Source organism: Leuresthes tenuis, unplaced genomic scaffold (genome assembly GCF_036924035.1).
Source record: "Leuresthes tenuis unplaced genomic scaffold, fLeuTen1.0.hap1 SCAF_10, whole genome shotgun sequence".
Classification (NCBI taxonomy): Eukaryota; Metazoa; Chordata; class Actinopteri; order Atheriniformes; family Atherinopsidae; genus Leuresthes; species Leuresthes tenuis.
In genome coordinates, this window is record NW_027325364.1 from 19328086 (window position 1) to 19400174 (window position 72089).

At 39.2% G+C, this 72089-nt stretch overlaps 1 protein-coding gene across 1 annotated transcript; it reads right to left on the bottom strand.

The window, feature by feature from the left end:
• Positions 1-400: 400 nt before the first annotated feature.
• LOC140316704 (lysophosphatidylcholine acyltransferase 1) lies at positions 401-25640 on the bottom strand. The gene is made up of 14 exons (XM_072394636.1): positions 25185-25640; positions 16186-16325; positions 15561-15775; positions 13080-13192; positions 12777-12837; positions 12496-12554; positions 10480-10514; positions 10077-10131; positions 9744-9826; positions 9304-9429; positions 8565-8718; positions 8136-8234; positions 4612-4753; positions 401-4413 (listed from the first exon to the last, which is right to left on the bottom strand). Exons 1-14 carry the CDS (start codon positions 25305-25307, stop codon positions 4181-4183), a joined length of 1638 nt encoding a protein of 545 aa, XP_072250737.1. The 5' UTR covers positions 25308-25640; the 3' UTR covers positions 401-4180.
• Positions 25641-72089: the final 46449 nt, after the last annotated feature.

The window sequence follows — 72089 nt, forward strand, 5'->3', positions numbered from 1 at the left end:
TAACAAATGTCAGTCTTGCAGGCAAAGGGACGTGAGCATCAGACTAACAAGCCTAACATCTCCAGTATAGCTGCATCTCAAAAGAATAAAGCAGATGCGAGGCTCAACACTCTGCATGTTCACAACGTGACCTCAAGAGGGAGACATTTATCCAAAAACTTAAGCAGGTGAAGATGGTAACTTATAATTCAGAGGTTTTCAAAGTGTGAGGCATGCCTGCTGGGAAGGCTCAGACCGTGGAGGGGAGGAAATATGACATTCATCTAATTAACCTAAATGCTAAGGATGTGGTTATTAATGGTTATTATTAACGTTTTCTTGCCCCATTAGAGCTTCTACTACCACACAGTCATATAAAACAGTTTTTTTTATGCACCCATCTTGCAAACAAATACACACATTTCCCAATTGTGACACCAACGCAGCAGCGTGGTAACATTTCTTCTTTAATTCCATCCAAGAGTCACATTAACAAGTTACATCATAGCAGTCCTGAACAAAATTCCAAGTAGCTTGCAGCAATGACTCTTCATCATCAAAATGCATTAATAAAATAAAACCTGTTCGATATAGAAAAAGACAGGAAGTAAAGCTACAGAAAAAATACAGTTCTGTTTCTGGGTTCACACACACAGCGAGCCATCAGAAAGACAATATCGCCCTGTCAGAGTACACAAGTCTTTCGTCTTAGGCTCACTGCTGTACAAATGGTAACAGGCAGGCAGCAATAGCATAAATACAGGTTTATATCTTCTCAGATGGATATCAAGTTTAGAAAACAAAAAAACAAAACAAAAAAACCCTATGGAGGTATTTGAAATAAAGGTGAGTGAAACAAAATTGAAATGAACAGTATAATCATCCAATCTAAACGCTTTGAAATGTAAATACTGAAAATGCATGAAAGTATATTTTTTACTTGCTGATACAAGTGTAAGGAAACATTCTATTACAAAAAAGAAAAAAAAAATGCACGTAGGCGGGGTACTGTAGCAAAATAAGTTACATTTTTGGGTCAGCTCTCATAGAATTGATTCCATTTTCATTGCAATTCGTTATCGGATTTCCCTTCCAAGTACAAAAGAACAGTCGGCTTTCCCTCATAGATGCAGTGAGCTGTGTTATCACCCATGTGGTGTAAAAATCACATCAATAAGGAGTACATTTAATACTTATCTATTTCACGGTGCAAACATGTTCAAGTCATTCAAATCTTTTACATCGATGATGCCAAGTCTTACGAGTTCACAAATTCATGTTCAAGCTACGAACTTTCCACGATCCTGAGACAAGGCAGAGGTTCATCTAACCACAGGACAAGGTGGGGAAAGGGACAGATTACTTTTCTGATTCCCAGTTTCCTCTGTGCTCCCATTATTGTTGAAAAATATACGGATGCAAAAACCTACTCATAGTGACAAAAGTGACCGTTACAATACTGTAACCTACAAACTTAACACGCTTCACAGCAATGTGACATTTATTCAAAAGATTTAAAAAAAAAAAAAAAAAAAAAGAAGAAGAATCTAAAGTGCAAGCACAAATACATACATACATACATAGTTGTGAAGGAAAAAGTAGTAAGAGGACAATGCTAAAAGATTGTCATATAACATATAAAATGTTAATCTATACGGGCGTGCAGTCTGGAGCGTTTGTGTGATTCCGCCCGTCATGTGGTGGCATCTCACCTCAGGGCCTGACTCACCAACGCACACACTTCACTTAGTTCAACCTGCACGCATCAAACTTAAAAAAAAAAAAAAAAAAAAAAAAAGGAGATTGAAAGAGATAAGAAAGCAAACATTTGAAAACAATGATTTCTTAGGAAAATGTCCACCGGAGATCAGAGCCGTCAGGAGCTTCTGATAGCGACAAGATTGTCTGTACATTCTCTTTTTGAAGCATAAAAACTCTATAGAGGCTATCAAGGCTATTGGTTTTCATATGAAATCTGCATTTTGTTTTCGAAGCAGTCAACTCAGCGATAATAGTAATAATATAACAAGAAAACTTTACACTGTGTAGGAGGAATACAGCACAAAAACAACTGCGGGGTTATACAAAAGGGAAGAAAAATGTGGCTCATTTGTCACCAACGATACAATCTGCGGAGCAGAGAAGATCACAGATCTTTGTCATGGCAGTGAAAATAAAAATCATTCATATACGTATATCAAAAATTCACAAAATGTCCTGCATTTGGAATATTCAAAATACATATTGGAACTCTTCAAAGCATTCGTCTTGAGAAGGCTTAAAGGATGGGGAATATTGCTTCACTAAAAGCCGAAGTGAGGGAACACACACGGAATGCATGGTCCACGAATGAGATGGATGAATGTACAGAGAACCCAAAGGGTAGAGAATCAGATTCAAACGTGCATCACTTCATCTGCTCAGGAGAGGTATTCCCTTTAATAATCATAATCATTTAGTTTTTTTAAAAAATTACAATGTAAAGCACTGTAAAGTTTCCGAGAGGCAGCAACTCAGTCTTTGTGTTTCTGGAGTGAAGGGGGGGGGGGCAATCAAATGTCCACAAACATTTGAAAAATGCGCAGCTATGTTAATCTGAAGATGGAAGGAAAGAGAAAAGGTTGTCAACACGTCAAATAGTGTCAGCTGATTGCATTGTCTGATGTTTTCTCTATTTAAAAAAAAAAAAGACAGAATGTTACAGAGACTTAATAAACATTCTATATAATAGAATTGTATCCACAAAAGGAGCGATTTAAAATCCACCAAAGACTAATAATCACCTCCATCTCACTTTAATTCAAACTGAAAGCACGGGCCCATCCCACCTCTGCTTATAAATACATTCCATGGCAACAGGCTGCATCTGTGCGTACCGAGAAGCTAAAGAAAAACCGCGCCGGGTGACCAACTTAAAGAAATGAGGTATAAATACTACCAGAGGGGGATATTTCTCACTTGCAATCAAACGCAAATGTGCAAATGAGTTGAACACGAACACGGCAGGAGTGATGCAAAAGTTTGTAACAGTGTGATGCTGGAAGGGAAGTCGGAGACCTTGCCTTTACACGAGCCAACAAAGCCACCAACAAAGCCACCTAACTGAATGTGCTTTCAGTGGTCACATGGTGCGGTGCGTTCCCTTTAAGCCATTACACCACTGACTCCAAAGGACAGTAGAAACGGAACAGGTGACAAAGTCACCCAATGCATTTTTGGTCCACGTTGCGTGAATTTTGATAATCCAAAGAGTAAAAGAATGTCAACTGAAAACTGGAGGAGAATGACCAGACAGGAAGGAAAAAGAGTTCAAATGCACAGAACCTTGAGTGTCAAAAATGATGACATCATAGGAGTTAATTCTTTCATTTTTGTCACTGAACCCTGAGCTAAATTAAATGTCACTGTACACACACACACACACACATACACACACACACACACACAACTCATTGCAGTTATGACCATCGACGTGCAGAGACCTGAGTTCACCTCAAACGTGGCAACTGAAGCTACACACTTCAAGTGGTCAAACAATCGTCACTGGTCCCCTCAGGCCTTCCTTCATGACATAATTAATCCAACGCACTGCTCAAAGTAGCACGAGCCCACAGTCACTCCACACTTCCAGTCTTTTTTTTCTTCTTTTTTTAAAAGGCAGCTACCATTAAAGAGAAGAAATGGATAAAAGATACAAATAAATGAGAATCAAACACTGAATTCATGAAAATTTTGTTCACTTTGCTATACGGGGCTCGTCCGAGTTTTCTGTTTTCCCTTGTGAAAAAAACCATGCACATTCAGTACTATGCTGTAGGGAAAGAGAGAGAGAAAAAAAAAAGACATTTGCCCCAGTAATCCTAATAAGTGCTTGCCCTTCAAGTATTCAAGCATTGTATCCAAAGACAAAAAAAAAGAAAGAAAAAAAAGCCGTTTGGCATTTTGACAATTCTTCTTATGAAAAAAAAAAAAAAAAAAAGAGACTTCGTAATAAAATGAGCTGTTACAGGCTAAACGTAATCTCAGAGATTTAATGGACAACACTAATAAAAAGGGTAAACTTTTTCATTTTTGTAGTTGTCATTAATGAAATGTAGTCAAACAAGTCTTCAAACAAGTCACTAACAGGTAACCAACCTCACACAACCCCCTCTCACCAGGAGAGGCGTGTGTTTGCTCCCTCTACACTTTTCAACCTCTTTTAATTGTGTTTCTTGAGGCGTGCGTCTATTGTGCCGTCGTGGTCTCTGGGGCTGAAGTCAGGACAGATGCCGTTGGCTGCTTTGCTGGTGGCAGTGCCTCGCAGGTTCAGGGTGGACAGGCTGGGCTGTGTTTGGTGACCATGGCAGGGTCCACTCTGAAGGCCTGTGTTTTCCGTGTGTAGATAGTCCTCTGCAAAGTCTGGGTTCTCCTCCACTAAGCCTCTGAACTTGTCTGAAACGACCACAGGGGGGTGCCAGAGACAAAGGTAACATGAAATGCAAGATGCTGAGATGCAGATTACACTTTGAGCGGTAGAATAAAGAAGGCTTGGCTGTTGAGAGGCAGGAACAAGACCACTTTCACTTAGATAACCCTGCAAAGGTCTCCTAAAAGAGAAATACTTCAAACTGCGGTTTCACTGAGTCTTACCAAATGTAATCTTCCCTGTGTCATCAGCGTCAATGGCGGTAAACAGACGTGACACGTTGAGGTGAGTCACTCCTAAAGCTGTCTTCAGTATAACTGCCAACTCCCTCTCTGTGATGGCGCCATCCTCCTCTGCCTCAAACATCTGGAGAACAGAAAACGCAAGGAAAGGCTGAATCCACCTGCCTCTGCCTTGATAATCCTCTCACCTTTAAATCCAGAAAAGGTTTGGGATTCATACATCTGAACATAAGAAGTTTGTGTCAGCAAGAAAAATGAGACCATTTAAAATTTTTGGTCTCACAGGCAGATCCTGATATTTTAGTTGAAATCTGGCTTACAAAAAGTATTGCTGATTCTGATGTGTCTAGAAACAGTTAAAATAGACAGAATAGTAGAGGTGGGGGTGTCACTATTTATGTCAAAGACCGTTTAATCTGTCTGTACTGTTTTCATTTACTGTACCTTTTAAACTATTTCCCTAAAAATTGAATACAGATCTAAAACTTCGATTGTGGTGGTGGGGGTCTGTAGGCCTCCATCAGCTGATTCTTGTGAATTAACTAAACTGGAGGATCTACTCTCTCAATATGCTCACTCAGAAATGATTATTCTAGGTGATTTTAATATTGACTGGTTAACAAATGCTTCTGAACACCTGAAGGAATTATGCAGCAATTTAAATATCTTGCAACTGATTACTGATCCTACCAGGCCCAATCCAAACAATAACAGGTCCACATTATTCTAACCAATAGAAGTAATAAATTATCGTCAGTGGTGTTTTTGCCCTTGGTATAAGCGATTACTGCCCGGTCGCTTGCATCAGAGACATACATTTGAAGGAGAAAAAAAAACTTTAATGAGCAAACATATACATTTGATCTTTACCATAGTGATTTTCATTTAACCTCTGAAATCCCAGATGCTGAAATGGCATTAGACTATTTTTCAAAAAGCTTCCTTGCAATTGTGGGTAAACATGCACCTTTCAAAAAGCTTAGAATAAAAGACAGCTCGAATCGTTGGTTTTTCTCTGTTTAAAACTAGAAACTTAGCCTGGTCTCTTGCTAGGCACTCAGTGGAACCATCCCATTGGTCTGCATTTAGGCAACTGAGAAATAAATGAATGGCCTCCGTCAGGAAAACCAAATCAAATTATTATTTAGAATTAATTTACCACTCTCATTCGAATCCTGCAAAATTCTGGACGGCCGTAAACTGATAATTCTTTACCCACACATGTACAATATAATAACCCTGTGCTATCCACCCTGTTATAATTGGCTTTGTTCTTAGACATTATGTATTCATATTCTGTATTTTACTAAATAACCTATGTTCCTAGCTGGTACTTTTCCACTCTGCTCATACTGTGAATCGATGACCTTAAAATGGTCCAAGACCTTAGAATGACATAAACAACTGGGTCAGACAAAACATCTCTATAGGAGTAGATAGTTCTGGTACATTAGATCCACGCCTAAAACAGCACTCTCACACACACATTGTTTATCATATCCAAAGAACATAACAAGGACAGCGGCTGGCCTGATCATGCCACTAAAAACTGGCCAATTATACTCTGACAAGTGTGAGTACAACCTCTGTGAGATAAAGCTGAATATAAATATGAAATGTTTCCGGATATCAGGGCTCGGCCTGACGCATTTCCTGCGGGAGCTCTGGCACTCCGAGTCCTGCGCAGCAATATACTTTACTTGTGACCACTAATAAATGCTTTATTTAATAAACGATTTCTCCAGCTTGTTCTTGGGCTTCCAATGAAAGAATCGGGCTAACAACCCAAAAAGAAATTTGCGAAGCATTTATCAGCCATTTTGCTGCCTCTGGTCATTTATTTGAAGATGAACATACAAGATCCACATTTTTTCTTACACTCCAAACCATGTCTCTCAGTTCACATCACAACACATCTCCTCCAGTGATGCAGCCAATGCCTTACAAACAATTAATCCCAGGAAATCAACCGGCGCAGATAATCTTGATCCATTCTTTTTAAAACTCTAAGCACCTCTTATCACTGAGTAAGTCACATACATATTCAACCTTTCTTTATCAACTGGTGTAATTCCTAGTATCTGGAAGTCGTCTCATGTAATTCCTCTGTACAAGGGAGGATAAAACAGTGATATCAATAATTACCGACCAATATCTAAACTTTCTTGTTTGGGAAAAATCCTGGAATCACTAGTGAATAACCAACTCAACTAATTTCTCTTAAGACATTCTGTTCTGAGCCCTTACCAATCTGGCTTCAGACCTATGCACAGTACAATATCTGCACATTGGTGACACTGGTTGTAAATTATACTGTTACCTCTCTGGACAAAAGGAAACACTGTGCTGCTGTTTTTAATTGATTTATCAAAAGCTTTCGATAGGGTTCTCTGCTTATTCAGAAATTATTTAATATTGGGTTCGATTAATTTGCCTGTAGATGGGTTCAAAATTACCTTTGGGAAAGAACTTTTTATCAGTAAAAAAAGGTGTTCCACAAGGATCAGTTCTGGGACCTGCAAATGATATTGCCTCTACGATAGAAATTTGTAATGCTCATCTTTATGCAGATGACACTGTTTTGTATTGCTCTGTTGATACTGTACAACTGACAGTTGAGAACCTGCAGCTATCTTTTACTGCTCTTCAAAATGCTTTGTGGATTCTTATGCAGAAACAGGTCCAGTTTCCCATTGGACTGTAGGAAAAGCATAGTCAAGGCAATCTTTTTATCAGTCCTTGATTATGGTGGCATAATCTACAGGCATGCTGCTGCTACAACTCTCAAATCCCTCGACTCAGTTTATCACTCCACCATCAGGTTTATTACTGGAGATTCTCATAATAGTCACGACTGCTCCCTGTACAACACAGTTGGCTGGACCTCTCTCACACAGATAAACACTCAGCTTTTTATTCACAAAGCTCTCACTGGACACTTACCAGCATATATGTCATCCATGCTGGACTGGACCACAGGAACTTACCAAACCCGCTCAGCTGACTATCCTACACTTAAAGTCCCACGGGTCCGCTCTGAACTGGGAAAAATCTGCTTTTAGTTTTTGTGAACCAATCGCATGGAACCATCTTCAAAACATTCTCATGATTGACACTCTCTCTACTCCTGGACATTTTAAGAATTTGCTCTCAAGCCACCTTACTTCAGTGTGCACCTGTTTTTAATAAATACTGAGCATTGTCTGCTAATGTTTTAATTTTGCTTTCATCTTTGTTTTGTCTGTATTTTATTTTTCTGTTTTTGTACCTCAACATCATTGTAAATGAGGGAAACCTCAATGATGTTCGAGGCTTAAATTAAGGTTTGAAATTAAATGGAACAATGTGAATAAACTAAGATGCGCTGCACTGATGGAAAGTATCACTACTATTACAGGAACCATAACGACCGTGTGGCATTTAAATACAACGAATATTACGGCGATCCAACACGGCAACTCTTGCCTGGTGGTTAGATAAGTGCAAGGCTTGAAACAAAAACGTACCTTGAAGGCCAATTTCATCGTTTCCAGAGTTTTGGCAGGTCTGCATACCACAGATAAGGCTATCACATATTCTCTAATATCCATGCTGTTATCTTCATGCTGGAAGAAAAAAGAAAAAAAAAAGATGAAGGATGGAGCTCATGAGCAAGACAAATACATTTCACAGAAGCACCCTAATGTTGACTGTTAAGGTCAAAAATCAGATTGCTGCAATACAATTCTTATTTGCTAGTTGTAGTACTACACTGTAAATATATCCCACACTAAAAAGTAACTGCTGATAACAAAGAACCCCAGGAAAAGGCTTCCTGCATCCCGTCCCTATTCATATATTGCAGTATGACAGTCTAAGAAAGCAATTCTTGATTTGCTGCCAGACTGTTGAGCTGCAGCGGTTGCGAGTTGAAAAGTATCCCGTGCGCTTTTTACCTCGTCAAAAAGAGCAAACATGTCTCGCAGCATGTCTGAAACCGGCACATCAAGGAAGTGAGCAAAGCCCTCCAAGCTTAGCTTCTGTCCCTCCAGCTTCCTGGCTCTGTTCCCATAGTCTTGTAAAACCTTCTCAGTGTTCCGGGGTTTCAGCCTGCCACAGGAAAGGGAGGACACTTTAATGTGATTTATAACGTGCTACAAATAAAGTCAACAAAAAAAAAAAAAAGAAAGAAAAGGATCTCATGACGTTAAAGAAAAAGCTAGAAGTGCTTCATTCTTAATTGGGAAACTCCAAGGTTATTGACTCAATTGCTAAGACTGTTTAGTACATTTTCAGTTTTTTTTCCATTTTTGTCATACTGTTTAACCAATTCATGCATTTCCCACCAGGATTTTCCCATTTTCTGTCTACCAAACAGAAGCCGTGCCTAACCCAATGGAGAGTGAGGAAGGATGATAAACTCCTTCCTGTTATTTGCTTCTTCTCATATGTCGGAAAGGAGATCCACTGGAAGGATGGACCCTGTGTCGCAAGAACCCACCCTAAGCACACGCCTGCCTTCTGATAGGTGCGCGCAACTAATTACACTTCCTGGAATGCACAACCATGCCTCGCAATACTGCCGCCAGAAGCCAGAACCAAGGTGAGTGCTGGTATTTTGCAGGGTCTCCCTCTTCTGCTCCTTACTTACTTCATTGTATGGGTGCAGTGCATTGGAAAGTTTAAGGGACTCACCCCAGTCTCCTAACGAGCTTGGCAAACTCCAGCAGACAGGTGTCGACTGGCAGTCTCAGCTGGCCGTCCGCCATGGCCAGCTGGCAGTCTTCAAATGAATAGTCTGTGATGGGTACCCCCAGGGCTCTGAGCGCAACACCGAAGGGGACAATAACGGGATGTCAGCAAGTGCAAATCAATACAAACGGTTTTTGTAAATGCAGAACTGAAGTCTTTGAGAGCTACAATCAAATTCATCTGAAATTATCAACATGATCCTCCTCTATTACATGCTGGGAGTCATGAAACAAAAGTGTATAAAGTACATTACTTTTCCTTTTAGTATATGTACCATACGACTACTTTTCTATCCGTTCTTCATGGACTATGCATTTCAGTTTAGTTGTACAATGACAATAAAGATCAAATTCTTTTTCAATACATCGATACATTTAACTTACTTCGCCATGATTCGTCTCACATTGATGGCAAAGAGGGCAGGGTTTTTTTTCTCCTCCTCAGAGGGAGTGTAAATGGGAAGGAACTGTGGACAGAACAAACATTAACTGTTAGCCAAATCTTGGACGTCAAACTTTTTTTTAGTCGAAATGAAACTTACATTCTCGATAAATGAGAAACAAAAGATGATGACGAGGAGTTTTTTTTTTTTACACGGTTCACATTCGATTGCTTAAAAAAAAAAGTGTCGAACTTATCTGGTTACATGAGGTGAGGTTAACCCATTATCTGCAGTCACATTAATGTGAGAAATATGGAAGTGCTGTCAAACTTACCTCTACTACAAATTCATTATGTAACTGGCAGAGTGTCAGCCACAAGATTTCAAATCTGGGTAACAGAAAGACAAAATGCACCATAAACAAACAGGCACAAAGAAGGTTCAAATAAACGGGCCAAGATGCTGTCAAGTGGGAACCAACTGTGTGGGTTCAGCAAATATTTACTTCATCATCACTTAAAAGGAAGATTTTTTTTCACATAAGCGATGCAACAGTCGTGCATAATAATACAGAAAATAATGTCTTTTAAAGTTTACCTACATAAACGCAAGAGCATTTTGAAAATATGCATACATGTATTGAGCTTAGTTATTTATTCAATGTTTGACTTCCAATTGAATATCATTACACACATTACACAATAACACAAAGTGATTGTATAAAACGATGCACTCACGCTCCTGGGCCTTGCCACGTCCATGTAATTGTGTCCTGCAAAAAGACATAAAAAGCTAGCTCAGTCCTTGTCCATCCATCCACTTTCAATAGCAGCTGTTTTTACTCCAAGCCTGCTGATTGAGAGGAATTTCCTTTTCTCCAGCCATGTCCACAGCTAATGAAGGCATCGGTTATCCAAGAAGTATCAATGCTGATGTCATTTCCCCTGAAGCTAGAATTTCAGACACAATTCATCTAATCCAAGGCTCCAGCAATAAGACTAATGAACGAAATAAAAACGTATCACCACCAGTCGCTGCAGGTACAGCTTATTCTGTAGAACCTGCCGTCAGAACCTTCAAACCCCCCAAAAAAACACATCCATGTCCTCGTCTCGTACAGTAAATGTGGACGCATCTTCTTTAAACAGGGATGATAAATGCGTGTCCACTTTTTAGAAAATATTTGGCATTTTGACATAAGATAATTGTTCAAAGAAAAGGAGTTTGAGAAACAAAAGGGAGTTAAATATCTTACTTTTCGACATGATTGAAGACAGGATTTGACATGTTTCTGGGTCACTAGCATAGACTATCACAACAAAAGACCAATATAACCTGCATGTACACAGGTTGACTGAAGAATACTACGAGAACTGGCACCACACATGAGAGATCCTTTCTGACGGTGGCCTCTATAGTGGCTTTTCTATACCCCCACTAATAAGATCAGGACTTTCTTTTGGTTCCCATACACAAGCTTTGCGGTAAACACATGTAAGACCCAGCATGAAGAGGAGTTTTGACATACTGTCTGGTTTCGTGCATGATGCAAGCGCAGGGGAAGTGGTTCTTACAGAAAAAAAAAAACCCAGATCAAATATTTTCCCGTCGTGCTATTGACCTCAAGCATGCAACAACATACCTTTCATCACAGTGTTAGAGTGGTTGCAAAATGTCTCAGAAAGTTTCTATCATGATGGCAAATTTCTTGTAAATTCCGTGTCCTCACATGTCGCAGCTCATAAATCATATGTTCTCGTTACATCCAATATGGGATCTAATTATGTCAGCACGCTGTCAGAGTTGAATGCCAGCGTCTCAGTGCATCTCTCGCTCCTTCAATCAGGGTTAAGAATTAATGTGACTGCTACTGTTTTAGAACTGGTCAGCTGTCGGGTCTTTATTTGCAGAATCTTATCACCCTCAGATTTCGCAAAACTCCACCATATAGCCACGACCAAAGGCAATGCTAAGCAAAAAAGAGACAGAGTTCAGCTTGTAGCCACAACAGAGAGGTCGGAAGTGTAAATAGTTGCGTTTTCTTTTTGTATCCACACAGCTGGTATGAGGTTTGGGCGAACAGGAGTTCAATTCTTCAATTATTAGATTAGTAGTTATTCAATTATTATTATCAATTAGAGTTTGGCTGCAAAATGCTGCAATCAAATAGACCTAATGGTCAATAAAAGCTTTCCATAATTATCAAAGCATAATGACATGCGGAGAAAATCGGAATCACATTTAACAAATTAGCAGCTGGCATTTATGGCAGTGATGCAGTCAGCACATTCTTTTTTTCCCCCTCCTTCAGTGACATGGATTTTAACCACACAAGGCTTTCAACTCTCTCTCCAATCTTAGACATCGCAGACTCAGGCCCTTACACTGTAAGGAGGAATTCCTCTAAGAGAATGCCGCACACGAGCAGTGACAGGCTGTAAATAAATGAACAGCTGAATACTTTTTAAGCCAGAATTCTCTGCTGAAAGAACTAATTGGGCACCGTTTGAGTTGCAGATAGCCTTTACTTCTCATTTCCAGTCATCCAAAGACGACCCCTTTGAAAATACCATTTCGCACACAACGGAAATCTCTCGTGACAGCTCCACAGGCCCTAAAACGCTGATCAACTCACATTATGCAAGATGCATCCAACCCGAATGTAAATTCAGTTTTATGCTGAGGCACTCTGCAAACCCTTTGCTAGAAATAAACGTACCGGCATTTTGTGTTGTTAACATTCTTTATCTTACCAATTTGTTAGGGTAGCGAATCACTACAGGCTGCACTGGGACGGCTGGGATGAAGGCCCCTACAAGAGAAAAAAAAAAAAAAAGGGAAAGGGAGAAACTTTCAATTCAATGTGGCTGAAAACGAGCAAAAAGTTGCACTTCGTGATGCTGTGTCCAAATTCTCAACCGTGTTTCACACTTCTGTTCTGTTCATACATCACAAATCTACGAAACAACAGATAGTAACGATCGCATTAAAAAAAATACAAGTGATGGAAGAAAGAGGACAGAAATTAAGCTACCTGGCTTAAAGGTGATGAGGCAGGATCTGTTGGTGCATGTTCCCTCTGGAAAAATCATTATCTGCAGGCAGGAGGAGGAAATGAGGAATGACAACAGTTTATCGGCGCTTTCTGCTGTGCTTCGTTTCATTCACAACAGATCGGAAACAGGTCAAATACATACAAAGTGGGGGAAAAATGTGGTCTTTTACAACCAATGTGAAAATATGTTGACAGCAATCTCTTCATATAGAAAATCGGGTACATTTTTACAAGCATCAGGCTGCAGCAACACGACTTTCCTCTTTTGAAATACCCACTTACCTGAGGCCATTCTCCTCCAGAGTGGGCTCTGCGTTTGATCTCCTCCACGGTCTTCTTTCTGGAGTTCTGGTCCGATCTCGATACGAACACTGGCCTGATGTACTTAATCAAAGCTATAATGCAAAAAAAAAAAAAATAAATAAATAAAACACACGGAAGGAGTGGGTGAATTAATGAAATAAATATAACACAGAAACCATTGCCTCGAACGAAAAAAAAAAAGAAAATGTTACTGCTTTAAAAACGGTCATAAAAGTATGCAAATCACTCATTCAGAAGCACAAACAGGCCAAAAAGGACAAGACCAGATGAAAGCACATCTTTACATCAGCATCTTCTCCAGTGGTGTCCTTAAACAAATCACTTAACGCCAAATCACTCCAGAAAAGACGAAACTGTATGCGATGCACAAACAGCTAACTGAACTGCTGTGGTCATGCTAATCAGCCGTGGTCAGCAGCCAACCAAAACTCACGGTGCACGGAACAAAGCCATCACAACTGTGTCATCTACACGAACACGCAGCTGTGCTGTGGTACAGGAGGCTACACGAGTGAAGCGAGACTCACGGGTTTCCTTCTCTAACTGTGGAGTGAGAAGAAAGTAGCTGCAGCGACTAGAAAAGCGGCCCTCACCTAAATTTAACCTTCTATCTAGGTTTGTTCTTTCTCATTTCTCACTCTCTCAAGCACCGACTACTATTACTTTTTGATGCAAGACTAAATGTGATGCAAGACTCCCATGTGGTGGTTTTCTTTTCACACATGGCTGTTCTTCATTGATTTTTGGGCTCAGATTTCGGATCAAATGTGATTTGGTCTGCTCCTTTCATCTTCTAGTAGATCCACATTTGATCTATGCGCAGCATCACGTGTGAGGGCAGGTGCACATGATGGGCTGAACTTACTTAAACGTAGGTTTAAGGAAACATCTTAAAAGTCAGAAGAGGAAACAGTGGGCTAAAGACTTGCCGGGGTTTGGAGATGCAAGAAGATTTTTTCTTTTCGTTACTAATGCACAGAAATGTTTCTGGTAGGCCTGAGTCAAGAAGAACAACTTTAAGAGAGAGAGAGGGTATTGTAATTTTAAGAAAGAAGAGAGTGATGCCATGAGAAGGAGAGACGGGTTCCAACTGTGAGCTGTCTGCTAACAGGAAGGGATTAGGGCTCTAGCAAGAGACAAAGCACACGTGACTGTAGAGGATCATGTCTTATTGCTTATTCCGGACTCCGCAGGCTATGCATGCATTGGTGCTGGGTTCCCTGTGCGCCAGTAGGACCTGTCAAATTCAGCTTTGACAAGCTTTATTAGTTTATTTATTAGTTAAACGCTTTTAAGGACATGCTACAGAGGTAGCACGCATGTCAGAATGATGCTATACGACGGTGTTAAAACTGCAGAATGCGTTCTTAAGGTTAGACGATACTACGAAGCATAATTTTAGCAGACCACATGCTGCTGTCCCTGGCAATTAGCCAGCGAGAAAATATGCTCAGACATTAGGTGGTTTCGATCTTGCAATGCAGGCAAGTGCTGAAAGTACTGCTGTTTTAACTTGGCTGAGCTTTACTTAGTCTGGGGGTAACAATGTGGCAAATTGCTGACTTAGTAGCCAGGACAGGAGGAGGAGAAAGGAAGACCAAAATAACACTCGTAGACCTTTGCCCTGCCGGCAGGAACATATGAGCAAATGCCTTCACTGGCAGTAAGAAAGTCAACCGCACGTGTAGGCTGGTTAATAGGATATGCTGTCAGGGTAGTGTGTGCAGTGTCTGCAGCTGAGCAAGGCCTACCTGACCTCTGCATGGAGATTTAGTTTGGAAATAATAGAGCTGGGTGACAGAGGCCAAAATTCACATGCTGGCATTCCTAAACTGAATGACGATACACGCTAATATCTTACGCAAATTAAAGTTGAAACTCAATGCCACGCGTATGATTCAAAGACTGATCAAATTAGAACCCTCACAGGTTTTCCTCTCCTCAACACATCCGTGGAAATAACACATATGCAAAAACAACAAGATTTCAAAGCTGCATAATGAAATAACCCTCGTTAAATCACAGATTTTCCAAATGTGAACGACACTGAGGTCGGCGGTACTTCCATGTGAAATGATTCAAGAGATCAGAAAACACGCACGCACTTGTCGTCTGTCTCCCGTGGAACTTTGCCACCATTTGTCCAGCGGTGCCGTGTGTAAAGCCGACTGCTTTTTTTAAGAAGAAAAATGACGTAATTAAGCAAGCAACGATGAGGTAAAGTTGTAGACGAGTGCAGCTCAGCCGACCGCTCACAGACACAGAGAGAAGGCGGTGGGCGGGGCTCAGCAGGAGAAATACACACAGATGTGTGCAAACAGGTGGTCAAACACTGTAGCTGTACAAACCACACTGTCCCATTTCATAGCTGGTTTCTGTTTAAAAGTTAACCTACCGCCCAGCTCGAGTAGACAAACAAACTTCATGCTTTGTACTTACTGCCCCAGAGAGGTATATCCTTGCTCTCAGCCTTCATAACAATCGATGACATTGTCATTGTCACTGGGATGGCATCAAAGTAAGAGGAGTGGGGTGCCAGGGTGAGGATGGGTGCTTCTGCAGGCAATGCCCTTTGCCCTTTCACAGTCATCCAATGGAACCCTCCCGCAAACCACATGGCCCGCATGATGAGCTTCAGAATGACGTCCACCAGTCTGTAAACAACATTTAACATGACTGAGGGCCTTTTTTCTTTTATTTAAAAGTCATATTGCTGGAAACGCTGTGCATGGTATAGTGCCCTAAAAACAGCATCATCAGTACTCCCCCACATCCACAATACAGGATAAACAGCACGCATCCACTTACATTTACATTATTGGACATTAGAAGATGATGCCTGTGTAGGGTTAATGCAATGCGCTGCTGTGGAAAATATGTTGGGTCAGTGAGTGGTGGCAAGAGAGCAGATAAACAACGTAATACTCTGAAATAACACAAATCTGCCACCAGTGCCGACAGAATCTCTCCCAGAAAAGAGCCTTACTCACTTGTTTTAAGAGTCACGAGGCTTTCTAAGCACAAAAAAACCTTCCGACACGCATATGTGTGACGAAGCACCCACCTTCTCCAGAGGCACTGGGGTTCGACGGTGGTCTCGGAGCGCCCCACTGAGGCAATGAAGGCAAAAGGCCAAGCCAGCAGCATCATGAATGCAGCGATGAGGAGACGGATGGGGAACAGTGTGACTGTCATCAATGCAATCTGTGGGACATTGAGAGGGAGAGAAAAGGAACAGGGTTAAAGAGACAAATCCAACTAAAGAGCGTTATCTTGGTGCAGCTCCAGGACTTGTAGGAAGCCCCCATGGTCACCCCCAATGTTCACAGGGCCACAACATTTCCCTGTTTACAACAGACCAAGCACCATTTATCTCACTGCCACTGAGGGAGACGAGCTATTTTCTGTTCTGTTTCCCTTTATCAGGTCCACTAAACCTGAAGCGCCTATTAACAACCTTCCCGTTTATTTCCTTTCAACACAGAGTTTCTGTTTTCATCCAAAACTTTTCTGTAATACGTTCTGCTACGTTGCTCAGGCAAGCATGGAGATTGTCCCTGAACGCAACCACAAACTTCGTGTTCAAAAATCCAGGACACTGCCGGAACGCAGCGCCGGGTAAACCTAAACAGCACTGCGTGAACGGTAAGGCTGTTGATTTATACACAAAAGGTCCAGCACTGGATGAGTGATGCGTGAAAGCTACCCCTGAAATATCCTCAGCTTGATTTGCAGTAACTGATGTGCATCATCGTCTTAAATTAAATGCTCGGTTCAAGAAAAAAAAAAAAAAAAAGAAATCCCATCTACTCGACACATGAACAGAGAGGTTGGAACTGTTCAGAATCAGGGGTGGAAAAAAATGAAGACTTTACTAAGCAGAAAAAGGAGAAAACATAGCAAAAACTCAATTTCACGAGAGAAAAACAAACGATTAGCAACTACTGTAAATAAGACGGGTACATGCAGTGAAACTTTCAGTGTGCAGTGAAGCTGAGGTGGACTTTTTTTTTTTTATTGTACTTGACATTTACAACAAAGGGCAGCAGGTCTGTAGATCAGCCTTATCTAAATGACAAGGAAGGCACACCGTCCCTCGTGTCCTGTGGCCTCAAAGTTATCGAATCATGCAAAAGTTAACCTTGCACTTCCTCGTTTGAGTGCTACGTTTACCGTTTACAACTTTTATAACCTCCTGATAACAGCCCCTATCTTTCCTCGGGTATCTTTTATCTTGATAGCAGCTACTACTCAAAAGTATTAAGTTTAAACAAGGCCTTTTTTTTCTTTTTCTTCCTCCTTTTTCTCGTAAAGTTTCCAAAACATCCCTGGTCTGATGACGTCATCGTTTATATTCCAAACATGTTTTAATTGTCATGTGTTGAAGTTGCAAAATGACTTCAGGAGCCCAAACTACCAATTTCCAGCAAACAGAAAGCCTCTTGATTAGGAACAAGGACAATATACATGTGCAAATGGCTGCCGCAGCTCGTTGCTGCCTGTCACCTGAAGACAGAACACAATGCTGCTACATTTGTCTCTGCATACAAATGAAAAAAAAACAAAGAAAAAGAAAAGAAGGGTGCTTCCCCCAGCAAAGGCGTTTGAAAAGTCCCCAAATCGAGAGTTGCTAGTTGAGGTGAAATGATACGTGATGCTCTGAGAGGCAGAAATTTAAGGCACACAAGCAGAAACGGAGCATCTTCACATATTCTAACGCACAAACAACCAATTTCAAAACATATCTTTAAAAAAATTAATTAATTGTATTTAATTAATTGGAATTAATTGGAGAAAAAAAGTGTTATCTTAAAAAACAGATAAATATCATTCAGGTAAAGCTCAATAAAATGACATTACACACAGTTATTCACTTCAATTATTGCATTTTATTTATACAGTGCCAAGTTATAACAAATATCATCTCAAGGCACTTCAAAGATACAGTCCAATTCAAGCCAATTAGAATCCCATTCATTGTAACACAATCCAACCCATTGAATTCCCTATTAGTTCAAGTCATAAAAACAGAGACAATTTCTAAAAAAAAGTAGCCTAGCTAAGGAAACCAAAAGATTGCACCCAAACTTCTCCTCGATCCAATCTCCCATCCTGAGCGTGCACGAGGTGACTGTGGAAAGAAACAACTCCCTTTTAACAAGAAGAAACCTCTGGCAGAAGCAGACCAGGGGAGGGTGGCCATCCGCCTCGACCAGCTGGGGGTCGAGAGGACGGGACACACCACGGCCCAGTGATTTCTCTTTGGGATAGCCAATCAAGATGTCTATATTTCACCCAAGACTGTACTAAGATGCGCAGATAGATGAATGAAAAGTTAAGTGAAGTGAGAGTGAAGGAACAAAAACTAAATGACGGACACCATTTCAACAGGAAAAAAAAGAAGTGAAGTTTATTAGGAGTATTCCCCATTTGACACCCAAAGTAAGATGTACCTTAAACACCATGAAGTTCCTTGAGCGCTGTTTAATCAACCTTAAAGTTGGCGGTTTTCAAAGCGATATAAATATGAAATAAGTAGTTGGGTTTTTTTCCAGGTCAACTGCTTAAATGACTTTTGCTTTGACATGTAGAATGAGAAAGTTCACATGTGAAGGTCACAATTGGGCTGCTGCTGTTCTGCAGCGTGAGAGGAAAAAAAGAAAAAAAAGAAAAGAAAAGAACGCTCTTTCCAAGTTTAATGACCCTCTGAGATGGAAAGCGGCCACAGTTTGTCCAACACATCACTACATTTAATGCTGGCGCTGTGGCTGAGAACAAATACACATGCGGGCATGACTTTAAAACAGGTTCTTTCAAGCAGTGTCAGACAATATCGACAAACATTTTGTGAATATTGATATATTAAACAATAACTGAAAGGTCTACACACTGTCCGGCCCTAATCTGCATCTAAAGCATGAGAATGTCATTAAGAATCTCACTAAAGTCGTGAATCATGTAAAACACATACATGAACACATAAAAATTCATACAAAAACACTTGTCTCAGTCTTTAAAGTTGGATTGCAATTTTGTTGCCTTGAGTTTGACATCTTGGTCTTTTCTGAGGCCAAAAGTGACCGTATTTAAACAAAAGGCTGAAGCAAACAGAAGTGTGCTTCATTGAGGGCCTATATGTATTGAATTCTAAAATTATTTTCAGAAAGACAACCAGCACATTAATCGCAGGGTGGAAATCTAGCTGTAAAGACGTCTTCTTGATTAACGAGAGTACATTAGAGCCAGAGAGGTGTTCAAGCTAGTATCTTCAGGCCAGTAATGACATGGCACTCAAATGCACTTTAGCATCAGCAGAATGACTTTAAATGACCTCGTCCATCATTTATACAGTGCATGGCACTGATGCAAGTGGTCATTTTCAATATAAATGTCAGCTCAAAGCCGTCACTGTAACAATGCTGTACATAATGTAAAAGTAAACTCGCTCTCTTGGTATCAAAAGCACAGGCAGGTCTACCAAAGGAGATTTTGGAGTTTTGTCAGAGTGAGAGGATGTAGATACTGTTGACAAAAATCTACAACTGCAGTCGTTTGTGGACCAGACCGGGTAAAAACCCTGACACACAAGGATTTTAATACTTCTACGGGGGTAGATTTTTAAGACTCCAGACACAGTTGCTTATGTTGCTGATATGAGTCGTATTCAGCTGTGTCACCGGATCTGTCAGTGCATACAGTCTGCAAGACAAAAACTGAAACATCCCAAATAAAGCCTTCTTTCAGCTGCTATTTCCTTATGGCGAACACTAAAAAAGGAAGCAGTGTTTCCAAAAAAAAAAAAAAAAAGGTTTGACCTGTAAGAGACAAATGTAAAGGATCTTCCTGCTTTGTGAAGGAAGCCGATGTTTCGCATCTCAAAAATGTCCCCGTTGGCCTGTATTCAAAGACAGTGAGCTGATAGTTTAGAGCTGCCCACGCATTGATGCAGGCACTCCGAGTGACATATGGACAGCATTAAATCCTAATCACAGGGGCATGAGTGATCAATGTTCAGCCATCCATGCTAAAGGGGTAATGAGTGATATTTAAACGACTGTTGTACAGATCAATGCAAGTCCCTCCACTGAGAAAGAGAAAGTAAAAAAGGGAAAGTAAGAGTGTGTTGTAAGATGTGTCTCGAGACACCAGTGAGTGGTTAAAAATAAAAGGAGTTCAAAATGCGCATTGTTGCTTTACAAAGCAAGCATTTTGCTCACGTAAGCCAATGAAATATGACGTCTGTGCCAAATGATTCACACAAGAGTTTGGGTCAGATGCTACTAAAAAGCATTAATTCCATCCCTTAAACTGATAACAGTGTAAAATTAAACGTTCTACCGCTGCTGTCCGTTCTCAGTCGAAGATCGATTATGGTATAAAGAGCACACGCTCTAACACAGCTGTAGAATCACAGCAGACTGTTTCTGCAGTTCCAGCTGTGTTCTCTCACAAAGCCAAAGCTGCTGGGCTGAAGGCAATCTCAAAAGTTAGAAGAACCAAAAGGAAACAGAGTTCATGTCAAGTCAATAAATAAAGCGCATCAACTTTTAGTTCAGAATCAGGACGCCCTGAAGTGGCTATTGAAAAAATGCTGTTACTGTTTATGCAATGCATAAGATCATTAAACATATATCTTCTTGCTGCTATGCACGCAATACATTTCATTTCATGTGTACTATGCAGGTATTTTCAGGGCAAAATTGTTCTAAACCGAGGTCTGGTACATCATTTTTGATTTATAGCTACCAATTGTAGATGCCAACTAAGCCGGATATTAGAACTGTCCTCTGAACCCAAGGATTTCTTCCCACTCATATTGCTAGTTTGCACCAACATCATGAAGGTTCACCAATAGAATTTAAAACTAACTTCAGGCTGGACAGAATGTTAAATCTCTCATTTCAAAAGCTAAAAAAGTGACGCCATACCATGGTGCTTGAAAAAAAAAAACACAAAAGGAGAGCACCAATCGAGCACAACACCCCCGTTTCTGTTCTTTCTCCAAAGTACATTTTTAGAAACTATTTAGTGAGCTTTGAATGACGTCCGTTTTCCCTGTATTACCTGCATACGTGATGCTTGGTTACAGCATTGTCTACATCCACTCGCTGTCTTACATCGCCTTAGGCAGTTATTTTCTAAACCAAAATACTAAGTGTGCTCATAAATCATCAAATGTGTAGTGTCAGGCTTTGAAGGTTAAAAAAACAAAAAAAAAAAAAACTTGTCTAACTTGTTCAAATGTCACCTTCAAAACAATATGATGCATCTGATGTGGGTTTATCTGAAAAAGTAAACACTCGACTGAAATCACTGATGTGTTCAACACGGCTGAATGAGAAAACACTTGATCCCCTTTGACACAGAGAACGGTGTTCCTTAAACATCAGCCACAGACTGTAAATAAAGGCTCGATGTGAGGACAGTCATTAGTTTGCTCACTGCCATTTTAAAACGAGGCGTTTGGCCGTTGCCATTTTTCTTGACATGCCCAACCAGCACACTAACCGGAAGAAGCTAATCTAGCCAATAATGACTTGTGGGAAAACTTTGATGTCTTATAATTCAATCAGTGGGTCTACACGACGAGATTAACTCGATTATAGCTATAGTTGGGTTATGCTTCTTATCTGAGCGAGGGTAATTATCCTTTGTTATATGGCGGTGAATTAATCGAATCACTGGCACAAAGTATGTCATACCCCAGTACGATAGATGGGGCTGTACCCATTTCATCTATCGCTAATAGAGCCACTTCCGGTTGATGTCTTCGATCCGATCCACTGTCGTCTACATGTATGTTCAGTGGGCATTTGGGTCGAGTTATCCGGGGGTCTTAATTCGATCGCGAGTGACCCGATCCGATCCGTTTTATTGTCAGATTAAGGTGTCTACATGAACTGAATAACTCAATCTTATTGTAATTTAGCCACACTGAACGAGAGAATCTACGACCGCGCAGATTGTGGACACGACCACAAGAAGGATCTGCATTTTCAACTCCTTTACTCAACAAAATGATCAATAAACGTTAATAACCACTGGTAGTGTAAAACCTGATCAGAACCTTGCTCCCATTATCAGAAATAACTCTGCTCTGCATCGTTATCGACCCGTCTCTCTGCTCGATGAAATTCTTGACAGCAAGTTTGGCCATTCGACGGGGTGTTCTTTTGCCACAAATGTCTGCTCTTACGGTGAAAATATCAGTGACGCTGATCTATGCTGTGCGAGAATAAGCTTTTGATTAATTGACGCTTTGCCAACATCAAAGAATTTAGCTCTTTGTTGGATTTATCCGACAATTCACACATAAATGTAAATTAGGCTTTTCAGAGCTGAGAAGCTAAGTGACATTACAAGCTTGCCTTCTAAGATCTAAGAAACTTTGAGAGTTTAAGTCTATTATACAAGTGGAATTCTGGCTTAGGAGACCCAAATATGTAACAAACACGCTGCCACTGCTGCCATCACAGGGTTCTGCCAATCAATTGTTGATCAGTTAACTATGTGATCAAGGTAAAAATCTGCGTGAGCAGCTTTAAGTGGATCGAAAGGTCAGGGCCCTGCGTTACATACAGAGGAGCCTGCTAATGAAGGCCCCCATAGCTGATCCAAGATTAGGGGCGCTAACTAACGCGGCTATCAGAAACAAATATCCACGTTCATACTTCTGCCCCCTTTCTGGACAACTGTCCCCATGGACAAAAAGAAAGAATAAGAGTTATTCTGGAAAAAACAACAAAAACAAACTACTAAATCATAGCTATTCTTTATCATATAGCCTTCATGACTGTACCGAACTATCTACAGCGATATAACTTATCACAAGAAGGATAGCTTTGAAATCAGCTCCAGCCTATTACTGCCATGGCCTTTAGCTTGCACTTGGATGCAATAGCTTTATGTTCTAACACCAAGCATTCCCCCTGGCTAATCCAACCAAACTCATCTGCACTTATAATCTGCTACCCCTGTGAGTGGAGACTACCCACTTTCAAAAAGTACAATAGACAGCAAATAGACGCAATCTGCAAAGCTGCTAATATACCATTTTGTCCATTTGTGCAAACCAATGCGACAGGAAAGAAAACTTCCATTTCTAGCTTGATTAAAGTTTATTACAGCTGCCCTTTTTAAACGAAAACAATGCGCTACAGTGCGAGTGGACACCGACCAAACAGAGAGTGTAATGCTGTCTCAGTGTGTGCTTTTAAACAGCATGCCGGTAATACATTAATCACATGCATCTTAGTCTAAAGCGGAGTGTTCCACTGTGCAGCTCTCCCTTTAGACACACACACACACTTACACACACATCAATTCAGCTCTGCGATTACCTGCATTGCCAGCTAAGAGGAGCATCAACTTTACCCCCCACCTGTATCAGGCCTCTGTACCCGACATGCACCAGACTAGTGCAGCCAAAATAAGCAACAGTCCGTCCTTTAACAGGCAGCGTGAACATGCTGGCCAAACAACCTTTTTCCATGCAACAGTCACTGCGAGCACACGAGTTTCCTCTCCGAGCTCCTGACAGAACCTGTGGTTTCATCAATTTGACAAAGTCGGCTGGGTGGAAGGAGCAGTTGATTTTAGCTGCCGTCTACAGTGTTTGGGTCGAGATTTGAGTCTTCCTCATGTCGCTCTGGGTGTGAAAGTAAGACTAGAGCGACGCGCAGAAACCATTTGATCTCAGTGACGTTTATAACTTCGACTCAATTAAGCACAACTTGCTGGTGAAAACCAGAGGACCGGCTCACTACCCTTGGCCCAGAGCCACCTGACATTCTAACTTTCAACTTAAGTTTCTGTGAATAGAGCCAGGAGGAAGGATCCCTGTGAACCTCTCTAGGTCACCATTTGTACCTGTAATGAGATCCTTGCTCATACCAAAGCGGTGCTATTCATAAAACAGTAACATTCCCATTAGGCTGAATTCTCACAGTTGTGTCCAATTTCACATTGTTGACCGCACACTACGCCCCATGTTGTTCTTTATGAGAACCATTTCTTTTAAGCAGTTAATGTCAAGGGCATTTTTTAAATTTTCTCGATCTATTTATGTGTTCATCTTTGAGCTTTAAGCAACAAGAGCCCAACAACACAACTCAAGTCAAGACAGTTATAGAACACACTCTGGATTCACTGTTATGGCTGTCACACATCAGTGAAGATGTATTAACTCACTTCACCCATACACGCAAACTCATGACTCACACCCATACATGCACAGACATCTCTGACTGTTGAAGATATTTTGGAAGGATCATGAGTTTAACTACAAAAGACCCACGTGTGCCTCTATATTTGTATCTCAGAAATAACTACTCGAGGAGTCTCGATTTCCATCACTCAATAAAGCACGCTGCACGACTTGGACTGAAGACAAATTTAGCTTTCTCGGTACCTGCGATGTAAAGATGGAACCACCGACACTTAATTAGTGTTGTCTGCGCAAAACACCGAAGACAGAATATCAGAATTAAAGCAATTAATAGAGACCTGCATGAACCCTTGCGAGAAAAAAACAAAACACGCAAGGCAAGCTGGAAACCTGTACTGCGTCGTAAATGAATGAAATGTGTAACCGTTACCCCACGCAGTGGAAACTTAGAAAAAGCCACGGAAAGACACAGTTAAAGAGCAACAAGCTAGGCCCCTCTCGGACAGGCGGCCATGCTTCTGGAGCTGTATTTAATTTTACAGGGTTCATGAGTGGGAGCGGCAGATTTTGCGGTATACACTCGTGAGGACAATTCACATCGTTGCCGCAGCTCAATTTATTCGCAAGACACTCAGACGTTTACATGAAAAAATAGAGCGAGACTGTAGCGAAGGCAGGGTGAAGTCGGGCAAAAAGCAACATGTATGTAGCTTCTGCTAGCTGTGCTAGCTAATACTAGCACAGCTGACAACATGCAGTCACATAAACTGGCTGGTGTACATGGTGACAGCTCAACCACTGTGTCGCACTTAACTGTTGGTGTACTACAAGCAGCTCGAACGCAATGTTCACATATAGGTGCAGGACTGCGTTGAATCATCTGTCCGTAAACATACCTTTGCCTTTTCCATAGGGGTGAATTTCAGGAGGTGCACAAAAGGGTTTCTGACTGGGGGAGCTTGGTCCATCTTCTTTCCATCTCCTTCAATCGCACAATGTCTGCTACTCGGCAACCTCATTCTTATAAGTACCGTTGGTCGAGACTGTAGCTATACTTGAGATATTATTTAAAGAAAACTGATTCTGCCCAAAATAAAGCCCCTTAGAGCAAAATGCTGTCTCCCTTATCACTCTTGGACGGTGGCTAATTGAGCTGGCAGTGCAGGGCTATTAACGTTATCTTCCTTTCTTGGACAGCATGGGGGGATAATGGTTAGCTCAAGGATTAGCTGGGGATATCTGAAATCGCCGATATCTCTCTGCCTGTAGTGCGCAGGATGCCTTCCTCCACACTTCACCCCAACCAGACCAGTCCGCTAGCTCTGGATGCTAACGGAACCACGATTCCTCTCCTCCTGCGTGACGCATGCGCACAACCATCGTCCCTCTTCATACTGTCCCGAGCAATGCTGCCTTCACCATATTTCAAATTATCGTTATTTAGAAAATTTAACAAAACTTGCTGTACGTTTCTGCTATTAGACGAGCTGCAGACATAGACAAACTTAAGCAACTAACATCTATCTATCTTTTTATGTATCAATCTATCTATCTATCTATCTATCTATCTATCTATCTATCTATCTATCTATCTATCTATCTATCTATCTATCTATCTATCTATCTATCTATCTATCTATCTATCTATCTATCTATCTATCTATCTATCTATCTATCTATCTATCTATCTATCTATCTATCTATCTATCTATCTATCTATCTATCTATCTATCTATCTATCTATATATATATATATATATTTATCTGATCTGATCTTCTACTATGATGTTCCATTTGCAGTCTTTTCAGAATTAGCTTCACTGATGACATGGTCGTCTTTTTAGTCATCCATATAATTTTTACTTATCAAATGATGAGCTAAACTCATGTTAATATAGTAAATATATATATAGATTGATATAGATTTTTTTCAATCTATGGGTGATTGAGAATGGACATTGATTTGTTGAGTTTATTGTTAATTTGCATTGTTGAGTTTATTGTTAAATTGCAATGCAATCGTTAACTTATATATGTATCAGACAGAGTATATGGCAGTGTTAGGATTGTGCCTCGGCTCTGATGATGGTTGTACATAACTGATTATTTGCTCCCCTCTAGTGGTGAGAGCCGCACAGTACTCTCAGCTGTACTGTGGCTCAGTCAGCACAAGAACGTTGCACCCTCTCAGCAATTGTGTGGGCTCACCAACGTCTTATCACACAGATCAAGGTAAAGCTGTTGTGATCCATACATTTGACAATGCATTTTCACTCATAAGTCCTCAATCTAAAGAGCATGAAACCAATTGTGTTCCAGGGCAAAACCAGTCATTTAGTTCTAAATACAACAGACAGCCCTGCTTCCTCATTAGGATGTATACATATTGATTGTGTGAGAACAGCTAAATTGGAAGTATCCAGCTGGAAACAAGCAAACCAAATATTTGCAGCTTTGTCAAGGCAAACAATTAATCACACATAATGTGTTGAGATTAAACTCAAGCTAGACAAGATCGGACCACCTTTGTATGTATCTTGGAATTCTTTTATTGCTAAATATTCAATCTCCATTTTACCAAGAAGAAAAAAATTGAATAAATTCAGTTCAATTAAATTGATCTAAATTAAATTCACTTAAGTTAATTTTAATTCAGTTTAATAATTCTTTATTAATCCCCCGGTTGTTGTTTTTTTTTTTTTAATTCTGTGTTTTTACAGAAAAATCTCATGTGGATTTCTCAAGAAGACACAAAGAAAGACACAATTCGTCCAGGTTTACTGCAGCAGGCTGTCAGTAGTGCGGTACCATTCGATAATAGTGTCCCAGCCAAGTAACGCAGCAGCACAGGGCAGCAGCAGTAAACACACCAATACACATACACAGGACACTAAATGTTATATAGCTGTATATCACGCTCGTTTAATTTCCATCCATAATCAGTTGGACCTGTGGACAGAAACAACATGCAAGAATACAGCAGTATAATTCCATCACATTTGCTTGTTATTCTCTGTGTTCCATGTAATCGTATGTTTAATAATTGTTGTACATCTTATAGTTAACAGTTGTAACCAATAAAAAACATCCTCTCCTTTACGGACTCTCTGTTAAAGCATGGTAAGTGATATGCAAGCTAAATACAGTACTGAGGGTAAAATTCTGTATGTGATGGGTACTTGAATAAAGTTTATAGATTAAATTCACTGAATAGGATAAAGCACATTTTCCTTAGAAGTAAAGCAGTTTGTAACAAACCATAAAAGCCTGGGTTGTCCTTTAAAAAGTCTTTCAATTTGTATAGAGCGCACCGTCTTGAATTAGCGTAGGTTAATATGACACCTTGAAATCATAACAGTTACTTTTTGGAGATGAACAACTTTTGAAGGCAAAAGCTTATAGAAACAGAGCTGCAACACAGTGAAATCTAAAAGCATCATGTATCATTCCTAAAGTGCTGAACTTTATTATCATTATTGCTCATAAACTGAATTCTGTGTGCACAGCAGTTTTGAAAGTTTGAAAGCCTATTGATTAAACTGCATGTTCACTTAGGTGCTCAAGCATAGTTGGAGAAATGGGGCTGTATGTTGGAGGCCGTGCTTTATTTACCACACCAAATTCCTGCATGTTCTCATCGCAGTCGGGTTTCTGCTTACGCTTTTTCCAGTTGCAAGAATGTCAAGGACAGCTAAACATACACATGTGCACAAACATGCAGCATGCACATTTTCCAGCAAAGATACACAAGCTCACTGCATTCAAGCTCATATTTTAATTTGGACGTGGACTAGTATGTAGTCAAAGTGCCCCATGGGCTGACCGTATCAGGTCGTGACATTTGCATTTGACAGGAATCACATCAGACAGGGTTAATGCTGGAGAGGATGGAGAGATAGAGAGAGGGAGAAAAATGTGGAAAAAGGTTCCCCCCCCATTTCTCTCTTACAACCCCTTCCCTCTCCCTTTCCCTCCTTCAGTCCCATAGATGTGGTGCTTAAATTAAAAAGGAAGAAATGCAATTTAAAGACATGGGGTAAACAATCACAAAACACTTGTTTCTAGAGGAGAGACAATTTCCTGGTGCCTTGTCCAATTTCTTATGGCCTGGAGGGCTGCCGCATGCGTTTTAACACCTGGTTCTACACCACTGATTAAAATTGTAATGCTGGAGTTGAATCAATCCATATGACATTTTGGAAATACACAACTATCAGGACATTTTATATATACAGCGTTTTTTCCGTTGTTTTTATTTGGAAATGGAAAGGTGCAAGGTGGTGACTTGCAATGGGTGCACAGTAGTATGCCTTCCAACTGTTTGCAGGGAAGCTTCAACATCTGAAACTAGTATATTTATGTTGCAGCTTTTGAACACTATGTTTATTCAAAAAGAGAGTGCAGTAAAAATGGATCAATTATCAATGAATTTGAGTGATTATGGCAGCATCATTAAAATATATTCAGTTTATTGGTTAACCTCCTAATAGGGGAAAGCTCTGACTTCTGATAAAGCATCTGAATAATGTCCAGCTGTTTGGTCCCAGACACCTCCTCTACCTTTCAGCCCCCATGTAAAATAACAAGCATTATGAAATAAGCTCATTGATATTGGCCATGAGATATTGAAGGCCTGGCATGTCACTCAGAAACAAAAAAAGAGCAGAAAGTTCTCTTTTGAGAGGAAATACCGCAGCTCAACATCAGATCGAGTGTTGAAACCAAATTCAAGGGCTTGAATAAAAGTGACAGTGATAGTTTCAAAGCAGCTCAAATGAGTGAAATAGAAAGGGATTTTGGAGAATGGGAATGAGGGGGGAAATGTCCAGATTTTGTACCAGTATTATATCAGTGCAGCCCCCCAGGCCAAACATCTGAGGCAGTGAGACAGACGCACCGTTGTTTACTTCACACCACAGAAATGTTTTACCAGCCCTTGCGCCCGTGTCAATCAATGGCCGGCGTGTTCCAAAACATATTCAACACACAAAGAGAACACTTTGGCTTGAGGAAATGGATTGTGCCTGAGATTGGCAGGGGACTCTCTGGATGTGTCAATCACCAAAAGGCTCTTTGTTTTACCCCTGTGTCAAGCTTCAAGTACATTTGTCTTCATGCTATGCATGCAAACACGTGCATTTTTTCCACTTTTGTTTTACATTTGAGAGAAAAGGTGGAAAAAAATGCCCCCAAAAGTACAATGCTGCCAAGGGTTTTCTCAAAAGCCTACAGGTAAGAGAAGAATTCGCAACAGTCATCTCTACAGCAGGGGCCAGTGAAAGCACAAATCTACGCATTTCATGATGTGCTGACGACGAGTTCAGGATGAGGAGGGTAAGGGTGGGAAGGCAGTGAGATTGGAAACGTTTGAAACTGCAATTTCACAGAACGGGTGTTTGAAATCTGAGAGAGCTCCCAGTCCTCTCTTTGGCATGGCATCTAAGCAACTTCTCAATTTTTTTTCTCATCTCTCCACTCTCGTCTCATGTCCTTTCTTCCTGTCTGGCCTTTCCAGGTGCTGCGCTATCTCATAGCTAACACAGGAATCCGTGAGCCATGTACATCGACGGCCCTTTGAAAAGGGAAGCCCCTTCGGCGCTCATCTCCGAAAGCACCTTCCATCGTCCTCTGTGTTCCTCACAGAGATGAAGGGGACTCTTGCTAGAGGAGCGGGTTTTGTAACCAAAGCCACATGTTGGACAGGACAGCCAGTTGTAAGACAAGCAAGATCTTTGTGGTGAACACAAGTGCTTGGCTGTCCTCTTGCATGCCTGTCTGTCAGCATTGTTTTGCTGGCTGGACACCTGTACAACTGTAATTTTACACAGACAAAAACAAAAGAGGGTCAGAGGCATAGGGAGAGATTATTTGAGCATATGTCTTCTTAAAGAATCAATAAGTGGTGCTAAGTCATCCTCCATTTCAAAAGAGGACTGAGCCCGGTACATATTTTGGCTTTAGTTCAGGCTTCTTGCTATAAAATCTGCTGCACAGATATGACATATCGGATGATATGTGTTGAATACCTTTAAAAACAGGTTGCTTCGATAGTCACAAGTTGTATTTTCAACCTCTTGAAGGAAAGTCCCACAACATGATGAGATGGGACAATGAATAGAGACACAAGTTTGGACATGAAAAGGGAAGACATGGCTTTGAAATGCAACTGGATGAAGGACAGCAGGACGAGAAAACAGAAATCACAAACACACACACACTCCAAATACACATGCCTTGTTTTGCTATCATCAGGGGTAGAGTGTTAGTTGACAGAAACCATCCATCTGCCTCAGTGCTAAAACTATGATAAAACAGTGGGACATGTTTGACCTGCGTCTCTGTGTGTATTTGTGTATCTAAGAGAACAAGATGCTCCTGAAATTCTTTCCCTGCTGATGGCAAACCAGTGTTTTCAGGCTGTGATCATGAGCTGCAGCTCTGAGCATCAACACTCTGGTTTCTGAAGAATAAGATAACATTGCAAACACTGTGATGTGGCAAGTATTATGCTTCATAATTTAGTAGGAATGATGCATTATGCATACGATTGGCTTTAAATGAAAATCATTAAGGAGCACACCATTCAGTGCAGTGGTCCTCGTCTTTTTTATGTAAGGCACTCAATTAAAACTCAAAACTTTGTTTAAAATGTCTGATTCTGATAGGCCCCATATTTGTTTGTTTGTTTATGTTTTCAAAATATTAATGTCTGCTGCTCATTGGCCACTGAGACCAAAGAAGAATTAAATCCCCTAAACTTAAGATGGGAAGTTGACCATTTATTTAATGGGTGGAGTTTAAAGAGATATTATATCATAAACGCAGCTTTATGTCAACTTGAAATTCATTATCTCTGGAACAAGAATAAGTTATTTTACTTTTCTAATTCACTTATCCACTTTTTTTCTGATACATCTGCTCTTAAGTCACCAACTTATGTTGGCACAAAGGCTAGAAGCACAGGGAAATAAAAGGAGGGTGGGTCTTTAAAAAAAAGTAACAAAATCCTCACTAATTAAATGCAGCACCTTAATTAAAAGTGTAAAAATGTTACTTGTAGTGTTGAGTTAAGTTAAGAGTTCCATTATTTTTCTATCAAAGGCTGTGGCTCATAACCTCATCATTGCTGTGAAGGTCCCAGTTTGCAGCAATCAGAGCGACTGCTTTTTTTAACTTGGAAAAATGAAATACATATATTTTCCTCCTGACTAAACTCTGATCTCTGCAGCAATAATAAAGATATTTATTACATCTGCAGTTAAGTACAGAACAATACATCGCCACTCAGTTTGAAGAAGCAATAAATCAGCCTCTCTAAACAAAAGTTTTGGCTCCAACATGTGACACATTAACAGATCAGCACAAACACACCAACAAATGAAGACCAGAGTCAAGCAGCCAAGAAACAGAAACGGAGGGTTAATTATCTTCTTGACAGTCATGAAAAGGCTTAACGAAAACAAAATAACTTTGCTTTAATAGGTACAAGTGGTCAGGGAACATGGGAATAGAGGCGGGTGGGGGGGGGATTTGCGCTCTGACTGGTGAAAGGCTGATGTCACATAGCTTGTCTCCACATCTGCCATCACTGCACAAATGCATCTTTCTGTTCTCTCCTTTCCTCTCCCTTTGCTTCTCTTGACATTTTCTTCTCTGCAAGAGGGAGGATGTTTAGTCTAATCGACCATCTTTAGTGATGACAAAGGTATCAAAGCAACAGGATTTGGATTTCACACTCGCTTTCTTGTTGGATTTTTCCCGTCTCTCTTATTTCCTCATCAGTTTAAACTCTGTGGCAGTGAAGACAACCAAGTGGTTTAATGTTGTACTTGCTTGTTGGTCTTTTTTATTATTCAGACCTGGTTAACTACACTTCAAGTGGAGAATGTGAGAGTTTTTGAGCATCTTTTTTGTGTTTCACAGACAGTGCAACAAATTGTTTATTTCTTGCCACAGCACAGTGTGATTACTCATGACAACTAAACTTCTAAAAATGTTAAAAGGGTAATATTTACTTGTCCAAATAGACATCCATAAATACCCTACGGGTGTGTGGTTTCAGACACTACACAGTGGGATATGCCACACAGGTTATTTGTCTCTTTTTGCTGCAGTACTAGCTATGAGCAAATGGAGGAGCTCTAGTGATGTTCTTTTGACCACTTGCAAAGACCACTGGAAGGACCACATGTTCGTTTGTGGACTTCTACAACTGCATGAATGTGTGCGCAAGCCTCCTTCTGTATGTGTAGGTTTGTTTGCACATGTGACAAAAAGAAAAAAAAAATCTCTGGATACCCTCAGAACAACCAAGAGGTAAAAAAAAGAAAAAAAACACAAATGGGACTTTAAATACTAATGATGAAAGAACAAGCAGAATCATAGACAGCGCTTGTCAGAGAATCCTAACAAACCACACTTACAGTAACTAGTTTGTGTTGGTAGAACAGTCAGCGCACCACCAGCCTGATATTTTGCACATGTAATTCTAATGAAAGTATCTTCATGATGGTTATACGCATGTACTGAAAATGCATTATGAGGAATATATAAAACAACAAAGCAAGAAGCAGTTCTGAGATGACTGAGTGACTTGATGTCTTACTTGTAAGTATCAAATAACAATAAAGATTATCATTGGTAGTGTTGTTACAACTATATAGGCACTATTTGTAAAAGATGGATACATTCTAGAAAGTCACTGCAGTTTTACACAAAGGTGGCATAAAGTAAAATTCACCAGAGGGCAGATTATGAGGCGTATTCATCCTTTGGCACATCTGAAAACTAGCAGTCTTCCAGCCCTTACATGTTGTTAAAACCATCTCAGCACAATGGTTGACATTGGTGTTGCAGCAAAGAAAACAATGGCCCTACATGCTCCTATCAAATTCTTTCTTAACCCCCCCCCCTTTCCTTACCCCGCTTTCATTCTGTGTCATTCTGCCATGTATCTGGCCGGGACTTACAAGTCTCCGACTGTGACATAAGGGATTCCAAGTTGTCCACTTCTAACAGATTACACAAGGATGCAAGACAAAAGGACAGCAACACAGCCCATGCATTTATTTGCCTTTCTGAAGGGAGAGAAGGAACTTTAGAGATTGGTGGGAAGGGAGAAAGGGACAGTAAAGTAGGGAAAAAAAGAGCAAAAAGAAGAAAAATCTGTAAGAAATTATCACTTATGGATATGGATGAGGTCATGAGCATAGTAGGAAATAAGCACTAAAAGAAAAAAAAGAGCAAAAGAAGAGGGAATGGGAAGCATTTCTTTGTACTCTCTCTTGTTATCGCTGGTCCAGGCCAGCATCTTTATTCTACCAAGAGAAAATGCTAATCATCAATCTCAGGCTGCATGCTACGTCTCTGTTTAATAGCTGATAGGGAGTCTCCACAGGCTGCTTTGCTTCTTTGTTTAAAATGACATATAATGGGACTGAGTCTTATCAGTGTTTCAGTGCATTCTCTCTCCCTTTCTCTGGCATTGTGGTCCAGTGTAAAGGAGTAAGGAAAAGCAAGCTACGATTGATTTTGAGCCAGGGATAACTTAATCCATCAATTTAACATGGACAGAATATGCAAAAGTGAGACTGTTGGGAAGGGGGTTGGGGGGTGCCAGGCAACCACATCCATAAAGACGAAAGAATAAGAGAGGAACTGAAAGGGTAACGCATGGATATAAGTTTGTAAAAGAAATGCCCTCATCTTCAATAAAAGTCCATCATTGGAGCCAAATGTAAAACTTATTGCTGTGCATCTAATAAAATACTTACCCACTCCACCACCATTCAAGATGAAGCAACAGACCTGTAACAGCAACACCCAAAACATTCCAGACATACAAAGGATTGTTGCTGCTGCACTCAAGAATAAAACACGCTCAAATGATTTTTGACCATATGATGATGCAAGAAACACAGTAATGCTCCTGCAAAATGTTGAAATGGGGAAGATGAGTGTAAACAGGTTTTGAATCTAACTATCTGCCTTTTAGCATGCCGAGGAGAAAATATTTGTCACGTTCGATGGACCTGAGGAGTAAATAAAGTGTATTTGTTGAGTAACTCTGAATATCATAAAATAACTTGTTCAACAAAACTCCACAGAGCACATTTAAGGGGATGTTTTGTTTTTTTCTGAGGTGGTGTTGTGTGAAGTATTTATGAGTAGTGAGTAGGTGCTCCTCAAAGTCAATGAAAGATTCTTGATGACTATGTTTCCAGGATGCTTCATCATGAACTTTTGCCAAAGGACTGATTCTGACTGGAAAAACTTTATGAAGAACCAATGCGTTTGTTTAGTGAAATTTCAAGGATGCTTCTGTGCAACCTTGTAAGAGGTTACACAGGATTGTGGGTGCCTCTAGTTCTCAAAGCACCCACAATCCTTTGAACATCAAAGATAGCAAAGACATAGAAGGATCAGTGTCAGTATGATATACATTCTTTTTTTTTGGTTTGTTTGTTTTGATTGCACTTTTTGACACTAAATTGTTTTTAACCATCATAATGTGTTCCACTATAGGACAGCAAAGTGTAAATTATTAGTGTAAGTGGCTCTTAGGCAGCCAGCTAACGGCTACAACTTTGTACAAGCCATTTAATCTTTTTAACTGTTGTGTGTATTGTGTAATTAATTGTTGCTGCGATCTATGCCCCTTCATTAGGACTGCTCCATTATGTGTTTTTCATTCACAAGAAATGATTCTTACAAAGCCTAAGAAGGACAGAACTTGGGGATGGAGTAAGGATGCACCCTTGGCTTTGGGAGGTGTGTTCGTGTCGTACTTGTTGTAGACAGCAGTTAGAGCATTTGGAGAATGGGGGAGGAATTTTGATCTAACAGCTGCTCAGAGCAAGGTTTACAGAAAACATTTGAAACCACTGATGTTTTATAGCTGTTCAAGCGAATACTATATTGTACATTTTTAGGCAGTGTCACTTTTGCGTCAGGATCTTTCTGTACATGGACCGTGCAACATGGTCTGTGTTGTAACAATTGCAAAAGTGATGTAGGGTAAAAAGTCAACATGTAGCGTTAGATCAAGTCTCTATAACATTTTTGAGGTTTAAGTTGTTTTTAGAGGGTGAAAGTGTTCCTTCTTAACTTGCACCTTAGTTCCTTTTCAGAATTTCTCTCTGACACCATCTCACCATCACCTTGACCGTTATACCTTCAGTTGGTACCTAAATAAACCTCTGCCGCAGTTTTGTAATGAACAATTCCTATAATGAGTTCTTTATCATTGTGTGTATCAATTGCCCTGAGCTAATCCCACACATAATGTATTGCAGTTCTGTTTTTTTTTAAATAGTTAGTTAGTATAGTTCATTCATATTTTTTATTGTTATTCAACATCCCAGGCTAAATATAATTTTAGATAGTTTTACGTCAACAGATGATCTAACTTTTTATTCACAGAATATCTGAGATATTCTTTATAGTACCTGTACGTTTTACTGCTGGGACTGGAAAAGTTTACAGAGTTTGCAAAGACTGTACCATGAAAAGGATTAGTGAGAAAAATAGGAAAACAAATAATCTAGCCAGATATTTCCATTTCCTCACCATCATGCACTTATAGAGTGCCACTGTTTATGGTGGTTTCGGGTCAGCTGCTTGTCTGTCACATGATCAAGAGGGAAGAAAAACATTAACATTGAACATGGGCTGGAGCAGATGAAAGCTCTTGGCCTGACTGTCAGTGCTCTGAGGTGATGAGAGACGTCATTACTTATTCATGAGTCCTAAATGCAGAGCAGAGGAGACGGGCATGGCTGACCCTGAATATCATAGAGGGTGGATTACATGTATGTGTGTGTGTGTTGGGTACGAAGCTGGATGAAAGCTATGTGATTGAATCACCAGCTGTGATGTTGGCTTTATCTACAGGTCCATCTGAGATGAACAAAGAGCAAATGAAATCTCTATTTATAAAACACACTGTTTTCTCAAAAACTGGATGGAAAAAGGTAAGATGGAGGGGTTGTTAATGTTAATTGTTAATGGGAAATGGCGGGGGGGAGCAAAAAGTCCCCATAAACCATATTAATTTCACAGGACCGTTGACAAATTATCAAGACACACCAAGATGCTTTGGTTCACTTTATGGTACTGGTTTAGAACTGGGTCTGGTAAAGTTTCCTTTCGAGTTATGAATGAATAAAGACGTCATCTAGGTTTTTAGTGAATTCCAAACAGTGGCTACTGCAAATTTAGTTTATTTTAGAATTCAGCATCATAGTTGCATAAAACAAACATTGTTTGATACTTTTCTAAGCAACTAAAACACTGAAACCACTCAGTGGGTGGTAGAAACATATTTTGGCTAACTCAGAGCTTCTATGGCTGGAGGCAAAGAGCATAAATACAGACAAAAAACATGTGCACAACTTTTTCTACAAAACAAGCTGGTTTAGAAAAAAAATAGATAAACAGAGTTAATGATTATTTGAACAAGCTGAAACTGTCAGAATGTCTACAACAGCAGCAGCTGGTGACTTACAAAATTGTGACTGACATGATGAAAAACAAGGAGTACTTGGTACTTCTGTACTTTCTAACGGGACATCCAAGGTCAATCAATCCACCTCAATGTTCTTTTCTCAGAAATATATCTTTTTCTCTTGGTGGACGATAAATCTATATGATGGAAAAATCACGGCATAGAAAAGTCATGTCACTGTCCTAATACATGAAAGTACTAGTTTACATTCTCTTCTCCAGTGAACCCAAGACAGCTGTCCATGTTTTCTGCTGACATTTTGTTTGAACTATACGACTCCTCTCTCCTCTGCATAATGGAGTTATGGTATGCATTCACTGGGACCAAGGACATTTAGATTAAACCCTGTCTTTTCTAATCCACATCCAGTTATCCAGTTTCCTACTGAATGCTGCTCTTGTGTGATCAGACCTGTATGCAGACCTATGTGCTGCTGTTTCAAAGCAGTTGGAAAGCAGCTGTCATCAAAGGGGAGCGATGAAGATAATGGCGTGGCATTCTGGGTTGTATCAGAGAGCTCAGGGACATCATACACACTCAACACATGTACTGACACACTGTGTGTGTTTAAGTGTGACAAAACAAAACAAAACAACAAAAAAAAAAACAGGCTGAAAATGTAAGCCAGAATCCTTAAAATTCACTTTATTAACACAGACGACAACTCTAAGGTTCCTAACTCCCTCATCACTGCATTCGCAGTTTGCTGAATTGGATACAGTCGGACATGGCTTCAAAAAGTCAATGTAATTTCAGGCTTGTAGCTAAACAAGTGATAGCAGATTGAAAAAAAAGGTGTGATTTACAAACTCTGCACTATGTTTTCTATCTTCCTGAGCATACAGGCCAGAGAGGTTACTCCACAGGAAATGAACTCCATATCACATTACTATTTCTATTTGATAGAGGCGGGTGTAAAATATGCACAGCTAGACTCAGTGGAACAACCTGGCCATGCTATCATCGACTATTCATTTTTCCTTACTTGTCATTGATGCATGTGGGCGAGGGAATAAGTAATGCATATGTAACCTATAACATATATACTCCTTTTTAAATATACATTGACCAAGAAGTAAAAAACTGTTCCAGGGATTTTTCCACCCTCCTTATCTGCATTTGCAGGTTGCCCAGATCCATCAACGTTTATGAAGCCGAGGCCAGTGTAATTCTAGGACATTTATCCACCTGGAACACACGCGTGCATGCAGACATCTACATCAAATCATACAAACACAAGCACATGGACTTAGTCAGGCTTTTCCATGAAGGCATGAACATCTCCTACACGGTCCATATTTTCTTTTTTTTTTTTTCTACTTAAAATCCAGACAAGACAAACATCTCAAATTATTTTCTTAGAGAAAAATTCCCAAATATTTTAAGATAAGGGGAAGATATGGGTGAGGGATGCCCCAGGCTGGACGTCACTGGAAGATAACAAGGTTTTATTAATGACCTGACAGTGGAACAGGCTAAAGTAATTAAGCTCTTCCCATGCTTTTCTTTTTTTTCCCCGCCTCCTTCCCCCTTTCCACCTCGGAAGATGGCCAGGCAAATTTTGGTGATAGTTTGATAACCAAGGCTACACCGGCATCCAGTGCAAAACACATGCAAACACTCCCAAAGACCAGGATGAATGAGTGCAGGAAAAAAGAGGAATGCCACTGATGTTATCAACATACATTCGATTTGCGACAGAGAGAGCAGAGCACCTATCGGTTGCATTCACCTGTGAATGGTTAATTGTGCAGCATGCGCACACGGATGAATCATTAGCAACATTTGACTAATGGTTTACTTCTTATTCTCCCTCACTCTCCATTTACCACCTTCACAAAATGTTGCCAGTGTTTGTATATTCAGTGTTTCTTATTAACATTTCAGTGTATTTTTCAGTCAGATTTATTTATATAGGTGAATAGAACAGAACTAAAATATAGAGTTAAATTGTTTTTTTCATCCACCATGTAATTTCAGTTATGATTGTGTAAATAGATTTTTACATTTTGGTTAATGTGTTTATATGTCCTGTGTTCATATGGTATTTTGTTTTAACTTATTATTTTTAAACTTTACTTCCTGTTCTGAAATTAGCTCCTCATTGTGCACTTCTGTCAATTTTGCTTGTTCCACAACCTTTCCCACACCTTTGTTTGAACCTGCCATGTACATCTGGTTCCTGGTTCTCAGTCATTAGTCACCCTTTACATATACTCCCTGGGTTTTGGTTTTCCATACCATGTTGAGACCTATGGTAAAAAACTTAGTACACTCTCTTTCAGCTCTAAGGTATTAAATTAGAAAAATGACAGAATAAAGTAAATACAAGCGCAAATTAAAAACAACACATGACCTATGACACCCAACCTGTATTTACATAATAATAAACTAAGCTAGAATGCAAGAGCAGAATATTTAAAACTAAGTACATCCTTACTGTTTCCATAGGAATTAAGAGGGTAACAGCCAGGTGCTCAAATCAATTAATCAGTAATCATCAGTAAGTGTGACCATCTCAGTAAAAGCAGAAGTTTTGTCAGTTTGGTGGTCTGAAGTATTCAGGTTTGTGTTAGCACAAAACCGAGGAGGAAATACATCAGTGATGATGAAGAAGATAAGATGGAGAAGCAATTGTTGATGCTCATCCCTCTGAGAAGGGTAATGAGATCATTTCCAAACAGTTTGCATACCAACATTCTTTAGTGAGAGATATTATTCACAAGTAGGAAACATTCAAGACGGATGACAATCTTCCTCGGAGTTAAAGTTAAATGACAATACAATCAGAAAAACGACTGAACAGGTTTGGCTTGGAAGGGTTGCCAGTAGAGAGCCTCTTTTTTGTAAAAAGAACATGGCAGCAGATCTTTGGTTTGAGAACAAACCACAAGACTTCTGAAGCCGGCAATGAAGGGATCATGATTTGCACTTGTTTTGCAGCTACAGAACCTAGACAACTTGCACTCATTGAGTCGACCACAAAATCCTCTGTGTTATAACCTTGAATGGTTAATAATGCACAAATATCTTGGACAGTTAACGGACTTTACTTAACGTCTGCAACAGCACAATACAGGTAGCATCTCACAGGGCAGCACCTGTCAACCGGGCGGGGTACACCTCTAAGTGCTCCTGGGGGTCCCCGGGTTAATTAATAAAGGTTCCGGGGTGCAGTACTCTTCTAACACAGTAACACAGTTTCAGTCTGTAACACTCTACCAAAGTGTTCTAATATAAAATGTGAGGCCATCTGCCTGACAGCTACAGCTTGGCTTTAACTGGGTCATGCTACTGAACTGAACTATGGTCTCATGCACTGCAGCAAATCTACAGTGAAATGACTGAAAAAGAAAAAAATGAAGATGTTGCAATGCCCCAGTCAATGGACATGAATCAGCAATGTGAGACGTAGTTTAGAAGGTGAATGAATAATGACACAGCGTAATATGTCATGTGTTGTCCATTTTACGTTTTCTTTTCCCAGTTTTACAATCTTGTAAGGATCAGGTCATTTTGAATTACGTATGGATATATAAAACCTTAGAGTTGAGAAATGGCGTACTTACTTTCCCCAATAAGCATATTTACTGCCTCTTCAAGGTTTTTGGGGGGATTTTAGGACAATCTAACACAGCAGTACAAAGAAATATATTTTATTTCCTTGTTTCCTCACCCTCCCTCTGCCTGCTAGTCTGGGTTTCGTCCCACCTTTTTCTACAGCTGTGACAAATGTACAAACAAGCTGGCCTGTGTTAACAAGCGACCCTCTAAGGTGCTGGTAGCAGATTTTGAAACGTTTCGAAAGTGCCAGAATCACTGTTTCTATTTCTTAAACAATGAAGAGGTAATACTTTTCACAAGCAGATTTTAATCAACAAATTACTTGACTTTAATAGCTTTGAATATAGTGTTACGATGCATTTTTTTCATAGAATTCATAATTACATATTTGGGACAGTTTGACTGGATAATTTATGTTTATTGTGAATAACCTTTCAAAATGCAATTTCATTATAATCGTTAAATATCTAATTAAAGCTAAATGAGACTTAATGACACTGATATACAGTCTACTTACAGTTTGGGGCTACGAAGAAATAACAGTAGTTATGCATATCCTCTGTTATGTCTGCTCGTGACGTCAGCCACCCATGACAAAATCACTTGGCAGGGAAACTATTGTAATGTGGCACGCAGTGTGATACATTGTGCTCCTACTTTCTGAATATATTTTCAGCTCAGCAAATTAAATTATATGAGATAAAATCACCAGACAAAGAATATGTCATATAATTATCTTCTGAGGACACCTTGCTGGGAAGCTGCATTCCCCTTTAAAGTCTTATTTGTCTTTTGATCCATTAGCAGAAACATCTATCTGTCCATCTTTCACAACACCTGCAGGATGGAAAGAACGAGTCTGAGATGCATTCAGACAGCCAGTTGGTCTGCTTTTTAAGTCTTTGAATAAGATGCCGTCCATGTGCTGAACCAAGCCTTCAGACTGTGTGCATGTGTGAGAGGATGGGGTCCGGGGGATAGAAATGTTTGTCCATATTTGATTGATACATGCGTAACTGCCTCAACCTGAGTTAACTGTTTCCTTGCTAGAAGAGATTTGAAAATGTATTCTTCCAAAGCTTTTCTAGGACTGGGGATGTGTGGTTAAAATAAAAATCTGTGTGGTTACAAATAGATCTACTTAATGATATAAATAAGACAAACCATTTAAATAAGGTAGTAAGGAATTACAAGGAATTTTCTCAGCAGTTCTTAGCAGAACAGAGAGGCAGCACAGGAATGCCCTCACCATCTCAAACAGGAACATTCACTGTTTCTCTAACTCTTGATATGAAAGTTAAAATTCCTGACAGAAAAAAACTACTGCAGAAAGAGTGTAATACATAGTCATCCTTTCAGGGCGTGAATATTCTTTTAAATTGCGGCTTGCTCCTTTGTGGGCAACATTTAGAGGAGGTCAGCTTGCAGTCAAAGAAATTACAGTGGATTTCTAATGTTTTATGGTGAAATCACATACATGATTAACTTTGCAACAGTGACTGCAGTCTTACAGTTAAGGTTCTCTCAATCCCTAAAGGTAACTAGGGTTGTTGAGTGCTGTAGCTGATCCCCTTGGAATTATCCTGTAAGTACCCTCAACTCGTGGAAGATGTCCAGTGTGTCATGAGATTCAGATGTCCAGTATATATTGTCATTTTTGTGTTTTGAAACAGTTGATTAGGTGTTGTAAAAGCACAAAGTGCATTTACATCTGTATATTGTTATCATATTGTGTCAATATAATAAAGCTAAAGTGGAATTTCCTTTGTGTGTAATACTTCTAGGTTATAAGGGTAGAATCCGGGAAGCCATAATTGTTTCAGTTTGCGGTCTTGGGTTTGTAACAAGATAGACAAGATGTCCTTCACCCTGTTCAATGATGGACCTGTGATTTAAGATGTAGTGCAGTTTAGTTAGTGTAGTGTGTGTTCGAGACAGACAAGTTGTTCTACAGCCTTTACACTGTCAGATCTGCAGTCGGAGCTTCACAACTCGAGTGCATGTGTGTTCCTGAGTGGGATGGATCAGCTCTGGGTTGACATGATGTCCAACAAGAGTGTAGTACAAGCGCCAAGAAACCATGTTGCTTCTGGTCTACATGCTCTCTGCATTTGCTCTCCTAACGAGATTTTCTCTTGTGGTAAGCAACCAGCACTTTCACCTAAGGAAGTATGCCAGAGAGAAAATAGAGTTTTCATTTCTCCCTGGTATACTTGTTTCCTTAGATGTTTTTACAGCATGTTCAACTTGTTTTTTTGACACCGTCTCAACAAAAACTGGATGTTTTCGTAGCGCTGTCATACTGTCGAGTTATTTCAAATGTTTTGGTTTATGTTAGTCCCTTCTATATATAAGTTGCTTAAGATAAATAAATTGAATTAACCTTTAATTTCATTACAATCATGTTGACATGATGGGTCATCGATATTCAGCTCTTGAATCTTTTCATAGGTTTATACAATCACCATTCATTTGTGCATTTAAACCCGTACATGATGATTTATTTGGGGCTTTCACATGGATGTTAATTGAAATAATGATAATTTCTGTGCCTATTACAGTTGCTTGCCATTCGAAATTAAATCCCCAGTGACAAGCTTGGGTTCTTTTCCTTCTCGTTTTACTTTGTATGCAATGGTTGGACGCTCCTGTACTGCAGTGCACACAACACACGTACTCAGAGACACACATCCTCTCACACAATAAGCCATTATAAAATGCCAATTTATATTTCATATGTTCCCGTTTGAATATGTTTGGGCCACACAGCTACAAATGGAGGCGATGTGGTTAAAGTATTTATGCCATGCAACCCAACAGTCTATCTATTAGTAATACAGGGGAATGAAGAGAAACATCTTCTCTGTCTTATATCCCATTTGTTGTCAGGACTCATTTGGCAAGATGTCATATGGAAATAACAAGAGGATCACGAAGGTCCAGAATAAATCTGTGTACGTGTGTGTTCACCCGTTTCTATAGGGAGAACTTTATTTGTGAGTGTTGGTTGAGTGGAGCCAGGGTTGAGGTAAGTATTTGCGTAAAAACATGTTTTTACCTCACACTGTGTCCTCTTATTGTCTTTAGTTGCCTAAAACACAGACTAGAACTACAAAAATCAAATGAAACTGTACTTTTTACTTTAAGCTGTACTTTATTTGATGTGCTAATGATTGAGCAAACCAGTTGAAATATTATCAAAATGTTAAGACTACCAGAACTAGCTGAACATACTGCAATAGGGTGCAGTCTGAAACTACAGGGTTTAAAGCACCTTGCAGTAAAGAATTACATCATTAAAGTGTTCCAAAGCTCAAACAGTGTCCATATTACCTCCTATTTAATTCCAAAGCAAGATAAGTTGATTGAAAACTCTGTTCCCGTTGTGCAGATGTTGACTTACCCTTGTACTGTAGGTATTCTGGTTACAGCCAACATATTTGTTGACTCAATTTAGGAAAGGCAAAGTAACATAACTATGGTGGTAGTAGTCAGGCTAACATCATGTAAACAAGAAGAACTGGATGCCGCATTAGGCTAAATGACAGTTAAATCTAAGACATACAGTGCTGGTAGCAATATGCCAAGTTGTAGACAGCAAGACGAAGGGAAAGATGTTTACAATAGTGCGACAATGAACTATGCCAGGGAGAAAGGTAAGAATTAATAGCTACAAAATGAAATCTTGCTTAGGATGCATGTTTACCTCTGGTTAAATGCATATTTGATGACTGGGTGGAGCTTCAAAATAGAAGCAAATAAAATTTCAAAAGCAGGCTGAGGTGCGCAGTCACATAATGTAATCACAATATGTTAGAAACATAAGTTAAAAGTCTTTCAGAATTTATATAACATGGAAATGACATTATTTTGCATGTACGAGGAGAGGAGAATTTGCATGAGCTATGAATTACTCATGAAGTCACAACAGAAGTTTTTAAGTACAGCAGGCACCAATCAAAATTAATTATTTCTATTGTTAATTTTTCATTGTCTCAACACACAACTGAGAAAGTGCATTAGTCACTTTGCATCCATTTAATTTTTCATGACATGCTGCTCTGGAGCATAAAACATAGCCACTGAACAGAAAACAACAAAATGGAGACACATGATGCATCTACATACTGGTGTCACACAAAAGGAGACAACTGTAGTGTTGACAGTCCTACTCACTGACTTCTAAACTCATCTGACTTTAGTTATTATCATTTTCTACAGGACTAAAACAACTAATGTGTAACAACCTCAAGGAGAGTAACTTTCACATTTCTCCACAAAGGGGATTCCTTTTGAGATAAAAAAAAAAAAACCTTTTTTTTTTCATACCGACTGACTGCTGTAGACAACGTTACAAATACAAATCTAATTTGAATTCTATTTTGTGTTATAACATATTAACATATCAACTATTCTAGACAAGTATTGTGATGCATACCTCCTTATCATTTAAATGATGACTCTTTTGTCAGCAGTAACAAAAAGAGCTGCACTATATGGCTTGAAAGTTTTTGATGTTTTTAAGACCTCTCTCTATCTTGTCCACATTATCAGGCTAACAATGTGTGACAGGCCTGATGCATATTAAATACATTCATTGACGTGTCAAACCATGATGATGATTTGTCTGGAAAGTATGCTCAATTAGCTATCAATCCTTCACCTCGGTGCAATTAGCATTCTTTAAAGGGGAGGGGGAGGCTGGTGCCTGTTTATAACAGTTTAGTTCCAGAGGAACAGGAGGTTTTCAATCTGATCAATAATACAGGCCGTAATGAGGCACAACCTGACCCCGACTGTGAAGATTCCATTCAAAATTCATTAATTCGCTGTTTTATTAATCTGGAACCACAAGCTGAGATGTTCAAAGCTGCAGGACAGCCAGTACCTGTGGTGTAGGGAAAGAGGACACATAAGAGGCAGGGAAAGGAAGTGAAATTACGAATGCATGTTTGCCAACACTTCATCAGGAGCCCCTACCATCGCTATCTTCAAAGTTTTTGAGAAGGTCACTAAACTCTTAAGAACTGTAATTAACCACATCCAAAGGGCCTTCCTGCTTTGTTGCAGAATGAAAGTTTTAAAGGTTAAGAAACAGGGAAGTTTTTGAAATCATATGAAATGTAATACATATAGTCTGGGTTCTTTTAACGTAGTGTTAGGTGGTAAAATGCTATTGTTCTTTGCAAAGAGGTCAGACACAGCTGGAGGTAGAACAACAACTGGGACACGTATGCAAATCAATCTAGTAGCTTTTTTCAGCTCATCAAAATCTAAAAGCGGATATTTCTGGTGGTGATTCATAGCTTCTTTGCAATTGAATGACCCAAGAGTACACACAGCTTCTCTTTTTTTTTGGATCAAAATCTTGAGGAAAATAATCCATCCATGCACATACACAGACACTCACAGTTTTGATATATATTTCCATTCATTTATCGACCACGGCATGGGATGCTGGGAAGGTCACGGGACGTCATGTTTTTAAACTGACAGGGTTTTTTAGGGTTCTTGTCAGTCTGGGACGACTGAACAGAAAATCTGCCACCCAACATCCACACTGTGTGCGTGTGTGTGTGTGTGTGTGTGTGTGTGGTGGTGGGGGTGGGGGGTATGGGGGTGGCAAGGGAGAGAATAAAGGAAAACAAGAGAGGGATGATGGTGAGAAGAGATTTTGGAGAAGTGGCGGATAGGACAGCAGAGAGTGAGGAAAGAAAGCATGGAAGGCAGGCTGAAAAGGGAAACCGATGGACAGAGAGATGAAAGCACAGCAAAAGTGAGACTAATGTGATGAAATAAGACAATAAACAAAGAAAAAAAAAGTTGGAGGCAAAAGTTTGAAAGCCTCAGTTGTTCTTATTTGTTTACACCATTGTGGTATAGTAAAACTGGGGCTCAGTGCCTCAGACTGTATAACACAATGACTTCATCCAGGTGGAGTGACCCCTCTATGATTTGGAGCTTGTCTCCCAAAATTCAGTGAAATAAACTGAGTTTGGCCCCCAAAGTCTGGCTTTTATAAACATCAGCCTCATTGAACTTGTGCTGTTTTTGAACAGTGGATGTATTTGCTAGTTAAAACCACCAAAAGCAGCAAAGATTGGGCTTTGACTGCCCTGAATAAACTTTATTTTTAGAAATCTGCTGGTTACTTTGAAATTGATCAAGTGTATGTGAACACTTTTTTATTGTTGTTCAGTGTTTCAAATGCATTCATTTGGTTCTTGTATACTCCACACTTTCTGTGCTCTTTGAACACATTTTCTATTAGCTATATCCTTCTTCTCCCTCCTGGACCTCCCATGGCTGCCCTTGCCTCCATTTGCATTCATTTTCATGATTGCTCCATGCCTGTCTCTCCATCTCCCCACCTCACCCTCCTATTACCTGCCTGTCCACTTGCCTTTGCGTCAGTCTGCAGACAGCACTCACTATATTCGCCTCCCTTTCAAAACCACAGGCATGGTTGAGGGGAGCTGTAGTTGAAATCGTTCGAGTGTGCTCATTCACTTTTTTTGGGGGGCTTGTCATTTCACAATTCTACCTTTTCCAACGCTGCTGTCGAATAGAACAGGATTAATAGGCATCACCTCAGTGCTCCTCAGACCTGAGATTTTTTTTCTTGCCTTGGAAATTATTAATGGAATTTCAATTTTCTGTAGAATATATGTATTTTAAAACATCTTTTCTAACTGACAGCATATCTATGGCACTTTACAACACGGCTATGAAAGGTGTTTTCTGAACTACACAGGGGAGGTTTCCTTTACACTGTAGCTTCTCATTACATCAAGTAAGATCAGGTGAAGTCCTCACTCTGGAGAAAGACTTGTGGTTTTTTTTTTTCAAATAAGAATAAATCAACACCAAATGGACACACTTAGTCAAGGAAGCAATACCAAGCACCGAGCAAGCCAACCAAAAGAGAAACATGTGAAGGTGGAGAGCTGAAATAAAGCACATCTGATATAATATGACTTTAAACGAATGATACAAAAGCAAAATATCCTAAATACAACATAGTAAAAATGAATAAAAAGTTATTTGAATCCATCCAAGCCTAGTAGGTCTTGCATTTACTATGGCTAACAAGAACATGTGGCTGTAGCTAGGAACCAAGGAAAGTGACTGTATGCCAGTATTCGTTAATCCAAATGATTCTGTTGAGACAGAAAACCACTCTTTTTAGATAGTTTTGCAATAAAACCCTTCAAGTATACAATATTGTCGAGAGCAATGACAAGACGTACACAACCTGGGAACTGAAGTGGAGCTTTGTATATTAAATATGATAGCTGCTGAGAAGCAGCTGCTATTTTCCCGATCTTCTTTTCTGTATTTTCTAACACTGTTTAATCACAGTTTTGGCAACATTTCAGTGATATCTAGGTTACTAACCTCCCTGACATGGACCAGTTCCACCAATACAATGAATCTCACAGCTAGGATGATGAACCGCTCTTTTAAACCCTGTCTGCGAGATTCACCATAGAATCAGCAGCAGGCACCATTTATGCTGTGGTGGAGCTGGAGCCAGCACTTGTGGTGACCTGCTGCTGCTGTTGCTGCTATGTGCCTGAGCTCAGTGCGTGATGGGAGTTATGGTCGGTGAGAAGCAAGATAATCTTCTCCGGACATGTAAATAATTTGATAAAAGCTACGGCTTGTGTTTCTTACACATGCTCTTTTGGGAGTTTGCATCAAAACCATCCAATGAAAAAAGTAATGGAGAGAAATCTTTAAATTAAAACTGGTGTCTGACAAAAAGTGCTCAATTTCTTATTGAGACGTGCAATACCTTATAAGAGAGAAGACACATAACTTATGCTTTTTATGTGCTACAATCCTGCAGAACACAGTGAATTATCATCAGACAAGTTAAAAATGAACAGTATTTTTTTACTACAACAAATTCCTGTTGCTAGTGTAGCTTGTAGCATAGACAACAGACCTATAACAAGAAGCATAAAACATAGCCAAAGCTTGAAGAGATCAAAATGCTATTTGTTTGACCAGTATTTTATCTTGAATGTCAGAATGAATTTGACCTTTTGTAACTCATTTGTTGCACATTTAATCACAATTCATCCGAAAATCCAAAAGTTTTTTCACAAAAAAACCCAAAAACCTTTATAATCCAAATCCACCTTTGGCAATTAATTAAGTATCTGCTGTAGATATTTCTGGCTTACAATCAAGAAAACATTCATGCTTTGATAACATTCTGATCATTTGGCATAGAATGATAAAGAAAAAGTAAGATTAAAAAGAAAATTAAAGACAAATGCCTATAGTCTACAAAAACACTGACTGTTACCCTCAACCTCTACTGTATGACCTGAGAGTATGAATATCTATACCTGTATGTGCAGAAGGAGATACAAAGTGTAGTGTTGACTAAGGTGTAGACCAAAGTTGGACTTCAGATAGTTCTAACTAACAGCAGTATTGTTCCAGGATTGCAACCTCTCTGAAATCTTAGCAAAGAAAGTTAGAAATGTTTACTGGTATGAATGCATTGTCAAAATTGTAGACACTGATAGTTGTACATGCAAGCATGTACGTTTATTGTAAAGGTCTAGCACTTAAAAAATAAATTTAGGTTATCTGTAAACTTTCAGCCTCACATGCATATGCACCCAACCTCACACTGCTATTTATCAATAATATCTTCACTTTGTGCCAGGTTTTAAATGAAACCATTAGCAGTGGAAGTTCTCATCCCGACTTCTTTCCTGTCCTTCTCTCATTCCCTTTAACTACTCCTCTCATTCTCCCCAGAGGGGAATGCCAGAGGGGATGGTCAAAGACTTTTATGTCTCTTCTCTAAACCTATTAAATACAGCAAAAAGGTTAATTTCTTTAGTGCGTACAAAGACCTAATTTCAGCGGCCAGGGTTGCATCTACACCCCAATCTTTCAAAGACAACATTTGAATATTTAAAAACCACATGTCCTAACAAATTCAACTCCATCTGATTGCTCCACAAAAGCACATGGCGCAATGAAAAATAGATTACAACCAAGTTTTACGGGCTGTTTATCCTTCACTCAGAGGACTGATGCAAATCATTGTGTCTCAATGGAGGAACTGAATTTCAACCCAAAACAAAATAACTCAAAATTGAGAGAGAAAGTTGACCAGAGATCACAGTGCTCTCTATCTTGAGCCTGGTTGACTCTGGTCTTTTCATCTGAAGAACATGGATCATTTATTCAAAATATGCAAGGCAGCTGGACTGATTGCCACAATACAGATTACATGAAAACTGAAGAACAACGTTAGTAGATTGATGTGTTATCAGGTAAGAACGACATTATATTGTTACATCTCTGCATACGTAGATCGCGGTTTGATGAGGAATTATAGGAATTGGGAGTTAAGGTTTGCCATGCAATTTCTGAAACTTTCTAATGAGATTATAGTCTAAATCCCTTCTGTCCAGTGATTCTTGAAAAGGGTATACTGTTCATGATGTAAATCAACTCCCAAACATATTTTTCAGAGATGCCCTCGTTGTATCTAGTATGAATTGCCACCAGGGTTATATTTATAAAGACTACATAAGGTCCTGATTTATTATTGCAACTTATCTATAACTCCATTTTTCAACATACGTAAAACATCACTTTCTGATGCTTTCCATTTTTATCCACATTCTGTGAGAGATCTCTGTTCGAGCCGGCATGCTTTGTCAAAATGAGAGAATTAAATGTTAAAAAAAAAAAGTGGTCACGCTTCACTGAAGGCAACGCACACAAAATCACTGCCAGAAGCATGTCAAGCCCCTAGTATGTCATCTGCGGATATCTGTAGTGCAAGGGAAATACAATTTACCACTACCCAGCTCACAGTTCTATCACCCGTAGCCCCAAATATGCTTTACTAGAACCCACACGCAGAGATAATTATATCAACATGAGTTAGAATATGTTCATAAATCCAACCTGAAATAAAGGAAGGGCACAGAAGAAGGAGGATGAGAGATTTGTCTTGGGTTTGTAAAATTTGTTTTACAAAACACAGAACTGAATATATTCTGTGATTAAACTGTGATTAATCACCATTAACCCCACAGAGTTGCACAATTAAAAAGAAAATAAAGACCACTTTTCTTTTTTCTTGAATTTCTTGACACCACTCCGAGCCTTTGAAAGTTCAGGCCCATTTTTAGAAGTATTGACATCTCCATCAAGCAGTTTTTAACACAACACCTGCTACAATTCCTAAATCTGTCCTCCACACGTCTCATTGAAAGGAACTTACAATTATATTAGCTGGTTAAAAACCTTGGATTATGTTAAAGCACAGAATTCAGCTGGATTACATTGGTCCAGTAGTTTATCATTGGATTTAAAGGCTCTTTCTAAGAGAACTGTTGGTGTCAATCATTTACCTAAAAGTTTCAGTATGTTACATTTAGGGAAATCTATGCACAGAATTGCAGTATGATACTAATTATGTTTTTGTTGGTAAAAGCAACATGTCATTACATCCTACTATTGATAAAGGTAGTTTTGGAAAGCCCTTAATCTTATTACATATAGATTTATCCTGTGTATGATGAGTATTGTCACCCACATACTGCTTCAGCTTATCTACAACTTTCTCTGTCACACACTCATACAAACACAAGTACACACAAGTACCTGTGTATTCAAGTCTCTTTTGCTCAATCTATTTCTTCTTATCTTGAACTTCCTAACAAATAAAGAGACAAAACTCTACTGGACATACAAACACACGCACACGCACGCCCTCATCCAGCCACCCCTGCCGCAGTACATCTGCACCACAAACAAGTGTACGGTTGTTATCGCTCTTCGCCACGCTCGCTGAGGGAAGTTTAAGCTGATTCGGTGACAACTCAAACCGAGCCACCCCGCCATTTCCTTACAGCGTGTCCCATAATCTGCTAAACTAGGGAAGAGACAGAGAGTGGTCTGCTCTCTAATTCGACAGAGAAGCGAGGCTTGAAACAGCACAATTAAAAAGATACTGTTGTGTTTACACTCGCCGGCCTGTGTAACTGCTGAATGGGGGACATAAACAGCTTAGCCACAGTCAGTGTAAGTGGCCTACGTGGGCCTCCTCCTGCTGAATACGAGAAGAGCCACTGTATTCTGTCACACCACATTTGACAGGAATTTGAAATCTGCTGCATTATGCACTGCCCACAATAAACCTTGTGTTGTTTGAAAAGCCGGCATTAGACAGCAGAAAACTGGCATCACAGAAGGAAAATAATTTGATCTTGTCTAATCTGGATGAACGGGGAAATAATGTAATCCCTTCCCAGCGCTGTGATTGCGTACGTGCGCGTGTTTTGTGCATCTGTGCAAGTGTTTGTATATGTGCTGATGAGGGATTGTCCATGGGCCTATGCATTGGTTTTCATCTAAAACAAAGGTTTTTCAAAGCATAATTCTGTTATTTGGCCCTTTGTTTGAAATTGTTGATATTTCCTCTTCTGTTGAGGTTCCCATAGGTGTTTCTCACATCACAGAAAAGAACAAAAACTGATTTGGAGCTGGAAATCTAGTGTACACAGACACACGCGCACTTCTTCTCTGTCCTTGCGGGCCCATCCGAGCCCCATTGTAAAGCTTGTGCTTTTATGAGGAGTGCAGATGTAAATCCTCCCATTCTCTCTGATATGTCTTTGGCATCCTGTTGTCTATATATTTGATCACCTATCTTCTGGGAAGTGATGAGGGCTGGGAGCCAGCAATCTCAAAACAACAGACACATTAGGCCACTTCTGTTTATGCTGGCCCTCAAACAATGGACCTGTGTCAGGGCGATTGTTTCCCCCAGAGACTCCAAGGGAAGGCTTTGAAAATTAAAAAGGAAAAAAAACACAAAACAAAACTTTCAGTTTCATACAAGCGTGTCCCATCTTTCACCAGCATTGTTGTTCTTTGATAACAGGCTTGAACAAAACCCAATACTAATCTCACATGCATTCATTCAGTCCTGGAACCTACATTTTTGGTATGTTGACAACAAAATCTTTCCATTTTTTGTCTAAATTGAGTACTCATTCATTGTTGTTTGCTGTTTTGTATGATGAAAACTGATGTATAGTTATTGCTTAACAATAGGTAATAGGTGTCATGAGAAACAGGCCTTTTCTCATTTTGTTTTCATTGCTGGAGGGATCAAGGCAATGATTAGCAGGGCGGATTCACCCAGGGACAGGAGACAATGAACAGAGTAGATTGTCTTGTGTACGACGATAAACTAAGAGGCTCATTATTATCTGCAGAGTGATAAACCACATGGATGCTTCAGATATAATGCTCACACATCTGCTGTGTGGTTTGGTCTGGGGCTTCAATCGCCACATATTCTGCTGGATTAAACCATGAACTTCTTCTAATACTGTAGTTTTCAGAGGCAGTACTTAAATGTCTTGTGCAGCTCGTTATACCAAGCGGTAAGAAATTCAGCTTTAATTTAAGACTTTTTACTGCTGTCAAGGCAGAAGTAAAACTACCTGACAGCTATAAAAAAAAAGACCGCTTATTTTATTATGAACAAATCAGGAAGGATTTGATTGTTCAAAACTCAGTTCAATTTTTTATATTTATTTTTTTAAATGTACTTCGCCAAGTTCCTCGTCCACCCCCCACATTTATTTGCATATTGCCATTAAAACGACACGAAATAGATGCTCTGATTTATTAAAAAACGAGCAAGCATAAATGAAAATACAGTATGAAATGTAAAACACAGTCTGCACAAATCCTACAAGGCAGGAAGTCAGTATTTTGTAGGATGACACTTATAATTCGAAAAAGCTTAAGCTGTGTTTGACAAGCTTTTTTGTGATTTAGAAGACTACTTTAAGTAGTCTTCAGGAATAGTTCTCCAGGCTTCTTGAAGGACATTCCAAAGCTCTTCTTTGGATGTTGGCTGCCTTTTGATCCGCTCTCTGTCAAGATGATCCCACACTGCTTCAATATTGTTGAGGTCTGGGCTCTGGGGACAATTCATCACTCCATAAGACCTGGAGTCACTGACTTTCAGTCCAGCACTTGTGCCATTTGGCATACCTCAGCCTTTTATTTCCTGTTTCCCTTCCATGAGAAGGGGTTCTTGACAGCCACCCTTCCATGGAGACTATTTCTGATGAGGCATCACTGGAAAGGGCCAGATGCATCTCTCAGGTCCTGTGTCAGGTCTTTGTTGTTTTTTTTTTACCTTTCTTCAGGACATCACTTTCGGACACTTTTTGCTTGCTGTAGGTACTTAATTAGGCCAGCTACTTCTTCTTTTGTCCTCCACCTCTCCAGTTTTCTTATTTCTTTTTTAGGAAACACTGCACAAGTGCTGAGATATGGCAAGTTTTGGGCAAATAGCTAATTTGGAATCACCTTGTTGGAGCTAGAATACCTGTTTTATGCCTCTAAAACTTTGGGTCTTTTCATAGCTCCGACGAAAGAAATTGGAACAAATGATGTGTCTTTGTGACAAGCTGCTTGTAACAAAGTGCCTAATGGTACATTTTAAAACCGTTTTTTTGCAAAAAAGCAATTGCTCATGACCGCTGTACACGATGACATGATAGTGTGGCTCCTTGGAAGCAAAGTATAAAGAAATGAGGGGTGACCCAAGACATTAGTGTTGCACTGTAGTTAAGAAACTGATTAAAATGAGCTCAAATAAAAAAAAAATGCAATCCATTTGGCACTAAGAAATCTCAATCCCCAAGATTAAAATATAAATCTGCTGTCCGTTTATTTTGTTAATCCTGCTTCTTGAAATATGTCTACTGATCAGGTTAGTTGTGTGACTTATTTACCTGTCCAGCCTCTCTGTGTACAGCGTTGTCTACAAGATGTTAACACTCAAAGGGGAAAATAGCTGCAAATATAAACATGGTGAGATACATCTTGAGCTGGAACAAACCTGCTTTTCTGACAGCTTGACAGTCACCTGAGGGTGAAACAGATTCCAAAATCACTGTCCAACTGGCCGCACATTGTCTTGCTTTGTCTGACTTATACACACACACACACACACACACACACACACAGCTGTCCGCAGAGGGGCCAAACAAGAACAGAGACTGTCTCTGGCTGGGCAGCTGTACGGTCAAGCAGAAATATCTAGATGTTTCCCCTCCAGCAAACTGCTAGTATCAGTGGTGACAGACAGACAGTCTGACAGTCAGTTTTTCTCTCCTCACACACACAAAAGCACAGTGATTGACACAGAGATGGACAAATAAGACTGCCGGACAAAAAGACAGATTTTGTACTTTGAATGCAGGCATACACTGATTCCCTTTAGATGCACACACACACACACTCACACATTATATGTTTGCCATGGTTCTCGTAATCCAGCACCTTTTAAACTGAAACTAATCAAAGTGCTTTATTGATAAGCAGAGCCATTCTTTCACATTATGTCACTAAAGTAGACTTTGAATAAATGATGTGACAATTTTGACACCAACTCTGAGACCAGATTTGGGGCTTAAATCCAAGTTATCAAATGTTGTGCTCCTCTCCTCCTCTTCGGTAATTCTGTTTTCTAACCACAGAGGTCACTGTTGCTTTATATACTGCTCATAAAACGGACGGCTCAGCGTAAACCTCTGCTTTTCTGTTACAAGTGTCCAAGTTATTTGGGTTTCAGATTCTGTCTGTTGCACACATGAGAGAGATACAAAATTGTAAGGCAGCATAAGTACTCTAACCTCAAACTTACCCAAAACACTTGATACTGGCATTGTGTGGTTAAACTTGATCTGTACCTCAAGTATTTAACCACGACGATAGAAAATTCAAATTGACCTTTAGTAAGTATTGAGTTGCTTACTTTTTTTCTTATTTATTGCATAAATGTGCATGAATGCAAACATAAAGTCACAAGGAAGAAAGAAAGGTGTCAGTACCTCAGAGATTGTGTAAACAGGTCAAACTCATAAAAGGTCATTGAAGTCTGAAGGATCAAACCGATGTGAAATAAATTCAAGTGACAGCAACTTATCCTGATTTGTGACCTCAGTTAGAAGCATAAGAATAGCTTGAAAAAAGGATCCCATACTCATAGGAAACTGAATGATTTGAAGACCAAATACAACTTGGAATTTATCTCCTGAGGAGAGTTTTATTTTAATTTTTTTGTCTGTGTAACAACACATCCCTATCTTCTGTCTACTATCTAGAAAATATAGAAATTTACACCTTGTTGAATATAAAACAGCTGTTTTGAAAATTATACTCTTTTTCATGTTAGATTTAAAATAAACCACTAAAGTGTGATCAAACACAGTTTCTTAAATACATACACACACTCAAACCTAGTTGTAGCCCTGTTTGCTGTGCTTACAGGCATATTATATCCACACTGAGGCAACCAGACACACAAGTGTGTGTCTGTGTGTGAGGCCCCCATAACTCTGACATGCTGTGTTAAAGTATACAAAGTGTGCAAGTGTCCATGGGACATGCTAAGCAAGTTCAACACACTTCTATACACGTTGACAACCATGCCCACATTTAACACATGAACTGCAGGTGCCAAGCGTTCAGGCTCTGCTGGCTTGTTCTGGGGGTTGGCTCTCCCCCATCCCACACACATACATAGACGCACACCTATACACACATACACAGTTGTGTCATGGAAGAACTCACAAGAGACTTTGTGGCTTGGCATTTGGCCCATCAACATTCTGGTTCCTTACTGCCCCTCTCATGAAGTCTCATTTCCATTGCCTGACAAACACAAAGGCAAGATCCACCCTCCCAACTGAATCAGTTTAAATAAATAAATAAATCTCCACTCCACCGTACATCAGTTAATTATCTGTTTCACTGAGTGGCAGACTGTCTCCACCTTACTTTCTGCCAGTTGTTTCCTTTCTCGCTCACGCAGACACACATGCAGAAAAAGAGAGATAGAGATGGGGAGGGGGTTGGAGAAAAATGGCAGAATGCCACAATGGTGTTCACAGTGAACTTGTTTAGTCAAAATAACGAGTCGGAGCTTTATGAAAGACTGCAATTAGGTGTTGCTGAACAATTGTGCAAAGTGAATGAGTGACTGCATGACGTACTCCTGACTTACCTTGTTAAAAAGTCTTTAAGGTGAGTTGGCATGTCATTCAGCCTGTAATGCTTTACACCTACGGGGGAGTTTTAAGTCATTTTGGCATGTAATTATCAAAGGAGCCCTTTGTGATAGATGGCAGAGTCAACGACAGAGAGATCAAGAGAGCAGGTGGAAAGGAGAGAATGAGACACCCAATCTGAACCTCATTATAATTAGAAGAACTCTCTGACTTTGATTCAGCGGGTATGAGTTTAACAGTTGATACACTGGACGTATAGCTGAGACACATTGGTGCAGCTGTCAAACAAACAATTCTAATTAGCTGCCAAAGGAAAAACTGAATCCTGACCTTTGGTGAACAAATAACAAAGTGCGGATGTCAAAGTATGCGTAAAAAAAAAATAATTCTTCAATATGTCATAATATTCTTGAGCAAGACTGGCCTCCTCCCATAAAATGTACCCATGTAGTGTTTGTTTGTTTAGACAGATATTGCCAATAATCAAAGAACATGCATCCCCAAGTGGTCGCGAATGCAACTGCATTAGAAGGGAACACATGTCATTCAGTCACATAGTAAAAAAGCTAACCCTAACCATGATTGTTTTCGAACCCAACCCAAGTAATCTTGATTTCTAACCCTTACCAGGGGTTGCTATTTTCCTGAAAATCAACCAAAAATTGATAATGTTTCATTGTGCTGTGTTTTTATTTAACCAAGGCAACCATCAGAATGGTGTCCATGAGGGTCACATTGTAAGAAGAATGTATTGTAGACTTAAACACGATCCCTTTCTAACCCGAACCAAGTACTGTTATTGCCTAACACCAACGATGAAGTGGTAAGTGTGTATTAGCTACTCCATCCACAGACCCTGCTTTCTCTTTTAGAGGACTTTTCTGCTTCTGAAACAAAAGACTTGACAATGACATCTGCTGTGAAAAAAAAAAAAAACTTGTGTTGTATTTCCTCTCTGCCACTTGTAGGGGTGATACTGTACAGGATGCCATTATGAGCCATATTGAGGGGTATGAACAAACAATCTATATGTCTGTTTCAAATGAGCGTTTAAACATTTGTCTCTTGTGAAACAGTTCTAAGTAAAAAAGGGGAGGTTCTTATCATATTTGTCTGATATTATTAAACTTTCTCACAAATCTTAAGTGGAAAATATAATTCAGGGGATTCTCATCTTCAAAGCCTTTTCTCCATCAAAAGATAAGCATGAAATAAAATTTGTCAACTTGAGCTTGGCCAGTTCAGGTTAATTTTTTAACAAGTTGCAAGGATTTTTTTCTTCAATAGAAGACAAGCATTTTATAAGTGTCATCAGAAACTGTGAGGACTAAACTAAAGATGTGCTTTCGATCAACTGAAAACAGTCAGACATATTAACGTTAAGTCGACAAACAACTTGGATGGAAAACATATTATTTCTACCTCAATTAATGTAGAATACCCAATTATAGTAACATGTCCTGTATTTGGGCGAAAACAGTAATTATCAAAGGTGATGTGTGTGTGTGTGTGTGTGTGTTTGCATTTCACCAAGGCCGAACTTGATGAAAACAGAAGAGATCTGTTCTGTATATGGAGAAGTCACCACAGTCACCACAGTCACCACATGTGGAGAACTCCACAGCAACAAACTGGTATTGCTGCAATATGGTATGTCACTGTCTTAAAAGCTGTGGGAGTTGTTCTGATAATGTTCTGCTAGACTACTAAAATACTAAAAATGTTGATTTCCTTGACCAAAAGAAGTAAAATTATGAAAGCCTCTGTGTGTCATGTACCCATCCACCATCATGCTCAGGGCTATCATTGAACTGCTGCCATACAGAGGAAAGGGCATAATGATTCAACTCTGAGATGCTAGCCAAATCTGTTCTGTACATATGCATGGCATTCCTGTTTAGAGGATGAGTAAATACAGCACAAACGTTCATGCAAACACAGAGACCTGTGCAACTTTTCAATCTAATCTGCAACATTTTCACCTAGCAATTGAGAGATCGACATTAAAATATACAGTTATCTGATGTATTTAAAAGCAAAGGTTTTCCTTTCCTTTCCTGCCTTTGTTTTTGTTTAAAAAAAGATTTGAATGTAAATCCTTAAATTCTGTTAAAAGGAAATAACCATTTAATGTCAGTATTCATTTAGAATTAAGAACAACAAAGACATTTCTGGGAACATTCCTTTAACAATGCAGTGGAAATGCCAGACCACATAGACAACACAATACGTTACACACTCAGAGAGAGATGTGCCAAGGGACAAACACTTTCTACTTTTTTTTTTCTTTAACCAAGTCATATTTATTTTATTAGGTGTATTCTCCATAGGCTTCACAGTGGAAGGATAGCCATGTGCTCAGACACTCAACACATGCGCGCGCGAGCGCACAGAAGCGACAGGACAGGACCCCAGATCTTCACTGGTGCATGTAGTGATTCTTTCTTTTTTTATTTTCTCAAGGAGTTTTTCTTCTTTCAAGCAGAGAAGATAACGCCACCAGCAGCCAGACATAATTAGTATTGGGGAAGACACAAAGAGTAGAACCTAATGACTACAAACATCTAGGTGGTTGACTTTTGTATATGTAATTGAAAGGGGTTAAAAATCAATAGTATTCAATGAAAACTAATTGCAAGAGGGGAGAGTGGTGGGCTGTGAGCCATCTATTAAGGGAGGCTACAGTAAACCACTGTGATTCTTCAGTCAGTTAGAAAAATGCTCTGAGTGCAAATTTGTGTGAAACTGTGCGTGAAAAATGGCAGAATAAAATACCCATATTTCTTCTATTATTTAGTAACATTCAGACAACATGGGGTGATGGGAAGTAGATGGTAATGTAACAGGAAGAGAAAAGCATTGTGTCTAAATTGTAGATGGTGGTGTGATTGTAGAAGTCATGTTTAACTTGAGCTTGATACACACAGATCATCAATTGCAAAGACAATCACACCATAAACATGCAAGAAAGATTAGACGTCAGTAAGAGAAAGAGTAAGGCGGCATATTGTTTCATGTTAAAGATTCCTCGCTTTCAGTGAGAACAACCCCACCAGAAATGATAAGATATCAATGTTTGTCCACAAATCCAATATGTTGTAGTTTAACTATCACAGTTTTTTCACAGTATTCCTTTAGTGGTAACATCAAGTCATGTGACAGAAAGCACGAACAATGAGTCTAAGACTTCGTAATCTGCAAAAATGTATCTTTTTCTGACGCCAACCATGTATTTCTTAACATGCAAACCTTATCATACACATTTACTCTAACTCTAAAAATTTACTTTAAACCCCTAAATGTAGCCATTTGTTGGTAGGAGTGAAGTAGAAAAGCGGAGGCAGATATGTGAACCGACTGAAGAAAACAGTATTTCAACCAATAAATCACTCACATGAAGGTTGGGTACATGGTTCCGTCACAATCTTCCAAATTATACAGGCAATTTTCCCCATCAAAAGTGACAACTCTTGACTCTGAGAGATGTACGGAAATGTCAACAGAAGTACAATGAGAGCTCACAATAGAAAACTGCGAAAACAAAATGTAGGTATCATACAATTTTTAAGACTTCATTGTAAAATGGCCACAGATATTTTTCAGTTGACAAATGTCCTTTTTTTTACAATCTGTAAAGTTTATCTGACCTACAAACCTATAAGTCCAGTAAAAATATCACACATTTACCTAAGTGATTATTCCTATACAAACTGAACAAACAGGATATCAATGGATTCCCAGTTAAACACTCAGGGCCATCAGGAGGACAGATACCCGCTACAGACATCTGCCAAGTATACAGGGCAGCATGTTTACACTATGATTGAGTTTGAATCCTGGAGTAACAAAGGGCAACCACAACAATCAAATTAACATAGGCCTATTATAGAAAACAACTCTTTACATCCCTGCAATTCATGGGTGTTTCTAAAACCCTAATCAGGTCAAATTTATACAGCCTATTTCTCACCGGATTTCATTTTATTATGTTGTGTCGTCATTACTTGATGTCCTGGCTCTGTTGCACATCAAACATCACCTGTGGTCCTGTTCACACATATGGATACACATAGAGATTATGGAGAGGCCACAGCAAAACAACCGCAGCCAGTTAACACTGACACACACAAGCACACGGAAAATGTCAGTTGGCTGTGGTCGCTGGCAGTGGCCTCGCTATAATCTCTCTCTAATTATATACACAGCCAGGCTTACTGTTTCAAAGCAGAGACCTGAGAAAATACAACCTGCTAATCTTATTTGCACACAGGAGCAATAACCTGCCGGGTGAGGAGAGGAGAGAAGAGGATGACAAACTTCCACAAGAAAGGAAGAGGGATTGATAGAAAAGGGTTAACAAAAAGTCCATGACTATATCGTTTGTCATGTGATGTTTTCTGTGCTTCCATTTTAACCCTGATGCTGAACAAATGTGAGAACATAACCTATAGTGTTACCAATACAAATTTATAATTTACTTTTAAGTTTTTGTACCTCTGGTTTATTAATGTAGTACATAGTTACGTAATGTGTAAAGTGTATGATGTAAGAGAACCAAATGAGAGTTTAGAGAATAAGAGTGGAACAATCTTAGATTTTACAAAAGTTGCGAAGAATTTTGTATCTCTCTGCCTGCTGCAGTAACTCTGGACATATTGTGTCTTTCTTTGCATCTTTAGATTTTCAACACAGCTTTTTTTTTGTAAAAACACAAAAAAGATTTTCCTATACCGGATTGGATGCTGTTCTGTTGGAATAATTTCTTCCAATAACTCTGGCACTTTGTTTTATAACTGTTATGATGCGTAAACATGGCAATGAGAAAATTGCGCCCAAGTAATTCTTGGAATAAGACCCACAATCACAATGACTCTAAGACGAGACATCTAGGATGCAGGGAACTAAACGTTTAAGTAAGTTCTTCCCTTGATCATTGTGGGAAGTGTGGGACCACTTGTAGATTAAATGGATGAGCTTGGATCCCTGACGAGAAGGCAGCAGGATATCAGGAAGGCAATTTTTTTTGTTCACAAAGACCTGGGTGCAGTAACAACTCTTAACACCTCTCTACTCAACTTTATGGGCAGACAGAGACAGCAATATATAGCATATCCACTTATAAACACTGGAAGGCCCCAAAAAACAACAGGCAACAGGCATGATTTATATTACTGGTTACACTGTGAATTTCAGTAGCTACAGTCTAATTGCAGTTTTAAAAGAAGAAAAGTGAATTGTTCCTTCATGCAGCAGTGTTCATTTTTGTGTGCCTTGTTCTGATCATAGATCCTTTTATGTAAAAAAAATGACAGAATCAACTTTCTTTTCTTGATACTTTTGATTTCTGACATTTATTTACCAATTTGTTTAATTATTTGTCCACATAACCCGAATTTAAGTACTTCTAGTAAGATTATGAATTACCGCCATTCACCTCCTGTTTTGACCTTATTAATCTGAGATTTTAATAATGTCTCATGATAAAAGTGAAAAGTTTATTCAAAGGTTTGACTCATCCTATATTTTACCCATAACAAAGTAATTCACACTTAAAATATATAAGAACACTTGTAATTCCTTCCATCACAGTCCCACTTTAGTAATGTGTCAATGACAATATTTCCATTTCAACCACTCTATATGGTGAATGGCTGGGTCTTCCTTTCCACTTGAATGCCTTGTGATAGAATATATTCCTTCTCCAAAGGAAGTGCAATGCAGACAGTGTGCCACACAGCCCCTACACAGCTACACACACTATGTAAATAATGCATGTGTCTTAAAGGGTTTCACTTCGCCACAGCTGGCCCACTTCAATTAGAATGCTTTGCACTCATTTTTACCCTCTTTTCTCATGTACCCTTTTTCCACATATTTCACTGTTTTTTTTTTTTTATCAGTTTGAACACCATGATTTCAGCTGAAGTAAAATCAAATCTCTCTGTATGAGCTGTCTTTGGTATAATTTATGCTGGATGATTTTCACCCTAAAGTGCTACATTCAGATGTAAGTATTAGAAATGTTTCTGTAATGCAACCCTTCTAAGCCCTCTTTTCTAAGTCATGCATATGACAATCTAAGTAAACTTAATATGTACTGAATGCAAGTATGAGGAAAGGAACTATACTAACTTTCCCCAAAATTATTTTAAGCTCTTTTACTTACATGTATTTAGTTTCCTACAAATGACACTTTTAAATTCTGTTAACATGCTTCCGAAAGCTGTCAATACCAATATTATGAGCTGTGCATAATCTTTATTGCTACAGAACTTACGGGAATATTTGTTTCTACTGTCTGATTGCATTTCAGTTGCTTTTTACAGTATTTTTTTCTTTCTTGGTCTCCTCGTCTCAAATTAAGCGAAGGCCTTGCGCTACTCTTTATTCTCCAGATGCCACCCCCTCATTGACTGTCTCCCTCTCTCCCACATTACTTCCACTCACCATAAGTGGAGGGCCCGGCCCGGTCTAGTCTCCTCCAAACACATCTAATTACTCCCAATGCCAAGCATTTCCCATCCATCACATAATCTTTCAGAGACAAGGTATTAGTGCTACCCGTCCCATCAGCCAATTACCTTCTGCCTTCTGCTTGAGTCACCTGCATTGCAAATGTGACCTTTACTTAGAGGGCTGATTGCATGTTTCCTAGAGTGTGTGAGAAAACATAGGGCATTCAAGTATGTGTGTGCGACCGACAAGAAGGTGTGTTAAGAGAATGAAACAACAAAATCACGTGTGTGTGTGCACATGCATGATTTCACGCATATCGCATGCTTGTGTTGCAGATGCATGACTCTAAGAAGGTTAGGGTGAGACTAATGTCCAGTTGTGTTATATTTGTGTGCATGTAAACGTATGAAATGGGAATTCACTATGTGTGTGTACATGTGTGCCAGTGGGCTGGGGCAGTGAGCAAGCCCTCAGACACCCCTCTGACCCCCCTCACCGTCCCTCATGTGACGGGCTGTCGTGAATGTTAATGTCCTGTGATGGCTTTGGAGCAAATAAGTGTTTCTGACACAGTACAGGCTCCCATTACAGGACTAGGCCAAATGGGCTCGCCAGTGCCTTAATGAGCAGGCAGATCAGTCAACCGCAGCCACTGTACCAGTTCCACACGCTACTTATGCAGGGACGGACCTCAACACCCTTGACCAGACGTGGAGAAAAACTGACTTTGCCCTCTGGCGTCTGAAAACCTCCTGTGTTCAGATCTCCTTACTTAAAAGCACAGGAGGTTTCCCAACTTTTGTGGAATTCACCACTTTTGTGGATTGTCTGAAACCAAGAATTTAAGCTTTTCGAAATCCTTAGAATTCCCATTTACAAACAGTATTTAAAGCATAATTCAAAATGTTGTTTTTTTTTCTTTTAATTCAGCCAGTCAACATTGACTCTAAAAATCAAATCGCTATAACATTTCCATGCAGAAATGACACTTTCCTAAGCTATAATGTCAGTAAAGTAATTTAATATTGTTATAGGCAATTTGTTTAAGATTGCCGAAGATATGTGAAATTACATACCTTCATATAACAAAGTACTGCGTACTGTGTCATAGTAAAGGCCCTAAAATTGGACTGTTGTTTTGTATAGTGACCATTTTTAAAATAAATTTCTAATCCTAATCATGTTAATCGTGTGTTTAATCATTTTTTTAAACACAACACTAACCACCTGCAACTGGCAGCAAAGTCGTAAAGTAAAAAAGTTTTTTGACAATGTTGGTCAAATGGGACTGAGACATGGTTCTGTTGAGAGAGAAACATCTTGCAATGCCACCATCTGCCCTTTCTTTGCTCTGTATAGGTGTTTTTGAGCATGTTACGGTTATGCAATGTCTCATTTCGCATAATGCAAAATAAAAGCATTTTACAATGTGAAAAAAAATGTCCTCCTTTCCAAAATGTGCACGAGTCATCTTTATATAGCTAAATGCGACATAGGTACGTTCAAATGGTGCGATCTCTTGTAGTGGTGAAAGCATGTTGAAAGAAGGTGTCAGTTAAAGGTGACTTTTGCATTGTCAAAATAATTTTTATATTACATATATATATTTATATATATATATATATATATATATATATGTATACAAGTTTTTTCAGTTTCTAACTCGAACCAAGGGATGATATTTTCTAAAGCCAAACCAGAACTGTTTTTAACATAGTTTTGCTTTCATGTAACCAAAGCAACCAGGGCAACCAAGACAAAAAAAAACAGTTAATACGTTGGTCTCAATCTCACATCCATTGAAGGCCTATGGTTTAGTGATAGCTGTGCCATCTGGCTCTCCTCCATCCTCCCGATGAGGACTTTGTGGTTTCTTAAACAAGAGGCTTGATAATGATATCTGCTGTGATATATGAACACTCTGAAGAGTCATATTACTGTTTCCAGGGGTGGGACTTTATAGGGTGACCATTATGAGTTCTCTTTTAGGGTACAAACTAAAAGCCCAGGTGCCTGTACTGATAGAGAAAATTATAATGATTTTACAGTTTTCAAGCCTCTATTGTGAAACTGCTACATTCTGTGCTGTGGACAAATGTAGCTATTCCACATTCTATGAGGGGACTGCGTTGGCTGTACATTATTAACCCTAGAACACTAACATACATTTTTGTCAAAGTCAAAGTCAGAATAAAATGTATTTGTATAGCACATTTCATGTACAAAACAATTCAAAGTGCTTTCCATAAAATAAATGCATTGCAGCAGGGAGCGGTAAACTGGTGGGTGTATTCTAACCGACACAATGTACCCCACAAAAAATATGTCAAAATATATAAAACACAACAATATGTGGCTAATTGAAGTACTTCTCTTTTATTTCCAGCTATACAATGCCTCATGAAACAAAAAAAAGTATCATGGAGGAATTAAAAATGCTCTAAATTAACAAAAAATAAAAAGAGAATCATTGACAAGATTCATAGAAAATGCAGCTGAGAACTTGTCATATAATCTGTCATGTTTTCCATTTTTTGTCATGTTTTGTGTTTTTGTCAAGTCTTTAGTTTTGCCATTTCCCCACTTTTGCCTCAGTCTTCTGCCCTGCCATCAGCTTCACTCCCTTCATCTGTGTTCATTCTCATCAGCTGCACTCACTCACCAATAAACAGTATTTAGTCTCCCAGTTTGTTGATGGCAGTTGTCAGATCCTCACCATCACCTATGTTGTTTAATCAGGTTTGTCATTGTTACGCTCACTGTTCATGTCAGGTTTTGTCATAATTCTAGTCAAGTAATTTTTTCATAGTTATATTCAGGTTTTTGTCTGTTCTTAGGGTTTATGTTTTGTCAGTATATGTTTTGAATTCCGGCTTTGCGACACCTTTTGTTATAGCTTCTTTGAATAAATCAAGTTTAACTTGATATTCAGGTCCTCTCATCTCCGCGTCGACACCACACACCGTGATATAATCACAATCACGTGGATGAAAATCAACTGTTAGAGATCTAGGGTTAAGCGGTGCCATACATACCAATTTTAAAGTGTTCTTCTTACTGGGTGACTAGCCTCAAGCACATGCCGTCATAGACAGTCTTCATAAAACCAACTGCTCAGTTACTTTTTGTCATGGGTCAAAGTGTTTGCACATATCGTGTCAGTAATACTTTTTGGTAAAAAAGAAAATTATCTAAGAAAGATGCCTATGTATTTTTGTGCAGATGCAATTTTAAAGTAGGTGGATTTCTGATCATTATCTAAATTTGATTCCCAAAGCCTACTCAAATCCAACAAAATTCTCTATTAACTCTATTAACCGTAAATCTTCTCCTTCACTTCCTACTATCACTTCACCTGATGGATGGTCACTCCAATATGTGCTGCTTTTAATCAACATTTTGTGTCTTCTGGTAACTTATTCGACCATACATACACAGGACCCCCTCTGCCTATCATTGATTCCGACATCAACATGTTACCAAAGCCCTGTTTCAGCCTACAACTTTTCTCTCCTACAACTTTTCTCTCCTGGTGAAGTGGCCAAGGCTTTACATACTATAGACACTAAGAAATCTTTTGGCGAGGACAAACTTGACCAATACTTCCTAAGGCTAGCTGCTCCACTTATACTAAATTATGTAACACATATTTTTCACCTTTCGATTTTATCTGGTACAGTTTCTAAAGTTTGGAAAACTGCCTTAGTAACTCTCTTACATAAAGGCAGTGGAACAGCCGAGCTTAATAACACACAGGCCTATATCCAAACTATCCTATCTCGCAAAAATACTGGAATCACTGGATAACAATCAACTTAAAAATTTTCTCTGAGTACACTCTGTCCTAAGTATTCATCAATCTGTTTTTTGAGAAAAACATAGCACTATTACTGCAGCAACACTGGTCTTAAATTATATCATTCTGGCTTTAGATAAAAAGACACACTGTGCAGCTCTTTTTATTGACCTCTCAAAGGGCTTTGATACAGTTGACCACGAACTGCTCTTAACTACAATATTAGATTTGATAATATTGCTTTTAAATGGTTTAAAAGTCACCTTACAGAGAGACAGCAATGTGTGACTCTCGGTAATGTTAAATCAGACTTTGCTCCTGTTGCAAAAGGTGTGCCCCAAGGATCTATCCTTGGACCTGTCCTTTTCTCATTATATATCAATGACATTGTAACCACTGTCACTGGCTGTGGCATCCATCTTTATCTGGATGACACTATTTTGTATTGTATATCTGACTCTGTAAACTCTACTATTGAACTCCTTCAGCACTGTTTCAGTGACTTACAAGTTGCTCTTAATAATCACAAACTGGTTCTTAATGCAAGTAAAACTAAATTTATGCTTTTCACTAAATCAAAAAATATCCCCTACAATAACCAAACTATCTCCACTAGTAATGGTACAACCATTGAAAGAGTAATCAAATATAAATATTTTGGGATTTAGATTGATGACAAAATTACTTCATGTATCATGTATCTAAACTAGTAAGTAAACTAGGACAAAAAGTAGGATTTTTTACAGGAACAAATCATCCTTTCCTCTGCATTTCAGGAAAAAACTTATCGAGGCAACTTTTATGTAAATTTTAGATAATGGAGACATTATATATAGACATGCATCAGCAACAACTTTACATCCACTGAATGCCGTCTATCATTCAGCCCTGAGACTTATTAGAGGCGACAGCTACAACAACACCCATCACTGTGACCTGTACTCTAAAACTGAATGGACATCTCTGTCTAATAGGCGTGATAGGCAATGGTATTTATATATTTTTAAAGCTATCGCTGGTCTCCCACCATCTTATATTAACTCTTTGATATCTTTTAATACAAGTCTTTATCATACATGCTCAAAGGACTGGCTCATACGGAAAGTTCCCTCTACTTGCACTGAATTTGGAAAGTCCAGTTTTTCTTACTGCACACCTCAAACCTGGAATACCTTACAAAACCATCTGAAACGTACAACACTCCTATCATTAGGAAATTTTAAATCCATAATCGCATCTTATTTTACTTCCCACTGCTCCTGTTTTTAATTAGACTTCTATGCTTTCGCAGCCTATCTTGTCACTTCTGTTAAGCTTATTGTATGTTCTAAATGAAGTGTTTTAATCGTGTCTTCAAATGTTGTTGTTTTTTTGTCTTGGCTATATTGTAAAGGACGTTATTTCCTCAATACATCTCTGAATCTAAATAAAGGTTAATCTCACCTGTCAAATAGGATACAAAAACAGAAACAAAAAAGTAAAGCTTTCAAAATCTTTTGCTAAAAGAGAAACTGAGTGCATTGCCTATTGTAAGGTCCCAGTTAGTCTGGCAACTTGTGGACCCTGCAAACTCAGTCACAACCAGTCCAGTGCAGTTACAAGCTTGCGAACAAAGACGCTGTCTCTCTCATCTCCCTCTGGATTGTCAAGAGAATGTACAGCTTGTAAGCTGATTCAAACAGTTATTTCTGAGGAAGGTGGAAAATACATCGCTTGGCTGACTCATCACAATTTGGAGAGAGAATGTAAAATCTCCTTTCCCCCTACCTGAGGAGAGATCCAATAGAGAGAAAAGCTGAGAAGAAGGAAGGAGAAAAAGGTGGAGACAGAGGAGCCAGGAAGCAGACTTTTGGCTTGATTGAGACGCATGGCAGACGGAGAATCACGTAGCGCGTCAGAGCACATCCTCACAGTTGGCCGGGCTGTCTTTCAAAACTCTCCAAATAGTCTAAAGTCGACCTGTTGGAGTTACTGAGTCGTCACACTACATGTTGTAGCCCAGGAGCAATGGACCCACAAAGGTGTCTCTTTTTCACTCTCTGTGGAACTTGTTAGAGGTGCTATTTTGGACTCTATCTACCTTCATTTTCATTGCTGCAAAACACCTTGAGATGTACCACATAGTCCATAAAATCAAGGTTCATGGTGACGTAATCCAAAGATTGGAATGTTTAACATTTCACAATAAAATACGGTGTCATGGAAATGATATTTGAAAGGTATTTATTGTTTGGACCTTTTAACTGACACAAGCACAAAATAAATCATTGTCACTGATCAATGTCATTGTGTTTAGAAAATATTAACAAAACCTGAATCTGATACCACTGATGGACTACTGATGGACCTCAGTTTTTCCCCAAAGCAGCTAAAACGTATCTGGCCAGAGAGCATGTGTCCACTGTCTTTCTGTTCATCTGTGATGAAACTGCCCAGACAAATTGGTGATGTTTCTGACTTTGGTTGACATTTTACATTTCTGGATTCAGCAGCGGACTGTGTGGATCAAACACGTTTTCCCTTGGTACTCGCAAACCTATGTGACCATATTGATCATGGTGGTATGACAGTATCTGACATAGTGCTACTTGAGGGCTCAAAGGTCATACGCATCCAGCAGTGGGTTCTGGCCTTTGCTTTTACTTTGATTACCTCATTTGTCCCAACTTTTTTTGAGTGTGTTGCTGGCATCAAACTGATATTTGTTTATATATTTTTTAAATTCCATGAAGTTAATCAATGAGGATACTGGTAATGATTCATTTCATACTTACGTCTCTTAATTAAAGGTTTGAATTCATTCACAAATTTAAGTGATTCACTGATTTTAGTTTTCATAGCATTTTAATAAAATTCTCAACTTTTGGGGAATTGGGGCTTATAGTTTCAATCAAGCAATTTCATCCAAGAATATTTGTCAACTCCCTGAACAAAAGCAGCAGCATTTTGAACATACACTTTGAATTGAACCAATGCACACTTGGTGATTGACAGAGGACATACAAAGTGCCTGGTGATGAAACTAGATAAGTTGTGGCTTTAACTGTAAAAGTTCATTCTCTTCAGGGTAGATGAAGGCAGGAACCTTTACCAGTTGACACTGGCCTGTGATACTGATATACCCTGGACACGTTGCCTGTCTATTGCAGGAAAAACACAGAGAGAAAGACAATTGGGCATATCCCTATGGCCAGTTTAGAAACACCAGTTTCTAAAGGATATATTTGAACAGTGGAAGGAAAACCAGTGCTAACCACTGAACCACCTTGCAGTGCTGCCCTGTAACCAAGATTGTATTTCCCTGACTTCATGCATGTGATGACTATGCTTCAACAAACCACATTTTTGACTACAAAGTCTCCAGTCATTGCAAGTAGAGTTTGTACTACAGGACTAAATATTTGGCATAGAGGTGTAAAGTGAGAATATGTGAAGCCACTAAGATCATTCAGTGTTACCATTATTAAAACTAAATATTCTAGTTAACTTTATTTCTCTATAAATTAATAGTAAATGTTGCACTATATTTCACCCAACAAATATTATTGGCCTTGAGCTTAGATTTCTCTTTCATGGAGTGGGGATGTTTTTCTGAGGAATCTGAGGCAATAAGAAAAGCCATTCACAATGTAGGAACGTCTGTGTTCGATTTCATTTTATATCCCATAGTCTCCACTGTTAAACATCAACCCAGCACTTCACAAAACCTTATTTTTTTCAGACAAACCTGAAGGCCTCATTTGTATGTTTTGTTGGACCTCCTGAACACAATGGAAAATGGAAACAAAGGTCAGTGTTAAGTCTCCCCTGGCTTTTGTTCTTTAAAACAACAGTACTGTATTGATCTGCCCTGAATGATAAACACAAATGTTTTGGTATAACACAGTCTCTTTTGACCTTTAGCAATTACTTTTACATGGCTTTAGTGTTACTCCAAATGAAAAAATAGCAAAAAATAAAAAAAGTGTCCTACTCATTTTTATTGTGGTTTATTTTATATTTTTGTGGAACCACAGCTCCAACTTGCCCCAGTTATATAAGATTAGGCATATTTCACAGATGCTGCTCTACACATTGTAAATTAATTTTGACAGCAGCTTGGTGTGGCAGTTTTGCATCTGATCTACAAGTAGCTATAAGAGCGTGAAACACTGCTTCAACTATAGGCATTGCCAGAGAACATTTGAGCACATATTAAATAAAGATACAAAGTAAAAAACATCTGACCAAGGCAACATTAGGCAACAAAGTCCATTAAACTCCAGAATATTCTCACTTATAGGTGTGAGTCGGCCACTACTGAGGGGCTCGACTCAAGAAATTTAAATACATTCTTCTTGTACCAGGATATAAACGTAAATCATAATCTATCCTTATCGTGAACACAGAGTTAACAACTGAGTTGCTTGATTATAAAGCCTAGTTATCCAGCTGGCTTAACTGAGTGACACAGTTGAAGTGTGTCGTGATGACCCATGAGTAGATCCTCTTGACCCTTTCTCTGACCTTAAGAGTTCGAGATTACAATCCTGTACTTTTGGGGGGACTATAACTGTTTGTGAGGATGGAAAACAAACCCAGAATGCCGACAAAATCTTGTCACATTGACCCAATATATTATATAACTTTTTCTTTGTTGTTGTTTTGGACCCTAACCAGCATACAGGAAAGAGGGATAGGATACCATTTTTCTATTCATATGAGTGATTCTGAATTTGACAGAGCCGATGAGTCTGAGACGACCGAAATGATGAAAAGCAAAATGCACCTCGGGCTTAAACCTCTTGACCTGTGGAAAGATTGCAGGGAGGTGATGGCAGCAGGGGGCTGATAAAGGCCAGTCACTGGGGCCTAAAGGTGCATCCTGGACATGTTCTTTTGGCAGCAGGGCTCTGACCACAAATACACACAATCACAAACAGACCATATCGCCAAGCAGTGGAGGAAGAATAACAAGAGGCACTTCAGAAGTTAAAGCAGTGCGGTAAATATTCCGTCCCTCAGTCAGGTGGCAGGCAAATGATGACAACATAAGCAACGATTGAGAGCTCTCATCAACCATCCTCCTGAATTTCTGGACTCAAATGATCCGAACGGACAAACTCCTCTGCACTAAACTTTGTTGTTTGTTTTGTCAATATATTAATTTGCTAGGTCAACCATGTCTAGCCTTCACAGCAACTGACATTTAGATGTAATCTAATCCTAATAAAGTAAAGACTGTTTTGAAGTCATATAAATACACATCTATAAGTTGTTTTGTTTACTGTTGCTGTGAAAGTACATTTAAAAAAATAATAATTTCCTTCATTGTAATTGGAATAAAAGGCCATTCCATTGATTTTTGAAGAGGTTGTAAGAGTTCTGTGCCTAAACTAATTGTGTGTGTGTG

Excerpts from the sequence above, each read along its gene's own strand:
- LOC140316704 (XM_072394636.1), bottom strand. The coding sequence starts at position 25,307 with ATGAGGTTGCCGAGTAGCAGACATTGTGCGATTGAAGGAGATGGAAAG. Across the intron at positions 8,719-9,303 it reads AAGCTCGTTAGGAGACTGGG|GCTGAAACCCCGGAACACTG; the intron begins GTGAGTCCCTTA and ends TTCCTGTGGCAG. Across the intron at positions 8,235-8,564 it reads TGTTTGCTCTTTTTGACGAG|CATGAAGATAACAGCATGGA; the intron begins GTAAAAAGCGCA and ends TTTTTCTTCCAG.